At 37.4% G+C, this 72,089-nt stretch overlaps 1 protein-coding gene and 1 non-coding gene across 2 annotated transcripts; both read left to right on the top strand.

The window, feature by feature from the left end:
* Positions 1-6,150: 6,150 nt before the first annotated feature.
* LOC119623981 (U6 spliceosomal RNA) lies at positions 6,151-6,257 on the top strand. Its single transcript, XR_005240082.1, has one exon. It is a non-coding gene; the product is annotated as a U6 spliceosomal RNA (small nuclear RNA).
* Positions 6,258-16,407: 10,150 nt separating this feature from the next.
* On the top strand, positions 16,408-69,456 carry TNIP3 (TNFAIP3 interacting protein 3). The gene is made up of 12 exons (XM_073017827.1): positions 16,408-16,528; positions 35,199-35,285; positions 38,194-38,274; positions 41,001-41,066; positions 42,493-42,642; positions 45,423-45,551; positions 49,873-49,989; positions 52,915-53,040; positions 57,666-57,716; positions 58,518-58,616; positions 62,108-62,168; positions 68,537-69,456. Exons 1-12 carry the CDS (start codon positions 16,418-16,420, stop codon positions 68,566-68,568), a joined length of 1,110 nt encoding a protein of 369 aa, XP_072873928.1. The 5' UTR covers positions 16,408-16,417; the 3' UTR covers positions 68,569-69,456.
* Positions 69,457-72,089: the final 2,633 nt, after the last annotated feature.

The following is a 72,089-nucleotide window of genomic DNA, read 5'->3' as shown; positions in this document are numbered from 1 at the left end:
TTTCTCTAGTCCTTTTGTTTGTTTGGTTTTAGGATTTCACTAAACTTCCTCTTAATTGTTTACAACTTTGTATCTCTAGCCATAGAAGAGGATCTATACCCGTTTCAAAGATCTCTTTTAAAGGTTTACATGTTAAAGGCTGTCTCTTTCTCATTACCCTCTCTAATTCTTCATTTTTATTTAAAAATTTTAAATACCTCAGAGCTATATGTATATTTTATGACAGCTCAGGCCATCATTACTTTGAAAGAACAGCTTGTTCTCATAACATATTCCATAATTTTGTTAACACTGTCTTTGAACTTATACTTTCCAGACATATAAACCAACTTTTAAAAATTTTACCTTGAGGCAACCCATCTTCTTGATCATCTTCACTAGATCTTTCAAGTCATGTTTATTAAGGAACTTGAGGGTAAATTCACCATAAGTTTGTTTAGAGGCAAAATAATGCTATAATTTTTGTTGTTTTTAACAGAAACCTTGAAATATAAGTTCCATGAAAACAAGGATTTGCTTTCTGTTTTGTTCATTGACGTAATATGCTAATCACCAAGAAATGCATCTGGCTCATAATAGGTGCTCAAGTGTTATTTGCCAAATGAATGATAAAATCTAGTCATTGAGAAGTTTTGCACTGTAGGCTCTGTGAGAATGATTTCATAAGCAAACAATCTAAATGCCTTGTAAACCTCTTTACAACAGAAAGTTTAGTCTATATATATCAAATCCATATGTTTTGGGTTATTTTCTTCTCTAAATGCAATTCTTTACAATGAAGGTCATGCTCTACTTTTCAGCCTATTCCTATAAATTTGTGCATTTTCTCTGTAGCTTATTCCTTTTGCTTTAGCATTTTGGTTTGAAAAGTCCTAAAAATGTCATTGCTTACTTTCTCTTACAAGTAATTTCTAAAAAAAAAAACAAGAATGAAACTTCTCCTAGTCAAGGTCCTCAAGAAAGAACAAATATTTATACTCACCCAGAAACATGTCTATTATCTGCATCCTCTAGTTCTTTTCTAGGATGTATTTTTAAAAACATGATGAACATTTTCATAGTTACTCAATGTTTAAAATTGCCTTTGCCTGTAATATTAGTGAATCTTTCACATGTGTATTTATTCAGTCAAGCAAGATTTGTCATTACAGAAACTTTTCTTTCCATAGCGCAAAACACTTGAATAATAGTGAACTTACACCATGACTTTCCACTGCTCACTGATAAGGACTTTGACTTTCTTATATGGTTCTCCTTATTAACAAGAATAATACCAACAATCTTCATTTCTCTTTCATGGTGGCTAATGTATTTTGAGGAGGATTTCTAAATTTGCCCCCAAATTTCTTCAGAATTCTTGGGTAATTCCCAGTTTTTTGTTTTATGTTTAGTTTTCCAGCTAGGTTTGGAATAGATTTACGTGTTAAAGATGATCTCTTTCTCATTACTCTCTTTGATTCTTCATTTTTATTTAAAAAATTTAAATACTTCAAATGTGTATTTTAGCTTGAACTTAGGTTAGGTGTTTTTTGTTTTTGTTTTTGTTTTTTTTTTGAGACAGAGTCTCACTTTGTCACCCAGGCTGGAGTGCAGTGGCCCAATCTCAGCTCACTGAAATCTCTGCTCCTGACTCTGCCACCAGGCTCAAGGGATTCCCCTGCCTCAGCCTCCCAAGTAGCTGGGATTACAGGTGCCCACCACCATGCCCAGCTAAATTTTTGTATTTTTGGCAGAGAAGGTGTTTCACTATGTTGGCCAGGCTGGTCTCGAACTCTTGACGTCACATGATCCACTCACCTCGGCTTCCCAACACGCTGGGATTATAGGCATGAGCCGCTGTGCCCAGCAGGACTTAGGTGTTCTTAAAGAGAGAATTCATGTAAGAACATCCAAAGTCTTTAACAGTAAAGCTAAATAACAAGTTTCTTAACTCTTAGCAGCCATCTGCTTGTTATTTATGAGTACAACTTTTATATTGCATGATAAATAACCCATTGCTTTCTATTTGATTTTTTCCCATTTTTGGTGTATTTAACACATTGTATTTTTTTAAGTTCATTAAGACTTTGAGTCAAGTCTATTCGTGTTTGTTCTTGAATGCTTTAAACTGAATTCTTATTCTACCCATGGTTCTTTGAGTAAAAGAAGGAGAATTTTATTTCTTATGTTTTTTAGTGACTGATGAAACACTAATCAGAAAAAATAAAATATAAAACTCTACGTATCTCTAATCTCAATTTTAAAAATTCATATATAAATGGAAAGAAAATAGGAGCAAATCTGTCATAATTTTGTGTTAAATTTTCTACACTGAAATTGTATTATAGCAATTATTATAAAAATCTTTATACAAAAGATTAAAGTACTTGTTTTTCCTATTTATTTGTTCAGCATTTGTTGAGCCTTTGCTAAATATTTATAGTTATCTTTGATATTAATGTATATTACTAAGCAATTGTTAATTTTTTCATCTTCAAAGCTGTAAATACTTTATATCTCAGGTAATTTATAATTCCATTTTTAAAAATGTGACAATTTCTTTGGTTTTCCAAATCTCACTGGAATTTCACATTTAATTGTTATGATTTCTATTACATAGTCAACCACACACAATTACTTCCTATACCAATTCCAGAATTTTAGCTCTTTAGAACCAAATATTATATTCATCCATTTATTTTCTTACTTTAAAAAAAACCCTATACTTTGTTAGAGGAAAAAACTTATTAAAAAGAGCTACCTCTACCATTATCACTAGTTGATCTGTATTCATTCTTTACCTTTAGCAATTTACAAACAGGTTTAAAATGGATTTTTATCACAGTATTAGTTTTAGACACAAAAGCTATAAAAAGAAAGTATTGTGGATCTTGTCAATTTATTTCTGAGTACAGAAAATGGATCATTTACTCCTTAGTAAATGCAGTGATTAAGGGCTCACCTTGAGCAAATTGCTTAGTCTCTGTGGGTCTCAGTTCCCTCAACTCTAAGAATAGGGAGACAGTTTCCACCTGAAGAGGGCCTTCTGCAGTCCGAAAAAAATCAAGCATATGGTGTTTAATGCAGGGCCTGGCTCCATGAATCCTGCCATCACTGTGACTAGTCTGGGCAGGAGGTCTGTTTGTTTGTACGTATTTCTACAAGCATCAGCAACGTGAGGGTAAATGTCATTTCTTTAGCAGAATGCCACTGTTTCCTATTTATCCTATCATCACTCACAAAACCAGTTCACTTCACTCCCAGCTGGTCCCTGTTCTTACTGCTGAATGCTATCAGCCCTAGTCAGTTTGTTTCTGAAATGTCAGCTATAGTGAGACTTGCTGTTGCTGTCAAGTAATCTAACTTACCCAGTTTTAGGAATTTGTCTTCGAGCCTTTGTATAGCTGCATTACTACAAATACTAGATTTGCTTTTATGTCAGTCGTATAAAGAGGATTATGAAGAACAACAAAAAATTTTATTCCAAATAACTTTTAATTTCCTGGTCTCTCACATTGTCATGACCCTTGTTAATTCCCATCTGAATTAGATTGTTTGACATGGTATAATAAACAAAGAGAACCGAATGATTTTGACATTTCACCTGTGAAAAAATGGTCCACTCTCTATACTCAGAAATAAATAAACAAGGTCTGAAATACTTGGGTTTTATAACTTTTCTAGCCAAAGGTAATGCTGTGATATAATTCCATTTTAATCCATGTGATGCTGTCTGATGTCAAGGCTCATACCACTGTTGTTTAAAGAATAATTTTAAAAATTCCCTTATATGCACATTTCTTCCTTCTATAATCTCATCTAAAATTATGAGCATACAGACAGTTGATTTTCAAGGTGTATGGGGGTTACACAAAGAGGTTTTTAAAAAATATCTATTGACTTAATTGAGAACCCTTTTTTTTTTTTTTTTTTTTTTTGCTTTTCGCCCAGGCTGCAGTGAAGTGGCACGATCTTGGCTCACTGTAACCTCTGCTTCTGGGGTCAAGCAATTCTCCTGCCTCAGCCTCCTGAGTAGCTGGGATTACAGCCACCCACCACCATGCCAGACTAATTTTGTAATTTTAGTAGAGATAGAGTTTTGCCATTTTGACCAGGCTGGTCTCAAACTTCTGATCTCAAGTGATCCACCTACCTTGGCCTCCCAGAGTTCTAGTATTGCAGGTGTGAGCCACTGCACCCTGCTGAGAAGAAGTGTGTGTGTGTGTGCACTTTTTTTTTCTGTTGTTCATGGATGTTAGCACTGACTCACATTTCCAAAGGCAGGCTTCTATAATCTGAGGATTCTAACTGAGCCTATTTGTTTATTATGAGAAGTCCACAGGGAGGTGAAATGCCAGCCATTAAAGAGAGCAAAGATGAAGACACTGAAGGTTTAGGGGTTTTGTTTGTTTCATGTTTTTTACTATTTGAATTTTGAATATTATAGTGGGAGTATTTCATTTCATTTTCTAGAATCCTTGGGCTAAAACATGCCATCACAGTAATATGATGCACACAAATGCTCTTCCTCCACATCCTTTTAGAAAAACAAAACAAAAACTAAATCATCTTAGTTGCTTTGGTTAGCACTAATTTTGTAAACCCCAAGAAAGATTTATTGGTCTGTATCTTAGTTCCTGCTACATAATGAAATGCTAATTTCATTTTTATAAAATAATTTCTACATTGAGCAAAAGATAATTTTAAGTATCAAATCAGATCTTATTTTGTAGGTTTAATATTTTAATTGCTTTTTTGCACTTATAAAATAATTTTAAACTTATCAAAAATTTTTACAAAGTGCACAAAAATATTTTTTTCCTCAGCCATTTGGAAAGAAGTTACCACTGGAAGTTTAAAGTCTGTTTTAAACTTTAAAAAGGTACCCACTGGATGATTTAGTCTGCATGTCCTATCAACAAGGACATACCACAAGATAACTATCAAAATCAGAAAATGAACATCGATAGAGTACTACATCTAATCCTCAAACCCCATTCAGGTTTTGCCAATTATTCTATTACTATCCTTTGCATAAAAAAGGCTTCAATCCAGGATCTTACATTACATTTAGTTTTCATAAATTTTAGTCTCTTACAATCTAGGTCAGTTTCTCAGTCTTGGCTTAACTTTCATGACCTGACACTCTAGAAGATTATAGGCTTGATCTTCTCTAGAATGTCTCTCAATATTCTTTTGGCTAATGTTTCTTTGTAATTAGATTCAGATTTTATAATTTCGGCAAGAATATCACAGATGTGGAACTTTTTAAATGCATCTTAACATATGATCATAGTTTGGCTTTTTCTCACTACAGGTGATTTTAACCTTGATCATTTGATTAAAGTGGTACCTGCCAAGATTCCTCAATGTAACGTTATTCTTTTATATTTCCCCTAGTATTCACTACATACTTAGTGGTGGGAGTATGAAATTATGTAACGATCCCATTTCTTATCAAATTTTCAGCCACCAGTTTTAGCATCTATTGATACTTCTTACTGAGATTATTACTATGATGGTTTTCAAATAATGATTTTCTAATGGGATAACGTTCTCTACACTTATCAGTAGGCATTCTCATGTAAAGAATAGCCTTTTCTTATCCCCATTTATGTTTATTTTAACATTTGCATCAGTATAGGTTAATAATTCCTACTTTATTTGATGAGTTATAATATATTCTTATAATTACATATTTTGATGTTGAAAGTATGCCATATTTGATCAATTCTTTGAATTCTTCCTAATTTCTGGCACAAAAAGAAATTCCAGGCTCATCAATTTCACATCCATATGAAGATCACAAAAGAAGAGAATGAATATGAATTTTTGCAATTTTTTATAAAAATCAGCTTACATATGACAACGTCCTGTCTCTTCTCATCTCTGATAGCATGTCCCAATCCTTTTGTATAGCTGATAAAGCAGAAGTCACTTTTGGTCAGAGCCCTTGCATTAGTTTTGTTAGAGATGATAGGAAATATTCTGAATCAAATCATGATCGGTTGTTATTATGTATAGGGTCCTTCTATGTCTATAAAATGAGAACTGTTTCTGAAAAGCTTCTACAGAGCATATAGGAGGAAAGTTATTGGATATAAGTCTGTTATATAAATGTCAAACAATAATTGCAACTTAAAAACCAACTTTATTAAGGAAGAAATAGTTGTGCTCACTTCAGCAGCACATATACTAAAATTGGAAGAATACAGAGGTGATCAGCACAGCCTACATGCAAGGATGCAATGCAAATTTGTGAAGCATTACATAGTTTTTAAAAGGAAAATAAAAGAAATAATTTTTATTAAAAGTTTTAACATAAATGAGACAAAGGAAATGAGCTATAATTATTACTCACACGTACACCACACATTCTCTACACTCATACCCCCTCTCCTGAACTCAAAATTCAAAATGAAAACCTTGGGGAAAAGTGCAAGCAACCTCAGAAACTCTTTTCGACCTGAACTGAGTGCAGAGTGCCCTCTAGAGGCATCATTAAATCAATGCAATCTTTCCAACGGCAGATGAACTGAAGCTCCACAGAAGCTTTTCAGAAGCAGTTCTCGTCAAATAGGTAGAATTACCCTACACATAATAACTGATCATGATTTGTTTCAGCATATTTTGTACCATCTCAAACAAAACAAATGCAAAGGATCTGACAAAAGGTGGCTTGGGCTTTATCAGCTACACGAAAGGATTGGGAACGTGCCATCGGAGATGAGAAGGTACATTAACGCTGTCCTATGACATTTTGTAAGCTGTTATGACATCTCCAAATATTTCACGCAGAAAGAATGTCTTCAATAATTTATTCCACTATTTCTTAACATTCCTTAACACCCACAGACAGTTCAGGCGTCGATTGAGATTGGCAAACTGCTGCAGCGGTCAGACTTGACTTGGCTCGGCGTCTTCTTTGTGTATGCACAGGCGCTCAAAAGACTCTGGTGAGGTAGAATCAAAACTTGTAATCATGTCTTGAAAGGAAATTCCAATACAGATGTGAAAAGAATGCACATTTAAACTGTTGTTTCAAATAAATTTCATTTAATGATTAAATAGAAAGGTAATGCATTTCTATTATAAAATTTTTAGACAGCTCTTAAGTATATGGTATTTAAATGACTTAATATGCCAGATATAGTCATAAAAATGATGTCTTTTTCACCACCTTTGTCATAATTTCTGAAGAATTTGAATAAAATTATTTTTAGCAATAGCTGTGTCTTAAAGAAAAAAGTCCTTTCAAATATTTATCCCAATGAAACTCAGCCTTAACGATATTGGTTTGAGTTAAGAGAATAATTTTAAGATAGTAGTGTTTTGTTATATGATAACAATCTTTACTTAAATACATAGTTAATAAATAACAGTGAGATACTAAGGAAAATTATTAGACATGACTCAAAATTTAGTCTTCTCATATTCCTAGAGAATGTCACAAGTTGGAATGGTACCTGTCTAAAATTCAGGTAGAGATTTGAGAGAAACATTTTGATGAGTTAAAGGACAACTATAGTTGACATGGGATGTGGTTACATGAGGTGAATGTATAAGGTATAACTTATGTACTCTACTTCATTTTGCAACATAGACACAACTGTAAAATGCATCATTTAAATGTTCTTGTTGAAATGCCTACTTCCAAGAACATTAACAATAAAATACATAATTTTTCTGTGCATGTATAGCCAGTTTAACTTTGTTCTCCTCCGGGGGTTTATCAATAGATCTATCTGAGTGTATTTCTACTGTAGAACAGTGGTGCAGAAGCACTAACAGGTGATACAAATGTTAGATCAAGTGCCAACTTTTTCTTCACCTAAATATAGGGGCTCAGCCTTGTTCATAAAGTTAATTCGGAGCTATGTTTCCTATTCTCTAAATCTTTGTGCACTCCTTATAGTCTCTGCTTCTTCAAGAAAATAGAGTTTCAAATAAATAAAAATAACCTTACTAATAGCATGCCATACTAAAATAATAACAATAACAGCAACAACAACGACAACAAAAACAAGGAAGCTTTTCTCTGTTGACCCATAATGCTATTAAGCTGTGTTCTTCCTGTGTCCCTATCAGAGGGTAAATTTCATGTAATTTTCAGCTTTGGAATAAACGGTAGTGAGAATAACAGTGTTTGACCCTCTTCTTAGTTTTGTCCTTTCTCTCTACTAGGGTCCTTGCTCTCTGGAGAGAAGATCACATCTTAGCATAACTTGGTCTTCCAGACTTACCTTAACCATGAAATCTAATGTGACATCATTTTTCTTTGAGCTTTTATGAAGAAACTCTCTGCGAGTTTGTTCGGGGAGTATTGAGCTCAACACTTACCTTTGGTTAAGGTTCTACCCTTATTCATGTTTCTTTCGAGTATTGGCCTGACTATAGCTTTAATTCCAGGGAACTTGGGAAGGACTTCCGAACTCCAGTATACCTCCAGATCCCTGCTCACTGACATTGACATTCTATGGCTTGTAACAGACAGGCGTGTCCCCTGTTATGCTACTCAACTGTTAAGACTTTGTGAGCCCCTTTTCCCAGAAGTGGATTTACTGAGGCTGAGAAGGAAAGACATAATATGGATAACTTAGAGTGCATCTGAAGAAAACAGGGGACCAGCTTGCACAGTACTCTTTAATGGGAGCTTCTCTTCTAATTCAGATCTAGTTATTCTTGTCAATTTACTCTCTTGTCAAATACTTAATAATCACTGTGAGGCTCTGAAAAATACAATGATTAGCAGGCTAAACCTTTCTCTGCCTTCATTAGGTTTATAATCCAAAGGATACTGAATGTGAGTAAACACACCAGGCAAAAAGGCCGAGATATGTATGTTTCAGAATATCTTCTGTTAAAACACTGTTTTAAAAGCTCTACATTCTGTTTTAATCTGTCACTCTTTTTTGTGAATGAGATTGTTTCATCCATGCAGAGCAGTCCCAAGAAGGCCAAACCTATGACAGCAGGATGCCTGTAGGAGGATGTGGTTTCTACAGAACTCTGTTCACTCCTAACCTCTCACTGGGGCTAGCACCAGCACCTGAAGCCATGCTCTATCTCTACTCCAAACTGGCTCCTCTGCCTGCACGGTGCTCCTAGGCACAGCCACAAGAGGTTTGGATCAGGTTTGTGGCTTAAGTATAGTGACCTGTCACATCACAAAAGCAGGGAGGAAATAAACAGGGAGCCAGCCAAGAATGCAGATTGAGGGCAATAATAGTGCCCAGGTTTATAAGAAACATCCCCCACCCCATTCTCTGGGCTTTTATTTCAGACATGCAAATACAATTCTTCGATATCTATTTAAATTTTTAAACCACATAGCCTTGGGTAAAACTTTAGAAATGTTCCTTCTTGTCCAAAGACAGTGTTACTTTCAAAATTCTCTGAGCAAACCCTCTCTCTCTACTACACTCTTAAGCCACAACTGTTAATATTTCCAATTACTAAAATAATTAAGACACCTGAACTCAGTCATCTAAAACACATATACACCGAGTAATTTATGAGTCACTTGTTTCTTCCCAAAATCACCAGGAGCATACTTAGAGTACTAATCATAATAACAAAAAGTAAAACCTAAAAATCACTGCTTGATTAGCATCTTTTAGAGAACACTTCTCATTCTGGGTCACATGGATTCCTGATGTTTGAACATCTGGAAGCATTTCCATTATAGAAGAATCTATGGTCAATTCTTCCGTTTCTCGTATTTGAAGATGAGCTTTGTTCTCCAGGGTCTTTCCTGAAAATAATGGTTTATGACATAAGATCAAAGCAGAAAATGTGACCTTGGCAATGGACTGGGAAGAAATATGGCATTTGAGGTGGGCGAGTGTGTGGAGGAAGAAAGAACACTAACATCCTAAATTCTTATTCTGGCTTTGCTGTCTATCACTTAGCCCGACTGAGCCTCATTTATTTGTTATGTTAATGCAGGAGGTCAATTAAATGATTTTCAAGTTATTTCTAAGATTGTGGTTATATGTTTTTTCTATTGAATGTAATTATTTTCCTCTTGAATTTATACTTCTTGCCAATACTAACGAGGCAACCATACCATGTAACCACAAAAACCAAGTCTCGTGGTTTGGGTTGCATGCTCACCAGGCATCACTAGTGTCGACTCGAAATTTAATGGTCTTAAAGTGCTGATATCCAGGGGTGTTATGGTATAATTTACAAAAAGTTAAATATATGACACTCATACAAACCTAAAATGAACCGCTGTCCAAGGTTTTATTCAATGCATTAATTAATAAGGTATCCTGAAACAGAAGACAGCTCATTTCAGAAGCATTTGAGGAGTTGGGTATTTATAGGCAATTTAGTAGAGAAGTGTTAGAATAAGATGGTTAGATACAAAACTGCCAAACAAGGCAGTAAACCATAACTTTTTAGATTATCTTCTCCACCAGATAAGATTCTACAAGTTAATGGTATTTATGCTCTCATCAACTAGTACAATTTAAATAAACAAAATTTAGATGAACTCATTAAACAATGTCATTCAACAACATATTGGACCCTTTAGATAATTTATTGGGGACTTCCGTACTGGAGACCTTTGAACAAGTAACAAAAATATGGGGGCTCCAAATATAGCTGAAAATCATTGATCTCTTCCTGTGTCCTCTCTGGCTGCTCACAGAGACTACAGGGCAGATGGCTATTTCCCAATGTTAGTCTGGGAAAAACAGTTCACAATAATACAGAACTCAAGGGAAAGTTTTTTTTTTTTTTTTTTTTTAAGTTTCATTGTCAAATTGGTGAAACCTACTATCCTATTGATAAAATCTAATTCATATTAATATCATTTATTTCATTTTTATGTTGATTTATTCTTGTAAGTGAAGGGCAGGAAGGAAGGAGATTTCTGTCCATGTCAGCTTAAAATAAGCTGTGAAGAAGCCAATACCCAACCGGTATTTACTGAATTTCATTTATTTCTGTCACCCTCACTTCAAACTCTTAGCCTAATAATATTGCCTCCATCATTCTCTGTTCATTTATAATTTAGTAAAGAGGCTCCCTTAAATCAAGATTTTAGTAATAGTTTTTGGTTCAAAGAGTCATTGCTGAATTTTTATAACTCCTGCATGGTTTAAAAAAAAAAAAGGAAGGAAAGAAAACATAATAAAAGTGTACTCTTAGACCCAAAAATGTAGTCACTAGTGAAAATAACTAAAGTTGGGTCAGGGCTTTTAAGCTTTTTAGAGGTCCAGAACTTGCTAGAGACCCTATCTTTAGGAAGAGACAATAGACACATAACACACATATTATTTTGTATTTAATTTGGTTGAATCCCATCCATGGACTTTGGTCAAAAATATAAAATAGACCTGATCCCTGTATCTTATCTCCCAAGCCTCTCCGAACATCTGACTTGACAAATCAGCTACATTTCAGTTGGAAGGACCTATAGTTGTTTTCTTTAGAACTAGAGCAAAAGTGCCTGGCAAAATGGAAAACCTAAAACAAATTCTTTGGAAATAACACAGCCCTCCATGGTCCTGCTGTATTAACAATTGCTGAGCTCACTAAGATCCCAGATGTAGAGTAAAAAAGTCACAAGCTTCAGCTTGAACTCTTACCCTGCTCTTCATGAGTCAAGTGAGCTGGGAGAAGGTGTCTAGCCTCACTGCTTATCCTCATTGGTGCTCAAGCTTCCTATCTGAAAAATATGTGTGAGTAAGAGGTAGGGCCCAGAGCAGAGATCACTGGAGCCGTAACTCTCAATCAGTCGAGCAGATTCTTGGAACAGATCCCAAGGTGGGGACAACTATGTACCCATGGAACTAATGCAAGGATTATATAGGATCTGTTCTATTGGTGTTTAAAAGTTTGGTAGGGTGTTTTTTTGTTGTTGTTGTTTTACCCTAATGCAAACCTCAGGTCATAGTGTTGTATTATGAGCATAATACTGTTGGATGCGATTATTAAGTGATCTCAAGAAAAAAGGAGGATTTTTCAACTTTAATTCTGCCTCTCAATTGTCAGAATGTTGAGCTTTATAGGAAAAAATGAACTCTGGTAAGTACTTTCTTCTGTGAAACAAATCTAGGTCAAATTGAAATTTATGAAACATAATGAATTTCACTAATGTAAAATATTTTCATGTACAAATTCCTACATTCATTAAAGAATAACCTAAAAGGTTTCCTAAGAATGTTATAAAGCCCAAGTAGGTGACATAATTCTCATTTATTTGAAGTGTGACTAAACTTCTTGAGTATATTTTGAACCCAGTCAATATTTTTTGTACTTTTCTTTTCTTTATGGTGGTATACTAAATTTATGGCTCCTGCTTTCCAAACTTGTTTGTTAGAATGTTTGGTAACTATTCCAGACCCTCAGAATAATAATAGTATCAATCACTGAGCATCTATGGCATGCCTGGCACTGTGCTAAGCATTGTACATATGGCATCATTAATCCTACTGACAGCCTCACAGTATTACATTGTTTTCCTCTGTTTACAAAACAGGCCGAAAAGGTTCACAGATGCTAAAGGACTTATGCTAGATCCCACTGTTGTGTTCAACTCTAAAAGTGTGTTGATTTTCTACTGCATCGCAATGCTTCTTTCAGAGGGTTCATATGCAAGTTCTGAGGCATATTCATTATAGTGACAGTGACAATGTCAATCATATTGGCAATGAGAAATCATATTGGCAATGAGAAAAGACAGTAAGTGCAAGTCCTACAATCCCCGGAGCTCCACCCCTCCTGTGTCCTTTCCGTTCCCAGCTGGATTCCTGAGTGCTCGAAACCTATCCTTCCCACAGTGGTCAACACTGACACCCACTCTCTCCATAGGTGTGACCAAAGCCCCCCACGTGTGGTCACTTCCATATGGTTCTCTTTTTTTTTGCTGCCACTTCTCCTCTTTCTGTAGTAGTCAAAGTCAGTGAAGCTATAGTCACCACGCTGAGTCTCACTGCACCAAGCCCAGAAAACCGCTATCCTCATGAGGGCCCCTCCCTCTTTGGTTGTGGTCCTGAGGGATGTGTGCTGAACTGGGCTCACATGAGAGGACGCAGGGTCCCAGTTCTGAGGCTGACCCTTCACCACTCTGTCCAAATGAAGTGGGAACAGTAACTGCTGGCTTCTAACACGCTTGCCACTGAAGTTGAAACAATTTGAACAGTGATGATTGCATGTGATTATTTCTGTGAAAAGTCAGTATCTTGCAATAATGGATACTCAATTGGTGTTTAATATCAAAGAACACATATAATACAAGTAAAAAAGAACAAGGCAGCCTTGGGGGCGATACCAGCTGAGCTTGAGTGTCCATTCTGAAGCTGCTGCTAGTGTTTCGTTGCTAACTGCTTTGTGTTTCGACTTTATCAGTCCCATGAGTTTGAGTTTATTTACATACATTTTAGATAAGCTCTTAATTTATTGGTTAGATTTGAGTTAATAATTAGGTATTTTGAGTTAAATCTCATCCTGTTGTTATACTTATTCAATAACAAATCCTTATTGACGTCCTACTGTGTGCTAAGAGACGGAGCAGTGAATAAACACAGACAAAGGCCTTCTTTCCTGGGACATAGATGGAGCAAGGGAGAAGAAAAGTAAATATGAAATCAAAATAATAAAAAAATTCAAAGAAGAAAATAAAACAGAATTAAGGGACAATAGTGATGGGGCTGAGAAAGCTAGTTCAGATAGGTTAGTCAGCAGAGGCTTTCGTGACAAAGTGACATTTGAGCTCGCACTGAATGAAGTGGGAGAGCAAGTTTTGCAGAGGAAGAGCAAATGCCAAGGCCCGGAGTGGGAACTGGTTGGCATGTTCCATAAAGTTTGACGATGCAAACGTATCTGGAGGAAAGACAGCAGGAAGGAAGAGAGAGTAGAAGGTAAGATTAGAAAGCAAGAAAATGAGATCATTTGAGGACTTGTAGATCATGATGAGTTTTATCTTCAAATGATCTTGCCTGAGATTGAAGTGGCTCAGTAACTTTTCTGTCACAGAGGGATGTGGTACCAGAAAGTCTTGTGGTACTCGGCAGGCAAGTCTGGTTCAGAATAGGTCCAAAAGCTGCCTCGGGAGCTTAACATTTAGACTAGTCTAACATTTAGACTAGCTTAACATTTAGACTAACTTAACATTTAGACATTTAAACTAATTCTGTTGCTACGTGGGAATCTAATTAACCTGAAGGATTTAGGGCAGTTACCAAACAAATTTTGTGACTTTCCTCCTCACAGGTTTGTGGAAAACCCTGAAGATAGGTCCAAACTCATTGTTATGCATAAGCAACCTTTTGCACCATGAAGGATTTACCGTAGACCCAGTAGCCCATATTTTACAATGGGATCATACACGGCACATGATGTACAGACATTTCACAGCCTGAAAGAAATAATATAAATATGAAAGTCAAGGTGCATATGTAGGGATTTTTGATTTTAAATAAGAGAAACCAAGCAAAGCTAGCTTTAAACATATTGCGAGAGAATTCATTATAACGACATGAAGTGTTTCCCAGAATCCAAAGGTTGGAAGGTAGTCAGACCTTAGAAGGGGCTGATTCTAAACTAGAAAATTGTCAGGACTCTCTCCATCTTTCAGCTCCACATTTCTCTACCCATATGCTTCATTCTCAGTTCACTCCAGACACGAAGGAGAATCCCATTGGCCAAACTGGGATCAGTTGTTTACTCTTGGTCCAATCAGTTATAACCAAAAGGCAAGTTCAAGTCATACCAATGGAAACATGGCTGTCAGAGCCCACTCCTGTGAGCCACTCTCAGCGAAGGTGGTGGATTGAGCAGACAACCCTAGCAACCTCTGCCATACAGGCATTTGAATAGGCCGTTCATCTAGTTATTTATTTTATTTGGAGACAACTTTGAGAAGTACTCCTGCAAGAACTCCTCCCTCGATCCAAGGGGTTATTTTCAGGGGGTGAGATATGATGAGGCAGGCAAAAAAATATATATATTATATATAATATATATATTATATATAATATATATTTTATATGTAATATATATTTTATATATATGTAATTTTATATGTAATATATTTATATATAATATATATGTTATAAATAATATACATATAAAGAAAAAATCACACAATTAATGCATTTTTCCTTGTGAGTTGTATTTTTAATGAGAAAATTTCTCCATTATACCAACATCGTATAAAGCAGTAGTCCCCAACCTTTTTGGCACCAGGCACTGGTTTCATGGAAGACAGTTTTTTGATGGACTGGGGCAGGGGTAGGATGGTTTCAAGCACTTTACATTGATTGTGCACTGTATTGGTATTATTATTATATTGTAAAATATAATGAAATAATTATATAACTCACCATAATGTACAATCAGTGGGAGCCCTGAGCTTGTTTTTCTGCAACTAGATGGTCCCATCTGGGGGTGATAGGAAACAGTGACAGATTATCAGGCATTAGATTCTCATAAAGAGCAGGCAGCCTAGATACCTCACATGTGCAGTTCACAATAAGCTTCACACAACCTAGACCCCTCACATGCGCAGTTCGCAATAGGGTTTGTGCTCCTATGAGAATCTAATGCCGCTGTTGGTTTGACAGGAGGTGGAGCTCAGGGGGTAATGTGAGCCATGGGGAGGGACTGTAAATACAGATGAAGTTTTGCTCACTTGCTTGCCTCTCACCTCCTGCTATGTGGCCCAGTTCCTAACAGACCCCGTACTGGCAGTGGGGGTTGGGGACCCCTGGTATAAAGGAAAAATAAAAATTTGATTTGAGTAGGAAGCTCTGGTTTAAATCTTGGTGTTATCAGCTAATGGTCATGTGACTGTGAGCAACTCCCTCTGAGAAGCAGCTGGACTAGATTCTCCTAAGGGGGCTTCCAGATACTCTTCAGCTGTAATATATTATTTCCATTTGGTGGCAAGTAGCTGCTTAGGGATTTGTTTTCAGGTTAATTGAAGACATACAGCAAAAATGGTTGAGACAGGCTGTAGAATTCTATAGGTCTGAGTTTGATCTTGGCCCTGCCGATGCTTCAGTTTGATTTCCCTTAAGTTAGTTAACTTCCTAAACTCAAGTTTACTTACCTATCTAATGCAGGGGACAGTGGCTACTTTAATAGGTTGCTGTGCACATTGGATAAGAAAATGCATGAAAGAACCTAACTCACTGTGAGTGTTCGATTCAATTCTTGCCATTTTTCTCAGACTGAAAGTTCCTAAACTTGTCCATATCTTCCTTTGTAAGAGAAAATTAAACTCTAATGCTCTTTCAAAGTGCTCTCATGGCATGCACTAATGAAAACATAATGAGATTAGAGTTTGGGAGATCGTAGAGAAGTATCATACATAACTAACACCTCCATGTCATCCATAAGCTCACTCTACCCCTGAATAATTTTTAATTACCTTTGTATAACGTAACTTTCTCATGTCTTTCTGGGCAGATGTGAAAGCATGGAGCTGGACAAAAAAATCCAGGATCTGATTGAGAGAAATGCTTCTCCTCATCCAAAAGGGTTCACCCCACAGGCCATGCCAACTCACAGAAATCTGTGTTCTCCGAAGGTAAGAAAACACCTTTTTTCTCCTTATCTCGATTACCCTTCAGCAGTTTATTCACCAAGAAGAATTTGCGGGGACAGTCCCCAAGTCATTTACAGTCAGTCATGTACTTCCTTGTCAGCTGAGAGGATAAAGTAAAGCAGTATAAAACTTCTCTCATACAGCCACTTCCTGTTACTAAAGAAATTCTTCAGCAGAAGAATTTGCTGGCACTTTCCGGTTTAAAGTGTCCAGGCAGCTGTGACTACAAGAAGGTGAGGAGATCATGCTACTAGAAAGAATGTTTAAGGCAGGGATAACTCTTTTCTGGGAGGAATTAACCCATTTTAAGTAAACCTGTTTAAATTGGGTTACCAAAATCAGCACAACTCATGTCAATGATTTTTTGTAGTCGTTTTTGTTTCATTTTGTATTTTTGTAAGAAAAAGCAAGATTTCACTGATTAAAGGAGTTGTTTGACTTTGAACTTCCACTTGTTTCAGGGTATTTGTCTATGGTGCTTTATATAAGCAAATAAAATTCAAGGGTAGGCTCAAGCTAGGAATTTTACAGATGACTTTCTTGACATAAATCCTATGACAACATGAACTCTTAAACTCTAGTCCTCCCAATTAAAAACTATCTTCATGATTCTTACTAAAAAAAAAAAAAAAAAAAAAAATCTAATGTGAGTAGTTTGAGAGCATGGCTGGCATTTTAAAAAGTAATTTATACTTCTTTTTAACAATAACATTAGTTCTTCTTTCTAAAGAAGTTCTTACTCAGTGTAGAAAATGTATATGGATAAACACAGAAAACTATAAAAATCATGTAGAGACAGATTTGCTGTGGAGATAATGGAGCATGGGCTCCCTTAAACAAATATTTACTTTTATAACTAATTTGCATCTATAAATTTGTTTCTTTTTTCCTTTAAAGGAAATCCTAGAATTGTATAGGCCTCAGGCTTCACTAAACATAGAACTGCCTCTGAAACCACCAGTAGACTTACCACCTATAGAGACCATCTCTTAGCATTTGGGATATCCCTGTCTTTTACAGACACACACACACACACACCCCTGTCTTGTTAACTTACCCTTTTCACTTAATATGCTGTGGATACTCCTGTACCTCTTTTTTTCATTCATGTCATGAACAATGTTGTGTGCTTTCTGCATTTAGTCACTTTTTCCTGTTTAAAAACTTACTTCTTCCTTAACAGGTTGTCTTTATGTTTGGAGTTACCGATGAATGTGTACTAATGGTTAAGAGGTCAAATAAGGCCTCTTTCTTCTGTTTTCTTCTGCTCTTCTCATCCAAACTCTAAGCCCTCACATATACACCTCTAAATCTCAACTAGAAATTTATTCCTTCATGAAAATGTGTGCTTTTTCCAGCCACCTTCTTGTCTAACTCCAGAAAGAAATTTCATGGTGATAATATCAATTCCCTCTGGTACCCTCATCCTCATATCCTCTCATTATCATCCTCTAAGACCCATTTGCTCATGACTGACCTCCTTGCAATTCTATTCATTCATCTTCTTGTCATTCTTTACATGATAAAAACCTCTTCTACAACCTTATTACCATCCTCTTAGCTACAGGTTATGTCTCCTTTTGGGACTTCACTGAAACTTGTGTCTCTCTCTATAAGACATTGATTCTCCTATGACCTCATTGAGGAAATTTGCTTGTTGTCCTGCAGTTTATACTTCCAGGCAAAGGGCAGCAGATTCTTAGCTAATGTTTTCTATTTTCTTTGTGAAGTATGAGGTAAAGACATCTACAGAGACTGAGAGGGTGAGAGGTGAGACCCAAGGCTTAAGAGAATTGGGGAAGATATGAAATGACTGTTGGAAGGCAGGGAGACAGAAGAGATAAGTAAAACTAAAATGAGTTGCAGAGTAGTAGTGAGGACCGAGTTGAGTTTGAAAACCACCACTGTATGATAAGACCAATCACTTAACAGTGTGGGGGTTCCTGTATCTCCAATCTCTCCATCACCTCTCACCAGCTCAAAATATGTACCGTTTTCCTTCACTTCAAACATATATGAGACCTCATCTTCTTTTATGGGTAATGTTTGAACTCACTCTTACACAACATAGCCAAGCTCATTGATCACAGCATACAAAACTTTCCCTCTCCTATCACACCATTAATAACCTCTATCTGGATCAATCCAATGGTCATTTTGCATTTTACTTTTCACTTGTCTTCTTATTTGCATTTGACACTACTTAGTCTTTCAATTTCCTTAAAATGTCTTACTCCATTGACATCTATAATATTAATCCCTAGACACCCTCACCACCCCTCCCCGCTTTTTTTCTCTGGTCTCTTCTTCTGACTCACCTTCACTGACTTCCCTTACGTCACCTACTTGTGCTACATTAGTGTTACTCAAGGATCTGTCCTGGGCTCATTAAACTACCAAACATATGACAATGACTCCAGACACGTGTACTTACTAAACATGGAGTGCTTTTCTACATGTACTTTCTTTCCACTCAGTCTTTCCTGAAGTGAATTCAATATATTTCCTGCTATATCTGCTTGTCATCCCTCCCCCACCCCAGCCACCACACACACATTTTCTATGCTGGTGAGTGGATCACTAGGCACCCAGTCATCCATACTTGGGGGAATCCTGAATTCCTTCAGGGCCACCATGCTGCACGACTCAGGTGGCACCATTCACAGAATAGTGCCATCTTTCCTTCACTCTGGACCTTCCCTAAGGGAAGGTCTAATCTGCTTTCATTATATCTTTGGACTTTTTTCCTTTTCTTCATTTTATTAACATAGATCTTACTGATGTACTTAAAACCTAAAAGTGCTTAAAACTTAAAAGTAGATCTCTTTACATACATCACTGAATCCAAATGCCTTTGCATCATATATACATTCCTCCAAGATACAGCTTCTGCCACATTTAGAACAAAACATTAGAAGAAGGATGTAATACTTGCTGGGGTAAATACGTATTGGGGTAAATACTTTATTTTGTTTGCTACCTACAACAACACTTAAATATGACTGTCTTTATCCACATTTTCCAGATGAGGAAACTAAGGTTCATAGAAATTTTAAAACATTGCCTAAATTCACAAAGTTGTATCAGGATAGAAAGCCAAGTTTGTACATATTTTTCCTGTAGTGTTTTAGTGTCTTCTATATATTCTGCTGCTTCCCAAAGTGCACCCTGTGTTCTAGCTACCAATAAGCCTTTAACAAACCATGAAGTTTCCTCTGCTATCATTTCACATGCTGTTTACTCTTTCTGGAAATCCTTGCTTCCTTGCCCATTTGATGAACTGCCTTTTTTTAATCCCAATTCAAACCTTTCTTGTTTTGAAACCTTTTCACCCTCTCTAGTCCCACATGGCATTACTCAGCCCCCTCCCTGCTTTGTCCTACTTCTTTATCTTCTTTATATGTCATTTATAGACTTCATCATTTTGCTTTTGTGATCACTTATGTATCTAAGTATTTTCTCTCATATGAATTATGAGAGACTCATGGATTCCTTGATGATGGGGTATAAGTGTTCCATGAAGGTATAAAGTATCACAACATAGAATTTTCTAAAAAGCACCAGTAGTAAACAACTTGTTTGGTTTCATGAGACATGGTAACACTGAATATACAATTGATTTATCCCTATAATTCCTTTACAAATAGTTCTCAGAGTCTGCAGGGGAGTATAAAATGTACACTCAAGCTCAATCTCTCAGTTCTTGTATGGAAGCTGCCATTTGGTCTTACCCATCCTGGTGTCATGAAGTTATTGACTGCTGAAAGTTTTCGGGTGCTCAAACTCCTTGCTTCTCAAAGTTTGCTGTACCACTCTCTGGAGCACTGTTGGGTACCACTCACTATGCCAAGTGTGCTCAATGTGGAATATGTCTTCGAGAACTCCAAATGCAACCAAACACTATTGCTCTTGTGACCAAGGTGAAGAGACTTCTTCTTTTCCAACATTAGCTTGCACTTCCAGTGTTTGCCGGAGGGTCACAGTCCTTTCAGTTTGTCCTTGTTCGAGTTTTAGCTGCTGGCTATTGAGCACCTACTCTTGGCCAGCATTTTGCAAAGTATTTCTATTCATTAGCCTATTTCATCTTTACCCCTCTATGGATGGGGAAACTGGAGTTCAATGCGGCTAAACAATTTTCTCATGATTGTACAGCTAAGGGGATTTAGATTCTGGACCTAATCTCAAATCTGTCTAATGAAAACAATTGCCCTGTACTTTCTACTTTTAATTTTCCCTCCCTCACTTCAGAGTTATTTGAAGACTAGACCAGAGCTCCAGCTGGTGTCAGGAACGATACTGTCATCAGGCTAACTCCTCCTCTTTGAGCTTAAAGCACCAAACTTGGATCAAGCCACTGTGACTTGATTCTCTCTCCTGGGTAAATTCTCCCAGAACAGCCCCCAGGAGTCTTCATTCTTTATCCCAATAGACCACTGGCATATCCTCCTCAATTGTCCTCTGCAGGTATTTCAAATATTTGATTCTTTGAGTAAACATGGCTTAGTTTCCAGGTGGAATCTCTGCTGAACTATTATTTACACAATAGCACTCTGCAGAAAGAAATCCTATATTCAAAACAAAACAAAGACCTTCACATTTTTGCTGAGATATTGATAGAAAGGGAAATATATAAGAAAATCTCTATTTGGTTAAGACAAGGGTGAGCCAATGACAGGGACTGAAGAAGACTTCTCTCGTTTTCACACTGAATGAAGTTAGCCTAAGAACAATAAGGTATAAGATTCCCTTTCAAGGAGAAGGAAATTGGTTTCTTTATGACTTTATGGGATGTGAAGGGTGCGACTGAATAAAAGAGATATTATTTAGTGAAAGAGTCTGAGATATATGTCAAGTTCCCTTTTTGTTCAGCTACTATTGGCAAGAATATGTAAAGAAGAAGAATTACTATAAGAGAAATGAACAGACTGACTCACTGCTTTGAGGAAACAGAAAACCACTATTGATGAACATGAGGAACTCCATGAGCATGAAAGTATGCTTTTATATTCTGGGACAGTTGAAGTAGAAAGTTAGTAATCAAAGGTCATTTAAAGTCTTGTAGGCAAAGGAAAAATAATTACCTAAGTGAGAATGACATTAAGGTTCCAATATGAATGTTAAATGAAAGCTATATGTAACCAAGTTATTGTCCAAGTATTATGAGAAAATTATGAAAATAATATATGAACCTGCAGTCATATATCTTCAAATACAAAAGAAAGGGACAGGATACTCGAACTGTATGTCTTGGATAAACAAATACGTTCCAATAATGCTTGAAAACAAGGATGAAACCTGGGAGTGAAAGGGAAAAATGCCCAAATTTTAAGCAGATCCTGCCAGGATTGAATTTACCTAAAAGCCCCATCCTGTCTTTGGATTCCATTGCTTCTGATTTTAACTTAGAGGCAGAACTAGAAATGGGCTTTTAATTACTTTTGATACAAGTTCAGGGAGGAACTCCCAGTGGCTGGGGACAAATTCTAGACCTGGACACTCTTCCCAAGGTAAAAAGCCTTGAGAAATTGCTTTGGTTGGTTCCGAGATTAATATATACTCATGACACTTCAAAAGATTGTGAGGGAAAAACTTCTTGCGAACTACCGTAAATTGACACACGTTTTCTGTAACCACACTGTTGGGGAAAAAAAAAAAAATCTGGCTTTCCTTTTCTTATTTCCCTTTTTTTGAAAGCTGTGTTTTTTTTTTTTTTTTAATCAAAATCTTATTTTCTTATCTGTACAATGGGTTGTGATAATTATACAAAGTGAGTGAAAATGCACTCTGTAAATATAAAGTGCTAAATCAACACAACACTATCATCATCATCATCATCATCACAATGCTAGTAGGATGAGCTTGAGCTTCAAACTTTTCTTTAATGGTTTTCTCATACAATAACTGACTTCCTCTTCGAATCTCATTATCTAATTTCAAAGGTTGTAGCTGTGGAATGTTTTGATCTATTTTTTCTGCTAGAAAAAAAAAATGTTGCATTGTTGTGTGAGGATCTGTTAAACTTTCATTGGGAAACCTTTGGATACCTGGCTGAAAAGCTCTGCCTGCAAGTTCTCAGGCAGTGAGGAACCTGTCAGCTCAGCTGCTGCACCTTATGGCATTCGAAACTCATTACTGGCAACATAGGTGAAGTTATTTAAATGAACCATGTATCTTTCTATTATCTGTAAAGCTTGGCTCTTAGTGTTTAGTCTTCTGATTCTGAAAGTTTTATAAACCCTCCAAATTAAACAAATTAGTGGATAAATAGGCCAGGTTGTATTTCCCAAAATATCACCATAGAGTTAATTTGATCCCATGGTTAATTTATGACATATTTCTCCTTCCATTCATTACAAGGATTTTTAAAGGATTCCACTCTACATGAATATCAGGTATACATCCAGATAAGGAGATCTTGCTGCATATGCCCAGCTTGAACTCTATATTCTAATAAAGTACACCACCAGACATCCCAGGAAAACAGAGACGTAGGTCTGTGAACTAAAATTGGATCCTAAGACCAAATATTTAAAACTCATAAATATTAAGGAGAGAAAATATTTCCCTAACTTTTGAAAGCCACACACCCGCTTGGCAGAAATTTCTATACAGGACAGAAGAAGTGGTGCAACGGGGATATAAACTGAGGCTCCATTCTTGTTGATAAATAAGACACGCATTTGAGTAGGATGCTTTCTATTTACTCAGAAGTCATCTGTTTTATCACTGGGAGAATTTGTCCCATGTTCCACAAAAGAAAGAGTTACAGAAAACTGGGAGATGCAGATTATCTTTTGGAAGATGTAAGCAGTAGTTAGAAGAGGATTCTCTCTGCCTCAGTGAACACAACAGTCCGGGCAGTTCCAGTTTGGGTTAATGGGGTGGGCAGGGGAGCAGATGACAACACTGGGGGGCTTGGTAGTGGAATTAATCAAGACTTGAAGTGAAAAGTGGCATCTGTGTGGAAATTATAAATGTTAATTAGAAGAATATAAGTCTTCCTAGAACCCTACAAAGAGAAGAAAAAGCACTTGAGGTCTAGGGTTTCTACTGAATGGACATTTAAAGCCAAAGGTATTATTCTTACTTTTGGAATTATCACTCCGCCTTTTGTCTTCTTCGAGACTTGCATGACTTCAGTAAGTAAATCTGAATAAGTTTTGGATAGGTATTCCTTTTAATGTAAGAAGAAGAACAGCATAAGCCTGTGGGTTAGGAAATGTGTAAACTCATCATGACAATGTTAAGGAAGCAAAATATTGGGCTTGAGAGATACCATAAATAACGTGTTCATAAGAGTTGTTTAGCAAATGTGTTCATGATGTTCTTGATCTGTTTAGCTTTGTGACAGGATGTGGATGTCTCCTAGGGACATCTCAACCCAAGCTGGGTTTTGGAATCTAATGCATCAATAAGTCTTCTTTCTCAAGTAAGCCTTCTTATTTCTAGTTTGATTGAAAATATTTTTGAATGGGTTTGGGAACAGTACTAGCAAAATGGACACTGTAAGCTCTTGCTGAAGAATGTTCATGTCATTCTCATGTCCACCTTCTAGATGAAATGTAACAAAAACGCTTTTTACTTTATTTTGTACTTGTGGTGAGAGTGAGGCATAACTCACAAAGTATGTAAATATGTTTTCTTTCTTATGGGACTCTAGAATAAATAGCAAAAAAATAAGATCAATTATTCCTTTATTTTCCAGTGAAGGAGATAGCTATTCTGATTTCTTTTTAAAATAAATGTTTGTCATTAAAACTGAGTTAGCAAATGTTTGCAATTTTTTAGGCTAGCATATTGGGAGATTTTTTTTTTTTTTTTTTGAGTCAGGCCTATTTTCAGACAAAACATTTCCGGTATGTGTTCTTTGTATCACCCATGTTTTGAGTACTCACCATTAGCCTTTCCATATACCTGTATCATCTTTATATGCACATGTTCTTTCTCAATTTTTTAAATTTTGCTTATTATTATTATTTTAGAGACAGGGTCTCGCTCTGTCACCCAGGCTGGAGTGCAGTGGTGCAATCATGGCCTGCTACAGCCTCAACCTTTTGGGCTCATGCAATTCCTCCCTCTCAGCCTCCCAAAGTGTTGGGATTATAGGTGTCAGTCACCATGCCTAGTCTCTTAATTTTTATAATTATAACTTTTGGTATTTAAAAATAGTGTCTAAATCTATAGATACAGTGTTGAAATATATTGCCTCAGGAAAAAGGTAGTTCTCTTTCACCTGAAGTATCCAAGCTAATCTGGACAACCCCTTGGCAGGAATGATGCAGAAAAGATTCCATCATCAATGGAGTGGTCCCCTCTAATGTTCAGATTTTACATTCAGAAAACAGAAAATACAACTGAGATGTGCCTTTTGCTCATCTTCATATTCTAGTACTAAGCACAATACTTGGTCCACAGACAATAATCAATAAGTATTTAATATAAGAATGCATACATTGGCTGGGTGCAATGGCTCACGCCTGTAATCCCAGCACTTTGGGAAGCAGAGGTGGGTGGATCACTTGTGGTCAGGAGTTTGAGACCAGCTTGGCCACAGTGGTGAAACTCTATCTCTACTAAAAATACAAAGAAAAATTAGCTGGGCGTGGTGGCACACATCTGTAATCCCAGCTGCTCGGGAAGCTGAGGCAGGAGAATTGCTTGAACTCGGGAGGCAGAGGTTTCAGTGAGCCGAGATCTCACCATTGTGCTCCAGCCTGGGCAACAGAGCCAGACTCCATCTCAAAGAAAAAAGTGCATACACGAATGAAGGTGAACTCAACACATGAGCAAAGTACAAGAGAAAAACAGAGTGATCTGCATTGCTATAAAATGATCAGCAGCTAATTTCCTTCTGGAGAAAAGAATTTTTTAAAAAAAACTCAAACACAGAATTACAGTTTTAAAAGGCTGAATTTCTCTTTTCTAACCACTACAGTTTTTGAAGGCTGAGTTTCTCTTTTCTGATTAATACAGTTTTTAAAGACTGAATTTCTCTTTTCTAACCACTAATTCCTATTTTGGAAATGGAAATTAATCTCTAGGCAAGCAATAGTGGGAATTTGTTAAGATTTTGTTTGGATACAACATCAAAGGTCAAGCTACCTCATATCTATCCTTCAAAAAATGCTTAATTCCCATAAAACTTCCCTGAATCATATTCCTAATGGCTTGGGCCCCTGCATTGCTTTTCCATCATTGGTAAATGATGTCTCCTGCTATAATTTTTAGGTGTGTTATTTATGTCTACCAATATAGATCAAAGGTTCTTTCGGGGAAGTAAACCAGGAAGACTAAATGAACTCTGATATGGGTTCAGCCACCCACTTGTTACATCATAATTGTGAGCAAGTCATTTGCCATCTCTAAATTCAACTTTGTCCTCATTAACATTAAAGATACCTCTTCTTACAGGGCTGTTATGAAGTTCAGATTGAAGCAAATAAAGTATTTTAAACCACATAACTCCTTAGTACAAAATAGTAATTTTATTTGTTTTCTAAACTAAATTTAGTTCCATTCTAGGAACTGTAGCTTGTCCTTTGGAAAATAATTTATCTAGTTGACTGCAGAAAATTTCAGTCACTTCAGTCTTTTCTCGGGCAATTTATATTTTCTGTGCAGTGGTATGCAAGAATTCTCCCCTATCCCTTCACGTAATGGTACCTAGGGGTTTGTGGAACAGATTTTGTGAAATAATCTGGGTGAAATAGGGTTGCCAGATGTAGCATATAGAAATATAGGATATCCACCTAAATTTAAATTTCAGATAAATGGCAGAATATTGTATGGGACAAACATACAAAAAACTGTTGTCTATCTGAAATTCAAATTTGACTGGATATTATGTATTTTTCTGGCAACTTTGGGGTGGAGGCATCAGGGCTACAGTGATCCCCCATCTGACACTGCCATTGGCACTGATTTAGTCTATCCCTTGTGGGTTTTTTCACTGGCCTATATCCTCACTGGCAATCACTAACACTTCCAGGTCACTCAGGATATCTCTTATCCTTAGGGTCATGTGGTAAACACTACATCCTCCTCAATTTGACTCTGAGGCCCCCTCAAACCCTCAGTTAGCCACTCTTTCATCCTTCTCAGGATGCATAGGAAATTTCTGGCTCTGCTTCCACACCACTCTAGGGTTGAGTTGTCTCAGGACCTCTCTACTTAGACAAGTCGTAAGGCCATGTCATAGCTGTGTACCATGGTAGTGTGGAGAAATTCTCTTCAAGGTTTGTACCTTCCCTGGACTTAACCCAGTGAGTAAGGCTGGAGCTGACTCTGCTCTTTGATGTTCAATGTAAGCAATTTGGAAGATGATAGATGAATACCTAGAAGTAGGGGAATAGGGGCCCGGTGTGGTGGCTCATGCCTGTAATCCCAGCACTTTGGGATGCTCAGACAGGCGGATCATTTGAGGTCAGGAGTTGAAGACCAGCCTGACCAACATGGTGAAACCCTATCTCTACTAAAAGTACAAAAAATTTAGCTGGACATGGTGGTTCATGACTGTAGTCCCAACTACTTGGGAGGCTGAGGCAGGAGAATCGCTTGAACCCAGGAGGCAGAGGTTGCAGTAAGCCAAGATCACATCACTGCACTCCAGCCTGGGTGACAGTGTGAGATTCCATCTCAAAAAAAAAAAAAAAAAAAAAAAAAAAAAAAAAAAAAAAAAAAGAAGAAGAAGAAGAAATAGGGTAGTAGGGCTCCATGCCTCATGAGAACTGAGAAACATCCAGGCAGTACTCTTTTTGCCTGATTCATTTTCATTTTCCTGGGGCATGAAACCTTTACTCTTCTGGGACAGATGGTGAAAGTGGTAAGGACAGGTTACACTGACTCTTCATCTACTCATTTTTTTAATCAGTTATTCTTAGTATAAGTTTTTATGCCTTAATTCAGACTTTCCCCCTAACATTGTATCATGAACATTTCAAACATGTAGCAAAGTTGAAAGAATTGTATGGTATACACATATACCCACCATCAAAATTCTGCCATGAACATGAACATTTTACTCTACTTGTTCGCCATTTATTCATCCATCTATCCATCCCTCTTTTTTTTTTTTTTTTTTTTTTTTTTTGAGGCGGAGTCTCGCTCTGTCGCCCAGGCTGGAGTGCAGTGGCCGGATCTCAGCTCACTGCAAGCTCCGCCTCCCGGGTTCACGCCATTCTCCTGCCTCAAGACTCCCGAGTAGCTGGGACTACAGGCGCCCGCCACCTCGCCCGGCTAGATTTTTGTATTTTTTAGTAGAGACGGGGTTTCACCGGGTTAGCCAGGATGGTCTTGATCTCCTGACCTCGTGATCCGCCCGTCTCGGCCTCCCAAAGTGCTGGGATTACAGGCTTGAGCCACCGCGCCCGGCCTATCCATCCCTCTTTTAATCCATCAACTCATGTTACTTTTTGAGGCATTTCAAAATAAATTGCACAAAATAAATTAGCCTAAATCTTTAAAAATTGTTTTGAAAACATTAGCTTTTGAAATTCAAAGGTTTGATTTTCCAGATGGTATCTAGAATTTGGAGAGTCTATTTTGAAATGCAAAGGCCAAACAGGGGCTGTTTTCCTCTTTTTATTCTATGACAAACTTAAGCTGACAAAAGATATCCCTTACTGGCAAGGCATGGTGGCTCATGCCTATAATATCAGCACTTTGGGAGGCCGAGATGGGCAGATCACCTGAGGTCAAGAGTTTGAGACCAGCCTAGCCAATGTGACAAAACCCCAACTCTACTAAAAGTACAAAAATTAGCAGGATGTGGTGGCAGGCACCTGTAATCCCAGCTACTTGAGAGGCTAAGGCAGAAGAATTTCTTGAACTCGGGAGGCAGAGGTTGCAGTGAGCTGAGATCATACCACTGCATTCCAGCCTGAGTGACAGCGCAAGATTCCTTCTTTAAAAAAAAAAAAAATCTCTTATCGAGCAAAGAAAGAATTAGCTACATAAAACAAAAGAATAGTGTGTGTTTTGGAGGATCATCAGTTAATACTTCAATATATTAACTTATAAGATCTTAGAAAGCACCATGCAAATGTAGAAAATATCATTAAAGACAACAGTTCTGCCTTTTAAATTTTTTCCCATAGCACATATAATTATTTATATTTTTTATTTATTAAATAGTAATCAAAATCAAGTAAAAAATTTTAAGAGGCATTTGTAAGAACGCTAAAGAATATTGATCATGTAACCAAAATAGGATAAAGTAAAATATTTTCCTATAAAATGAATAAAAAGAAAATACACGGAAACAGGCCAGCTCTTTAAACATGTGTTAACAGTCCTACCTGATCATTTCTGGTTTGGAGGCAAAGCCTGTAACTTTGTGTATCCCTGTGGTCATTGTGTGTTCTGGACTGTGTTCTCAAAAGCAGGGGTGTGCTATGATTTTGTACTATAGATTCATACATAAATGGACCCATTCAATAAAAATGTATTGTACTACTATTCTGTACCCTGAAGGTACTGTGGTAGTTCCCAAGGCTAAAATGATAAATACTGACCTCATCTTCAAGAAGCTTATAGCATCTCAGAGGAGAAAGGTACATACAATTAACAACTACTTTACAATAAGTGCAAGAGTTAATGCTTCACAAAGCACCATGAGATCTCAGGAAGGAAGTCGCTAACTCCACTCTGGAGGACCAGGGGAGCCTTCACAGAGGAGCTGATGGTCAAGGTGGGTCAGATTGTTTACTGCTTTGTGGGGCAGTCAGAAATCTTTAAACACGGATTTCACAAAGTCTGCAGTTTTATAGAGGCTACAGACTTGTCAACAAAAGCTGATTTGCCTTCTAATGTATCTGATGTGCCCTAAAAACTAAAAGTGTATAATCAAAACAGACTGCAAACAACCTCACTATATTGCATAGGAGCATTGTTTCAGAGTTCCAACCAGGAGGGACATGAGCATATATCCCCCAAGAGGCTATGGAATCTGTGACACCCCATCCCCTGACTCTGCTTGTTCAAAACCAGGTTTAGGGGAACAAAGAGAGGTGATTTACTAGTTGGAAGCCAAAAAGTTGAAGTTTCTGATCTTTAGATCTCGTATCTCTTGAGAAGATACCTGATTTGAGAACATCATAAATTTGTTTCAGGGTAAAGAAGGCAATTTGTGTGTGTCTGAGTCCCATGTGAACATGTGCAGGCACTAACATGGCACTACCTTAGCCTCGAGAAATACAGAATAAACACAACACACAAAAGTTGCTAGCATGGAGTTTACAATCTAGTGTCGGGAGGCAATCAACAAAAAGAAGAAAAAAATATAGTGCTATGGAAAAATAAAGCAGGAAAGGTGAATGGAAAGTGCTGGTGGAGAGCAATTTTACATTGGGAGGCCAAGTAAAGACTCAATAAACAGAGGTCACTTACACCATTACCTGTCAAAGGTGGGGGGATGTACCATGTGGACATCTAGGGAAAAGATAGTTCTAGGCAAGAGAGAGCAGGTTCAAGGGGCAACAGTGTGGCCAGGACATGGTACAGAAAGAACTAACAGAAGGATACCAAGAATGAGGTCAGAGGGCCCGGGGCTAGATTGTGTAGGACCTTGCTAGCCACTGTAAAGAGTTCTGCTTTCACTCTGAGTGACATGGGAAGCCACTGAAAGGTTCTGAGCATGAAATGACATTTTAAAAGCCTCGCATTGGCCACTGTATTAATAATGGGGGGGGGCGAGTAGGAGCAAAAATAGAAGCAGGAAAGCCCTTAGGTTATTGCAATAATCCAGCTAAGAGATGATGGTGAGTTGGTGTCAATGCAAAAATGCCCATCATCTTGCCCAGGGTCACATAACTAGCAAGTGGTGGAACTAGGTTTGACAAACAGCCAGAGATCAGTCACTGCTGGATATGCTCTTAAAAATGTTCCTATGAATAAAATCAGGAAGCAAATATCAAAGTCCTCATTTTGAAAAAGTTATTAAAAGGCATTTTTTTTTTTGAGAAGTTGAGGTGGGAGGATCATTTGAGGCCAGTAGTTCAAGACCAGTGTGGGCAATATAGTGAGGCTCCATCTCTACAAAAATTTAAAAGGTAAAAATAGCCAGGGGTGGTGGTATACAACTGTAGCTACTTAAGAGGCTGAGGCAGCTGGATTGCTTGAGCCCAGGAGTTGGAGCTTACAGTGAGCTATGATTTCACCACTGCACTCCAGCCTGTACTACAGAATGTAATTCTGTCTCAAAAACAAAACAAAACAAAAAAATAGAAAACAAAAAAAAAAGGCCGGGTATGTTGGCTTATGCCTGTAATCCCAGCACTTGGGGAAGGCCAAGGCGGGTGGATCACAAGGTCAGGAGTTCGAGACCAGCCTGGCCAACATGGTGAAACCCTGTCTCTACAAAAAAATTAGCTGGGTGTGGTGGCACATGCCTGTATTCCCTGCTACTCGGGAGGCTGAGGCAGGAGAATTGCTTGAACCTGGGAAGCAGAGGTTGCAGTGAGGCGAGATTGTGCCACTGCACTCCAGCCTGGGCGACAGAGCAAGACTCTGTCTCAAAAACAAAAAAAAACAAAAAAAAACAGGTAAGTTTATTTCACCTTGCCACTTGCTCATTAAACTGAGAAGTCTCTAGGCTTTTGTGGTAATGTGTTCCTCCCCTGTCTGGATGTATTTTCAAAAAGCCTACAAAATGTTCAGATAGGTTGGATACAGTATGTAAGAGAAAGAGGAGTCAAGGATGACTCCAAGATTTTCAATCTGGAGAATAAAAGGTGTTATTAATTGTAAGAGGGAAGGCAAGTTTTTCAGGGAAAATCATAAACTAAGTTATCCTGATCAAACAGGTCAGGTAAAGAAGGAGGCAACTATTATGCATACAAGTGGAGATGACAATTAAGCAATTAATATAGGAGTCTCGAGTCCAGGGGTATGGTCCATTCCTAGTGCCCCTGGTGAACTGATTGCTAAATATTTTGATTGTCACAGGCTGTTAAAATAAACATTTTGAATATTAGTTTTGCTAATATTATTACATTGCAATATTAACTACATTGCAGTTTCCAATCTCTCCCATTTAATACATGATGAACTAAAACCAATTAAAAAACCACTTTGATCATGTAATTCCTTTGCCCAAAGGTCTTTTGTAACTCCCTATGGCCTATAAGGTCAACATGTCTTAATCTGAAATTAAAATATTTTATGTTTTCGTCTAAATCAACTTTAGAAATGCCACATGGATCCTATTCTAGTTAAACTGGATTTGTCAGAATCCTTCATACCTAAGTTTGCCCAGTTGTGTTCTGTTTCTTACTTTGCTCCCTTTACAGCATTTAGAGCTCAGCTTTCACTCTCTATCAAAATCCTATCTACCCTTCAAGGCCCAGCAGAAACTCTGACTCTTTCCATAGCTATTAAATGTGAGAATGAACACTCTCTCCTCTGAATTCTTACAGGCCTTATTGTCTCATTTATTTATATTATCTCATTTATATATATTAATAAATATTATCTCTTATTTATTTCCCAGCTTTCATTTACTGTTTAGTTTTTCAAGTATATATATTGACACACACACACACACACAGCCACACACATGTGTGTATGTATATGTACATTTCATCATAAGCAGGGAATTTTGCTTTTGTTTTCCTTTGGAACCCACATAATGTCAAGTACAGAGTGAGTGATGTATAAATTGTGGGTTTCCCTTTCCTTTTGTCATATTATTTGTTTCATAAATAATTTGATTGATGGCCCTATCTTTAGAGTCAAATTCTTATTACTATCTAAGCTCACATAGCAACCCTGGGAGAATACTATTACTATCCCATTGTATAAAATGGAAATTGAGCCTTAGAGACCTTAAGCATCTTACATGACCAAATTCACAAGAAGGGAGTGGTAGAGCCAAGCTGTGAATCCAGATCACATTCTAGAGCTAGATCTTCTAGTCATTACTGATCCTCTCTTTCCCACCTACATAGCACATACACTTAAAAATTCATGCAAATAGATTCAGGAAACAAACAAGGTTTTTCAGCTCCCATTCTAAAAGCATACAAAGGAAAAAGCCACGTTTCTTTTACCTGCCAAAGAATGCTTCTGGTAACTTGTAGAAATACGGTGCTCTCCTCTTGGACTAATTTTAAGATAATTTTGTCCACTAGAATGATGGTTACAGACCAGTGACTGGTAGTCCTTGTTCCTTTACCACATTTCCCTTTCTTAATTTTAATTTTAATTTTATTTCATCTGTATAATATTTTAGTGACTTCAGAAATGAAGACTCTTCACAATAGCCTTGGAAACATGGAATGACACCTCTGTCTCTCTGAAAATGATTTCAGCTAGCGAGACTTCTCATGAAACAAAGCTTGACTCAAAGCCAGACTCTTAAAATATGTGGCACAATGTGAAAGGGATGGAGGTGAAGTGAAGAGAGCATATGTAACAGAAAAGACCCAATTAATTCTTAGGGATGGCCTATTGAAAGTCTTGTTTTTCTGAAACCAAACTGTGGTTCTTTAGAAGAGTTATTACTTATTCATAAATAATCATATGGCTCTCTTGAGCTAATGGAAAACCTGTTTGTTGTTTATCTGCATAGTAGAAGAGGAAAAGGAATTGTAATGAAAGACGTAAAGGTATAGAATTTCCATTTAATAGAAGCCATCGCACCTAACAATGTATGTGCATCAGGCTACTTTACAGGGGAGACTCAAGAGGCACAATGCCAAGGATGGTATTTCCTGGCAAGAAAATGTTCTTCCGACCCACTTTTCTGGGTCAATGTTACCACATCCCTAGTTTATTACTACCAAATACAAATTAAAGCTGAAGGGAACTTTAAACTGTATAAAACTGTGGAATGTGTATGTGCGTGGTATGTTTCAGAAGAAAAATATTTTTACAATAGAGTTTTCTTTTTCTTTTCTGATGAGCAGATTTTAGCGTTGATAAAGTGTCAGTTCAGGAAATCGCGGCCTCTATACCCTAAAGTCAGATCTTATGTGAGTTGTAACTTTTACTTTCAGAACCCTGAATGAACAATTTGACTCCTACCTGTATTTTTGGATTTTGCCTTAAAGCAGCGTCACTCCCTTTCACTCAAGCATAGACCAAAACATAACAAGAAACCAGAAGAAAGTACACACACACACACACACACACACACACACACACACACACACAAACTAGCAAAAAGTTCATCGATTTGGTATATCATTATATAGATATTCATCCATTTATTCATGTAGCAAAATGTGTTGAACGCCTGCTGTGTGCCAGACAGCTCAGTGCCTGGCTGCTGTGGACACAGAGATGAATACAGGAACATGGAAATATGTAATCATAATGCATGATGAAGGGCTCTTCTTAGCTGATTAGAGGAGGTCAAGAGAAGATCAGAAGGAAATAGAAGCACTGACTGTAGGTTTCTCCAGCCACAAGGTTGGATGGAGAGCCCAGAGAGGAGACATCTGAGGTGGCAAGAACAGCATGCACAGAGCTCAGGGGCGTAGAACCAGCTCACTCATTTCAGGAAAGGGAGGTCAGTCAGGATGGTTGGAGCACAGGGGAGAGTTGGAGAGTGGGGGAAGATATTCAGGAGAAATGGGAGGGCCAAATATGGGACACTCAATCACTCCCTTTTGAATTTTAGGAGTTTAAGGCTTTATCCTATATATATGTGAATATCTCGTAGGCAGGTCTAATGAAGTTAAATGATTGACTATAAATTCTTTTCTCCTTTTAGTTACACATTCTTTCCCTTTTTGTATTCCTTGCCTCTTTTTTTTGTTACAAGTCCAAAATGAGGTCTTCTGTTCCATCGCAGTTCATTTATGTAGCTCTAAGTATCTGCCATTTCCACGCTTTTATCTGTACCACCCAGTAGTGCTCCATTACCTCAAGGCCCCTAAAATGATAGCAGTCAACTAATTAAAACTAAAAAGATTCTCCATGAGAAGATTTCACTTCAAATGAGTCATGGAGAAAATCTAGACTTGATTTATAGAAAAGACAGTCTTAAACTTGAGAGGCAAGTTTAACCTTTCTGCCAATACAGAAGATTAGATTTGCAAACAATGCCCATTTTCTTTCCGATGAATTATTTTCCCTTTTATTTCTATAAGAATTAGTAGCACTTATAGAATTATGTATGACTCATTAAGTTCTACCAAGCTACACTCACATTTAGAAGGCATTGCCAGAAAATCTTGCCTTTAGGGAAACCGAGCTGTCAAAAAGTCAACAGTTACCTAATTGCTCTGGGAAATACAATGAATTTATAGCAGTTAGGCTACTGAGGAAATACTTGGATTGCCCAGGCTTTCTGTGGTGGAGAACTTCCTCTTCCAGTGGGAGAAACTGCCAGTAAAGGAAGAATGACGATTTACATACCATAGCAAGGCTAATCTGCCCCAGGTCTTAGTCACAGCCTGCCTATTTGACATCCTGGGAAATCCCTATTTGGAAGAGAAGAAAAGTTAAAATCACAGTTGCAGTGCTTATAACTTTATTCTGTGTAATTCCTATCCACAGTCACTTCTGTTCATTTTTCATGAAAACCTATTGCTGCTATTTTCTATTGAGTTAATGGTGATGTGTGTTTTTTAAATTTTGTATATTTGCTCTCACCCTAAAATATATCATAAGAGACATTTTTCCCCTCTTTTTCTTTCTGCTTTCCAAGACTCCAGGAAAAACAGCTTCCATGGCACATTTTGTACAGGGCACATCTAGAATGACTGCTGCAGAACGTTCTACAGAGCATAACGAGGTAAGAACATATTTCTAGGAGATGAGTTGATCACATCTAGCATTGATGGCATTTCTAGTGGTTAATTTTGCACTTAATAAGAATAGAAATGGCTAGTTTGCTTTCTTTAGCTAAGATTTGCTCTGTAGTTTTAACGAATATTATGTAACATAGAAAAAAAATCTAAGTAACCAGTACATTGCTTTTAACCCACTGGGCTTAAATTCCTTTCAGCCTTCCAATTCTGTGGGTTCCTTATTTTGTTCTTCATTTAGAGGTATTTGGTTCTATATAAAATCTAAAAAGAATACTATATTGGTGTGGGTAGAAATAAAACATATTTTAACAATAGAGTATCTGTAGTAACATTTTTATATATTTACAATTGGTACCATAGATTTTGTTCAGCAACAGAGACTACTGCTAATTGAATGAATGAATTCAAATATTTTCTAGTTTTCTTTTACAGATAACCAAGGTATAATGGGAAACTAAATGGAAACTTCTGTTCATTTAAGTTTTTAATTTAGTAGCATCAGACCTTGAATATACATTGGTAAGGATGTTATCATAGAGAAAGAAGTGCCCATATGCTTTGAACACAAATTCTACTTTACAAGGAATAATTACAGGAAATTATTTATAGGGAATAACTGTTCTGTAAGCAGCCCTTACTAGAAGCAATGACTGAAAATCTTTGTAGTTACTGCAAATCAGATGCCTTCATTAAGAACTGCAAAGCAAAGTAAATACAAAGGAAAAGGTCCCCCAAACCTTTGTATTTGATTAATTTTGCTTTATTTTATAGAAACCTGAGACATATGAACTATAGCAAAATGTTGATTAATCTCCAGAGAAAGCTCTGGTGATACATTTGTGACTTACATGCCATTCCTATTCACTATGTTTTCTATCTTTCCTCCCTCCTATCCTCCCCCACTTATAACTGAATATTACTTATGAATTTCAAAAACTGGTACTCCTGCAGTTACAAATAGAGTCTCTTGCAGATTTGGTATCTAGATTTTCAGTAATTTTTATTTATAAAAGAAAAATCAAGGGTGAAACATATTGTAATTTTCTTCCAGAGAAAATTATTTATGGGGAAACAAACAAAAAGCACACTGTCTCATTGTTCCACATCTGGGTTCCCAAAATCAGGGACATACAAATGCTTGCCAATCACAAGCATTTTTTGTGATTGGCACATTTTTGTGTGTCACAAAATCACAGACACATTTTTTGTCTACATCACAAACAGAGAGGATCCATTTTTGAGCACCTATAATTTATTCCCTAGAATGGGAATATATTGAACTTTAGTGTGAATCAAGATTACCTAGGAAATATATTAGAAATAGAGGTGCCCTGGCTGCTCTTCTAGAAATTCTGATCCACTGTTCAGGATGCTTGACGTTTAGCAAGCTTAACGGAAACTTTGATGTGCTCTTTTGGTGAGAACCACTGTTCTAAAATCCAGTCTTACTGTGGCCCTACTTTGCTGATGACCTCAAGATACACTAAGTAGGGTTGGCTCACAGCATTTTCCAGATCAAAGATGCTTAATAGTTAGTCTGTTCTAACCCAGAATGGGTCCAGTTTCTTGGAAGTCTTCCCAAAAAGAAGAAGGTCCAACTATGGGCCCCAACATACTTGTCACTTGGGTTTCAGTGTCACTCTTGGTGCTCAGCCAGACCAGTTTCTTGAGGTCAAAAGCAAATATAATCATTCAGAATTTATTTACCCATAGAAGGCTGTCTCTTTTTAAATGTGGTCTTAATTGTAACATAGGTCTAAATAGGAAGAAGCTAAGGAAACGAGAACATCTATGCTTACATAAAATACCATCAAACCCTAAAATGCCGAAACATAAATAAACAGAGAAAAGATAGAAAATACACTTTTATAAATAATTTCTGATGAAAAAAGTGCTTGAAATACCATGATGATTGCAAAAGAACAATTTCCTCTACACATTTTTGGCAAAGACCACAACATGTTCTGAAAATATTTCTTAATTGTTCATGAACAACTTTAAGCAATTTAGTGGCCCACGGTAACTAATAAGGCTGAAACTGATTACAGATGTAGGAACTACTCTCATCACCCAATTCATTGTATTACTTATATGACTCTGGGATGAGATAGTAATAAGATTATTGAATTATTACAGAGGAATCAGTCCTTTATTTAAGTAAATGTTGTTCTTAGTTGATTTAGGCAGATGACAGACAGTTTCCACAGCTTTTGTGTTATCTTTAAATGAATACTCTCACTCCTGAAAAAAAAAATAACTGAAAAGAAATGTGGTAAACTTTTCATTATGACAGTAATTTATTATTAATCTAAACTAGTCATCTAGTGACTTTATTCAAGGAGCTGGCTAAAATTACACAGTAATTACACAGTAATAGCTGTATTTGTTTGTCTTTATTCTTGATGATTCTGTTGTTCCTCTGACTTTTATTGGGTCTAGTTTTCAGAATATTACTCACATACATGTTCATGGGCACAGCTACCAAAATGACTTTTTTGAAATGTTTACTATAAAAATGCCTAAAATATATCCATGAAACTTACCTGATTTCTGAATTGTCATTTTTTTGGAAAAGGATTGAAATCCAAATTCATAAAATTTTAATCTCTGACTTACCCATTATAGTATATAGATATATTTATAATTTATTACAGAATTATTATGGTAACTAATTTATATAAAGGATTTTAAAACATAATATGAAGCTGATTCCTCCACCAGCCACTGTGAAGGACTTAGGGTGTGAGGATTATTACTGCTAGAATCAGGTATTTTTATAAATCGCAACAGGAGAGTTGGCCAAATGCATGGTGTTTGTGAGGAGCAGTACTTCTGTTTATTTTGTAAACAGTTTTGTTTCAATCTTTTTTTCTTTTCTTTTCTTTTTTTTAGTGTGCTGAATCATCAACAAGAAAGAACTTGACAAATTCTCTTGAACAAAAGATAAGGTGTTTAGAAAAACAGAGAAAAGAGGTAACATAGAAAGATTCGCTAAAGCCACAGGTGCCATGGATTAATGCTGAGGATAAAATAATGTATTATCCTTGTGCCTTTTAGTTTTGTTATCAGGTCACAGTATTTATCTTTAAGATACTGGACTGCACTATTTTGAGAGCAAATGCTTTTTTCTTATTCACCTGTATGTCTCATACTTGTCTCAGTGTCTGTGCAGTGATGAATGAAAAATGACAAAGTAATAAGTCTGGTAACAAAATCCTAATTTTCTCAAAACTTAGATGTTTCCTCCACACAGACCAAGTGACTTTATCCTTTATGCCTTTATCCTTTATGGCTTATGACCTTTACCCTTTATGCCTTGCAACTTCACACACGTTGGAACCCAAGGTTTCTTGAGTTACTTGAAAAGTCTTTAAGTATGGTTGATTTAGGTGCTATGACTTCAGGGTTTGGGCATCCAAACACATGGGAGTTAGAAAGCATTGTCATAAATAAAGTTTGTTTCTAAAATGTTCCTGGGAATTAATGGGTATTATTTTGAGTTTTATTTTTCTGAGCTTAACGAATGTTAGAACCTCTTTACTCTTCTTGATAGAGGAAGTAGTGAAAAGTATAACAATTTTAGCACTCTGTATATTGTCAATTTTGTAATTCCTTCTTTTTTTTTTTGAGACAGTGTTGCTCTGTCACCCAGGCTGGAGTGCAGTGGCACAATCTCAGCTCACTGCAGCCTCTGCCTCTGAGGTTCAAGTGATTCTTGTGCCTCAGCCTCCCCAGTAGCTGGGATTACAGGCATGCATGACCATGCCCAGCTAACATTTGTATTTTTAGTAGAGATGGGGTTTTGCCATTTTGGGCAGGCTGGTCTCGAACTCCTGTCCTCAAGCGATCTGCCCACCACAGCCTCCCAAAGTGCTGGGATTACAGGAGTTAGCCACCATGCCCAGTCTGTAATTCCTTTTCTAATTCATTCTGTGTATTAAATCTTTTTTTTTTTTTTTTTTTTTTTTTTTTTTGAGACGGAGTCTCGCTCTGTCGCCCAGGCTGGAGTGCAGTGGCGGGATCTCAGCTCACTGCAAGCTCCGCCTCCCAGGTTCACGCCATTCTCCTGCCTCAGCCTCCCGAGTAGCTGGGACCACAGGCGCCTGCCACCTCGCCCGGCTAGTTTTTTTTTTTTTGTATTTTTAGTAGAGACGGGGTTTCACCATGTTAGCCAGGATGGTCTCGATCTCCTGACCTCGTGATCCGCCCGTCTCGGCCTCCCAAAGTGCTGGGATTACAGGCTTGAGCCACCGCGCCCGGCCCTGTGTATTAAATCTTTCATGTTCTCTTCTATGGTGCCTTCTACTCTTCTTTGATACTGCGAAGAATATTGTGACCTTCTGGAAAATTACTAAACTGTGGCAGAGTAATGTAACTATAGTATACACAATGGAATCCCTAAAATGCCAACAAAGTAACTCTCGATATAATAATATTATACAATTTCATACTAAATAATGACATGTATTTTCGGCATAAGAGTTACCTAGTAACTGCCACTATGGATTCAGTAATTTGCTTTTTAATTAGGAGAAAGTCTTGCTAGTTTTTAGTCATTACCACTATCTTCTCAGTGTCTGTTCCATATCCATAAGTGTTGGAATTTCTCTTAATGCAGAAAACTACAAACTTCCCCAACAAAAAGCTAACCACATATGATAGCATTTCTTCTGCCTTCTAATTAGCAGATAGTTTTAAGATCTTTAAATTATTTTCAGCCTAAAATGCATCTAAATACTGTCTTATGACAAAACTATAATTTCTTGAAAATCTAAATTTTCAAAATGGTGATATTATCTATTTGTTGAATATTTATTGTAAATCATGTGTTAATCTTTTAAAGCACATTATTGCAAGAAAATCATGATCAGTTAATGGAGCCTAGGCTTTGTTAGCATAAATTCTGCTTTAAAAGAGCTGGAAAAAGTATTTCATTATAATCAGTGTAAGCACATAGAAAAATATGAAAAAGTTTGGGAAAAGAACCTTCATGAATGAAGAAATCTTACAGACAATCATCAATACTTACAAATTTTTATCAGATTGTGGTTGGATTAAACAAAGAAAATGAAAATTCAAATAACTAAGAAAAGTTAAAGGTTACTGATAAACTGTTCAGCTGCCTTGTCAAGATACACCTACGACTTAATAGTTTTTCCCCTCCCCTCCCCTCCCCTCCCCTCCCCTCTCCTCTCTTTTCTTTTCGTGAGATGGAGTCTCGCTCTGTTGCCCAGGCTGGAGTGCAGTGGCACGATCTCGGCTCACAGCAACCTCCACCTCCTAGGTTCAAGCGATTCTCCTGCCTCAGCCTCCTGAGTTGCTGGGACTACAGGTGCATGCCACCATGTCCGGCTAATTTTTGTATTTTTAGTAGAGACGGGATTTCACCATGTTGGGCAGGCTGGTCACCAACTCTTGACCTCAAGTGATCCCACCCACCTTGGCCTCCCAGAGCCGTGGGATTACAGGCGTGAGCCACCGCGCCCGGCCAATAGTTTTTCATATAAGAACCAGTTGTGAAAAGGTGAGAGTGTGTTCAATTTAATCATCCTAGCATAATCAGAACTTGATGAAAAAAAAATATTGTCTTCATCCATGGCTTCTAAAATCTTAATAAGCTCAGAAAGTAATTTCTTTTTTACAAAATTTCCAAATGGGCAGAAATTCTTTGTTGATGCCCCAAATTTTAATAATTTCAGCTCCTGGAAGTTAACCAGCAATGGGATCAGCAATTTAGAAGTATGAAAGAGTCATATGAAAGAAAGGTAAATACCTCTCTCTATTCGGTATTTTCTTTAAATCCATTATCCTGGTGTGGCCAATTGTGTGAAGAGTCTCATTGATTTCAGCTACAAAGAGCTTTGTGGATAGCCAACTGTTGGAAAATGATGGGGGAGGGTGCTGAGTGTAGTATTGGTCTCATGGCACTGAAGATTAATGAACGGTGTCAGTGAGTCATCTTGAACAACAGCTAAAGAAAAGTGCAAAAACGGCCCCCAGTGATGTCTCAAGAGTTCTTATGCACATTTATCATGGCTCACACAGTATCCTAGCCTTACCTTTGTCCCTAGAAGCCACAAATACAGAGTTATATGTGAGGTGAGGTATGGTTTAAAGTTCATACTGTTTATGCCAGGTTAGCCATAATTCTTTAATTAGATAGCATGAGCTGTTTTCCACAAATAGAGAAACAAATGGTGGTAACAGTGAAAGTGTGAGGAAAAATGGGGCAATCTCCTCTTCCATCTAAAGCACATTTGCTCTTAAAAAGCTCTGGTGAGAAAGGGGCTTTTGGAAGAAAACCTCCTTTAATACATAAAAGACCATTTATAATTTAAAATTGTTCTATCTTCAAAAAGAGATAAAGAGAGAAAGTACTTTCCCCTAAATAATTCAGTATTAAGAAACTTGACCATGAGTATTATAATATAGCAGCATTGTTCCTTTCCTCCTCATTTTGTTACCCAAAAGTATTGAATTTAAAAGATTCAGGATAATGTTCCCACTGCACCAGGCAATGGTCAGGCAGCCTTGCAATATCCCTGCTGGGGCAATACGGGTCTGTAAATGTTAAAGATGATGATCCCAGAGAGAATGCTGAAGCTGCTTTCTCGAAGGGCTTGCAGGTGTGTGAAGACAGTGTTAGTGATGGCTATAATCCTCATCTTGGAAGATGCACCCCTCTCTAAGATTCTCGCTCTGGACTGTGGTTACTCTGAGGACCTGTCACTCTGTCATCAGAGTCATTTGGCACCTAGTAGGAGTTCAAATGCTGCAAATTACTGATAAATTAAAGGCCATGTCTGTTTTTCTCTGGTGTAGGCATATTCTACCTAACCTGCTACCCCTCATTGCCTTTTCCAGACCAGTCTAGGCTCACCTGGAGAATTGAGAATAGGATAACAAACCTAGAGAATTCCCTGGGTGTGGTCTAAGTCTTTTATTCCCTCTGAAGTAGGGGTGGTTTGGAGAAAAGAAGGAAGAGCTGGAGGCTGTTTTAGTGCAAGGCCAAGCTCCCTTTGAAACGCGAGTATCCCTATCTGTGTTAGGGACGGTGGGAACTAGGACCTCTCCTTAGGGGACGTCCTGGGGTGGGGCGTTTCTGTCCAAAGTTCGTAGCCTGGGAATAAATCCAGGGGCTTGTGAGCTTCAGAGAAGGTATCTGCAGCTGTCTGTGAACGACCTCCTCAGGTAGCAGAGCTGAAGACGAAGCTGGACGCCGCAGAAAGATTCCTCAGCCTGCGAGAGAAGGAGCGGCATGAGAGGCAGAGAGAGGAAGACAGGCAGAGAGAGGAAGACCGGCAGCGCGACCTGACCCGGGACCGGCTGCAGCGGGAGGAGGTGGGCGGGGCCCCGGTTCTCGAGCCCAGAGGATCCAAGTAAAAGCAAAGGGGCGGGGGGATTTCCTGTAGAAAACCTACCGTTTTATTAAAATCAACTCACTACTGAGCAAGGACCGATGTGCAAGGGTGTATGGGTTACGCAAGTCCCCAAGAGCCATGAACAAGGGTGACTTCTCTAGAACAAGAAGGAAGGAGATTCTCTGCCGGGTTTCTCCTGGTTGCATAAATAGGCAGACAGTCATCCCCCAGGCCCTTCCAGGAAGAAGAAAACCGATCCATAGATTTGCTGACTCTCTAGGGCATTTCAGCCTAAGAGAAAATTATTTTTTTCTTTTGCTTTTATTCGTATTTATTATTTTTATTAGTAGTGTTCATAATAATAATATGGCAATACCTTGTATTTGTGCAGTAGCTTTTCAAGCTTACAGAGAGATTTACGTAAGAGGTTTTACTTCTGTAACCATAAATTTATGACATTTTTAAAAGGCTTCATCCTCATTATCTCATTTAACATTCTCGGCCCACCTGTGAGCAAAATATTATTTTTGCTATATTAAAGATGAAAAAGCTGAGATGTAAACAAATTGAATTGCCCACGTTGATAAAAAGGGACTGGAACCCAACCTCCAGATTCTAAAGCTCCATCAGTCCCTTGCTGAGAACTGGATGGTGTTGAGATGACAGCTTTTCCTAAAAAACACTCTTTTTCTTCCTGGTTTTACTTTCCATTATTGGACTTCATGAATATTGTAGCAAAAGGGAGAAAACCTTAAACTCTAATGGTCCCTTGTTATTTTAGGTATAGTAAGAAAAAACAAAGTGTAAAGACTCTGAGGGGAAGTCTTATCACTGATAATCGTGAGGCATTGGCAATATTTTAAAACGTAGAAATCTTTTTTTTTTTTTTTTTTTTTTTTTTTTTTTTTTTTTTGAGACGGAGTCTCGCTCTGTCGCCCAGGCTGGAGTGCAGTGGCGCGATCTTGGCTCACTGCAAGCTCCGCCTCCCGGGTTCACGCCATTCTCCCGCCTCAGCCTCCGAGTAGCTGGGACTACAGGCGCCCGCCACCACGCCCGGCTAGTTTTTTGTATTTTTAGTAGAGACGGGGTTTCACCATGTTAGCCAGGATGGTCTCGATCTCCTGACCTCGTGATCCACCCGCCTCGGCCTCCCAAAGTGCTGGGATTACAGGCTTGAGCCACCGCGCCCGGCCAAAACGTAGAAATCTTAAGGCAATGTCTAAAATTAGCACAGACAATGCCAGTCCAGGTTTTCCTACCTGGCTGAGGATGTCTTTGTCACAGTGAGTCAGGAAAGCAGAGTTTAGCAACACTCCCTTTCTGCCATGTAGCAGTCATTTCCTTTTCCAATTACATCCTAGCCAGGAATCTGAGTAATTTTTCCCTCAATGCAGTTGGGACCATTTTCTCATTGGGAATAATTTTCTCTTAAATTATGCTAACTTAGAAAATAATTGGCTTATTTTCTAAGTGTATATGTTCATTCTATTTAAATAAAAGCAAGTAGAAATATTTTCCCTTTTAAAGAAAATGAATTACCTAAAGCGGATTTCTTAAATTTTGTAATCATATTGGGAAATATTAGTTGCTCAAATAACACACTTTAACACATATATTAGCTATTTTTGCATGTTGAGTTACCTATTTTCTGCAATATTTATTTTCCTGGGTTAAAATCTCAATCTCACTAAGAATCCAATTTACTTCACAAAATGTTTGCTATCTGTTATACAAAATTAAGAGGTGGGAGATATTGTCTGAATCCAGAGCCTGTTGATGTTTAAGCAGCTAACCTTCAGTTGTTTAAAACACTGCACTTCTGGATGATAATCTAAAACATGGAGAAGTGGTGGCAGTTGGACTAGTTGATTTCTCCCTTTTAAAAATAATAATCACAACAATAGAGTGCTCTAAATAAGATCTGTAATGAAGGGTCTTATTGGCCTAAAGATTATTCTCTTTTCCCTCTTTCTAATACAGAATGATGCAGGAATGAGCTCTGAGACATTTCGGATTGTTTTCTTACAATGACAGTAAGAAATAGCTGAAAGTCTTTTCTTTCCGCCATTTCAGCTATGTTTCTTAATTGCTTATCCATCACCTAGTAACAGTACATAGGGACTTGCTTATCCTGCAGACCCATTTATTTGACAATTGAAAGTAAGAATTGGGAATCCAGGACTTTGGGAAGCTGAGACGGGTGGATCACGAGGTCGGGAGTTTGAGACCAGCCTGGCCAACATAGTGAAACCCCGTCTCTACTAAAAAATATAAAATACTAGCCGGGCGTGGTGGCAGGCACATGTAATCCCAGCTACTAGGGAAGCTGAGGCAGGAGAATCACTTGAACCTGGGAGGCGGAGGTTGCAGTGAGCCGAGATCTCACCATTGCACTCCAGCCCAGGCGATAGTGTGAGAATTCATCTTAAAAAAACAAAAACAAAAACAAAACAAACAAACAAAAAAAAAACCCAGAATTGGGAAATTTGATTTTTTTTTTCCCTGGGGTCGCAAAATTTCTAAGATACTTCAGTAAATTCTGATAAAAGAAAGATTCCTTCAATCCTAATTCTAGCATTCATCCAAAGAATATCGCTCAAGTGGAATGTTAAGTTAAAGTCTTGCAGGTCCTGTTTTTATTGTATTTCAGAAGGGTGACCCCTCAATCTGCCTGCCACGGCCGATATATCAGAATTCCTACAATATCATCTCATTCGACTTGTACTGATTTTTCTTTTCTTTTCTTGGTCTTTACTTCAGAAGGAAAAGGAACGCCTAAATGAAGAATTACGTGAATTGAAGGAAGAGAATAAGCTTTTAAAGGAAAAAAATGCTCTTGTGAACGAGGAGAAGGAACATTACGAATGTGAAATAAAACGCCTTAATAAGGTATCAGGCAGGTCAAGCATGGGATATTAAAATGAGAAGTCCCTGCATAAAACATTCTTACCGAGAGTCACACAAAATCTAGGCTGCAGTGTGGGTCCCAGCCTTGAGGCACAAGAAATTAGCTGTGATTTTATAAATCACTCCTAGCTGCAGCTTTCAGCCATACTTGGCTAAGGAGGTTTTAGGGAATTTTTGTCCCTACAAAGATTCATCATGAAAAAGAGAAGTGAGGAGGAATTATAGAGACAGTAAGAATGTTTCTTAGTTTGAAGAACCACATAAAGCAAGTGGGTGTTTGCGAACAATAACGTATCTCTTGGTCAACCACAAAAGCTTCCTCAGGAAACAAACTGCTATTTAAAATGATCACTATGGAGTTGGGTGTGAAACACACTCTAAGGAAGCATGCTAAATGCCGAATCCAAGGCTGAGATGGTAGCTCTCTCAAGTGCAAGTCTAAAACCTACTTTAAAGTCAGGGAGAGGAAAGGTGTGCGCATGTGCATGCAGTGGTGTGTGTGTGTTGTTTTATGGACTAGTTGGTTCATATTTTGGAGGAATGGGTAGCTAAATAGTTCAGGAAAAATAATCCTATACTGTTGACTTTTCCAAGAGCCAACCCATATGTGGAACATAGGAATGCTATAGCACATGGTTGAGTTGAGATATGCATCTCTCAACTAGATATTTCCTGATAAAAGAACACAAAAACACAAATTGTCTTCTGAAACAAGAGTAGGTGATTGGACTTGAAACAGATGCTCAACCCCTGTATTTTGGACCACATGCCCATGGTTCTAGTTAACTAGTGTTCAGGGATGTCATTTAAAGATCCTCAAATTATTAAGTATGTGCCTGCATAGCTGGTAGGATGCTTTGCAAATGTGATCCTGCAGTAGATCTGTTCGTGGGACAAGTTATTCTTCAGGAGAAAATTGGAAAGTGAGGATAAACTTCATAATACACTTTATCCTCTGAGAGAGAAAAACCATGCTCAAACATACAAATGCAGGGCAAAATCTATCTTTTCCCTTTTGTTCTCTTCCAGAAAATGTTGCACAAATGCATTAGAGGAACTATAAACAATTGAGATTATATTTAAAATCCTCCCATTTTTGATACCATATTACAAGTTTTCTTACATTGTCTCATTTATAGATTGTCCCTAAATATAGATACAAAGATATAAACCTTGTAGATATTAAAACAGCCAAGAATGCTGTATTTGTGCTCATGTCCATGTGCACTCCTCATGTTTGTGTGTCCATATTTGTAGCTCACAGAAAATTGTTTAAAGTTAGAAAAATATAATTTTTCATCATTCCAGTGATAATACAATTTAATAATTCTGCATGAAATTTTACATTTTAAAATTTTATGATTTTATAATTATAAAATCTCAATTAGAAAAAATAATTTGAGTAGAATCAGATCTTTATACAAATGTCACCTCTCAAAGATGACTTTTATGGCTATCCTAATTAAAATTACATACTATACTACGGGTGTTTCCTGGTTTAAATTTTCCTTGGAAATTATTACTATCTAATATACATATATATTTTTTATATATATATATAGTCTAACTTTTATGACTTTATTTGTTTTCTAGCTACTAATCTTGGTTGTAAACTCCATGAGGGTAGGATTTTCGTGCCAACTCCTCTATTAGGCACCGGAGGCACAGTGTCTAGGCCTGTAGTACTTTTAGGGGCCCATAAGTATGTTTATGTTTAATTTCTCTTAAAATTAGAAGAAAAAATAAACTTTTGGGGTGAAAACACATTTTCATATATTATGTAACCATCTTTATAACAATGCATTTGTAAAATATCATTTTAACGTGTATTTTAGGGAGGGAGGGACTCAGGCAATGTCATAATGTGGTTCTGAAATTTTTCTGTTTTTTTTCACTGCTGTATCTTGAATACCTAGAACAGGACCTTGCTCAGAGTAAGATCTTAAATATTTATTGGATGAGTGAATGGATGAATTTAATTAGCTAGTATATAATATGTTTGGTAGACAATACTGGACCTAGAATTCATGCTTTAACAGGCATAATACATTACTTATGGGTAGTGAGGAAAAAATAAAAGCATGCTTAAAGCCAGAAAAGATTTCATCCCACATCTATACCTTAAGCTGTCCCTTGAAAGTATAGATATAAAGTGATGAGTTATGACAGTAGATTTTTGTCTTATTTAAGATGGGTATTGGTACCTAATGTAAGATATTATTGTTCTTCTATTTTACAATGAATATTTTTCTTTTCCTTCTTACCAATGTGATAAACAGAAGTTACTCAAAATGTTGTTTTTGGTAGCTGATTGTGCACACCATCCATCACAGCATGGAATCCAGAGCTTACCCTCTATGTACAAGCTGAATACCTGCTGACCCATATTCACTCAGCAAAACTGTGTAATATGTCAGCTTAGTAATTAACATACTGTTTTCAGAAGTTCACACAATTGTGTGTATTCAATTCAATTTATTTGCTTTGAAGAAAATACCTGGGAGTTTGTTTTTATCAGGCTCCTAAAGGGAAGCCAGATGTTTAACCAAAGTGAAAACAATTACCTAAGGCTACTCAGCTTGTGCCACCCATGGGCAAACTTGATTTGTCTAACATCTCGGTAGATCTGTTTAGAATATCTGTACTAATCGTAAATATTCTAGAATAAGTTATAGGTGTTTGTTCAAGGAAGTTGGGAAAACCCAAAATGGAATAAATATCTATTAGACTCATCTTTCATTTATGACTCATTTACAAAATTTCTAGGATCCCAAATAGCATGAAAAATAGATCAGAAAATGCAAATAACAAGATCTACAAAAGTAGTCTATTCCCAGGTGTAGGATAAGGAACTAGCATATTCAATTGCCATAATCCATTTGGCCCACCCCACCCTAGATTCTCTCTACTACTATTTACCCGTTGAAAAAAAAATGAACTATTCTGACACTTCCTAGAGCTTAGCACAAATCCTCACAAAACATAAATTATTAAGCTACTTTTATTGTTTCTGTAAATTCTCCCCAAAGGATGAAGAAAGCTCTTTATTTCTCTTACAACTTCCTGAAAAAAATGATATTCATATCAGGCTAGACAGTATCTATATATTCTAAGACATTCTACTAGGAAATTCCCAGTCTGTCCACATACTCAAAACCATACATTTGCTTGTCTTTTCCTACCTTTATGACCATATTATATAGTAATGCAGTGGAGTTAGTTACCACTAATATCACCAAATAGACACTGTTGAAGTTACTAAAGAAATACAGAAGCCAATTATTCTTAGATCTCTGAAAAGAAACCTTTTCTATTTGTACAGAGGACTCATTTGATAATGAGCAAGTAGTCATTTTGTGGTCTCTGAGGCCACACCAGGGTGAGAAGTGTTCTGCCACGATATTTGGAAGTCATTTTTGTTGAACTTATCATGAACCAAAGGTCTTCAAAATAGAGGCAATGTCTTTCATATGACGTTACCAAAAATAATGTAATGATGTGATCATGATAAGCTAATGACTAAGGACTAAGGACGATCATCTTTCTGGTGAATATAGGCATTTCTTTCCTCTCCTCATGCCACGCTAAAAGGATCAACTTATACTGGATGTCAAGAAAGCAGGGCCTCTCCACTCGGTAGTGAGTTAATGAATGTTTTAGCAGAAAACAAATAGGACTGTGGCTAGGCCAGGGCAGAAGAGTAGCACAACAGAGCTAACAGATTCTGAATCTGCATGGGCTCTCATTTCTGTGGATGTCCCTCTCTCCTGCTGAGGGCATGCCATAGTTATATAGCAGAATATTACTCAAAACATTACCTGGGACCAGCCACACCAGCTTCTGAGAAAGGCAAATTCTGAAACTATACCCTCCAGCCTACTGATTCATAATCTCTGGGAGTCAGTACCAAGGGATGGGCATGTCTGCTACCTCTGATGTTCCCTAATGTCTGAGCATCATTGATAGGGTATACATTTGACTGAAGCAGAGAATCTGGAGAAAGTCTATAGATACAGATTTTGTTTTCATAGTTGGCTAGGTGGAGGAGGAGGGTCCAACATCAAAACCTAAATAATAATGAGGATCAATTAACATAAGCATCATCATATAGAAAAGACAAAGATTCTGGAAAAAAAATACATATATGAGAAAATCAGAAAGAAGAAAGTTACTCGGTTATGTCAGCAGCGTTGAACATGAAATGCTTATTTGTGGGTACATTTGAGATGATTGTAACAATTATAAAAGAATTCATTCCATGTGGTAAATCTTAGATCAACAGTGTACTTATCTTATTACATAGGTTCTTCAGGATGCCTTGAATTTCAAGTGTTCATTTTCTGAGGACTGTTTGAGGAAGTCTCGAGTGGAATTTTGCCATGAGGAGATGAGAACAGAAATGGAAGTTCTGAAGCAGCAGGTGAGAAGCTGGAAGAGGCATGATCCTGTGGAGAACATACTGCCCATTGTTCATGCTTCTTTGGGTATTTTTAGATGTCTTGCTGCTAGAAATATGTCAAAGGTTTTTGCATTTATTTTAAGTAGAATTATCTAATTTTCAAGCTTGATAGGAAGAATATAGATCAGCTAGTTCAGTCCCACCATTTAGAATATAGGGAACTGAGTTTCAAATGGATTAAATGGCTTACCCGATCACACAGTTAAAAGAGGGACATGCCAATTAACCTTGGGTGAGGTTCTATTAGCACTGGGGCTAGAGAGTTTCATGTAGACATAGTTTTTGTTTTTGATTTTGTTTTTGAGACGGAGTCTCCCATTGTCGCCCAGGCTGGAGTGCAGTGGCGTGATCTCGGCTCACCGCAACTTCTGCCTCCCCGTTTCAAGCGATTCTCCTGCCTCAGCCTCCCGAGTAGCTGAGACTACAGGCACACGCCACCATGCCTGGCTAATTTTTTCTATTTTTAGTAGAGATGGAGTTTCACCATGTTGTCCAGGCTGGTCTCAAACTCCTGACCTCGTGATCCACCTGCATCGGCCTCCCAAAGTGTTGGGATTACAGGCGTGAGCCACCGCACCCAGCCACATGGCTTATTTTAAGAACACTATTAATCCCAACTCTGGATCTTTTCAGTAAACAGTAGCAGCTGAGTGATCATTCTGTAGTTGCTAGCCTCTAGGCCTTTGCACAATAGAGCAGTTTTAAAGAGAGTACTTTGCATTTATTATAATCACTGAAACCAGGTCTGCTCAGCTAGTCCCGCACCACTTAGCAATTCACTGATGCACAATAGCATTCTCCTCTCCACTCACCTAACCTCACTCACTATTGCCAAGTGGACAGCAAGAGTAAGGATGCACTCTCTACAACTTCTGCACGTATCTATTGGCAGCATAGTGCAGAGGAGATACTGCACTGGTTAAACTGCTTGTGTCTAAACTTACTCAATCTGCTGGAATTCACTTAACTGAGGGGCCGACCATGCATATCATGTCTCTTTTTATGTGAGAGGTTAAATAAACTAATGTAGAGAAAAATCTGGAATGGTTCATGGCAATAGTGGTAAATATAGGATACGTCAAGGAACCTCAATCCCTGAAGCACACATTGTCAGTAACTTATTAGCAATGGGAGACAGGGTGCCATAGAACAAAGGGCTGGAAAGCATCATTTTTCTGATGTCCCTGGGTATGATTTACTGACTGCTCTTGCCCTGAGTGAGTACTAATTACAAAGATTTTTGTTGCAATACATGGAAAAATCGAGCAATTGTGTTATTATTGCTGTTATTTGTTTTATTGTTACTGCTTCATATGAAGTAACCTATCTGTGAATAGATCTAAAAATTTTATAGCATTTGATGGTAAAGTTGAATTTTCTCTTCTGTCAATTTTACTTGAATAATCTGCTTCATTACATTCAGGGCAAAATACATAGCTGAAAAATAAACTCATGAAGAGAATAAGGGTAATATGCACAGTCTCAAAGCTCTGTCAAATTCTCAACCCCTAGAGTACTGTTGGTGCTAGCCAGGATTTCTTCAAAAACCAAAAGTACTGCTTATGTTCAAACACTTGACATCTTCGGAACTTGCATATAAGGTACACGACATGCAAGAGTCACTTTTACACATAAAGTTTATAATAATGGTTTGGTTCATATTTCTTACAGTGACAAATATTCTTTTTTCATAATCCCTGTGGGAAGACTAAAATCCATCTCCATAGTTTTGCAGTGTCTCTACTGCTGACTTTCTCTGTAAATATTTTAACTGTGCATGTTTGTAATCAGGCATCCACAATTGTTACATCACCAAGTGCCACGTGAAACACTAAAGGGTTTAAATGCACAAAGAAACTGAGTGGGAATCTTGGCCCCTACCTGACTAAAGTGATGACGTTGCCAGTGTTTAATTCTAATTAGATGGGCTCCTCCCATTTAAAATGCCTCTGGTGATTGTTTACAGAGCATTAGTTTAACTGTCTCTGGAAATGAATGTCAGTTCTCAACCAAAAAAATTATCAAAATGTCAGTGTGGCTGGATGTAGTTTCCCTTCTGTACTTCTGGTGAATAAACACTTAAAAATTTAATATGTGTATCTGCATGTAGAGGTATACAAAATGTTTAATTTCTTCCCTTGAGTATTTTGTTCTATTGCTGTCGACTTAGAACAATAAAATTGATAAACCTTTAGTTAAAATGTGTTGCACTGTTAGTGATGAAAGTGTAATGTGCAGTAGTTTTAATAGACAAAAATCTAGCTACTAGCTTCCAATATAAGTAGTAATTTAAATCAGAGTCTTAGAGGAATGTTTTTGCTTCATTCCCTAAGTTTCATTTGTTTTCATAGCTTTATATGCCAGTCTCCTAGCCCTCAGTCAACAATAAGTCAGTTGAAAACAATAACAATACTTAAACCTGTGTTTGTTTTTAGTTTGGTCACTTTTCTGGAATATTTGGAGTGCCTCTCAAGAGGTGTTCCACTCAAATATTACTATTATTTATGATACACACCCAAAGTAACTTATAAAGGGAAAATTTGTGAATACCTTTTAACAATCATGCTTTGCTTTTCCACATACATAAGGGTTTTGTTTCTCTGTTGCATTCAACTTATACATTATGTCTGGAAACTTGGGCATGTCAGTATTTAGTGACACTTAACAGCTATTTTCAGTAAACTGTCTTTTAGAAGTTCAAGCAGTATTCATACATCAAAGTCCTTGTGTTAGGGATGGATGACTTGCTCTGAAACAGTGACACTGAACACTAGTTGGGAGGGTTTTTTACAATAATGGAGTAGGCAGCAGTCATTTAAAATAAAGTCATTTACATGGCTTAAGAGAAAAGGAAGCTAACAGTAACAGCAAGTTAATATTTCTTAGGTGCAAATATACGAAGAAGACTTCAAAAAGGAACGATCAGATCGAGAGAGACTTAATCAAGAGAAAGAGGAGCTACAGCAAATTAATGAAACTTCCCAATCCCAGTTGAACAGGCTGAATTCCCAGGTACAAGTCAAAACAAAATAATCTTTGCCAGCATGTATGCATTTTTTTTTTTCATTTAAAAAATTCAAGACTTTTTGAGTTCTGTTAATTGCCATCGAATTTTTTTGAAAGGTCAGCACCTGGGATGAAGTCATTCTTAAACAATCTTGTAAAGAGATGAAAATGACTGGAAATTTCTTTTAACTTAAGTATATTAAGGAATTGCCCAAGAAATTGGATTCCAAAGTTTTTTTTTATAAAATAGAGTCCTTTTGATCTTTTTCTCATAATATTTATCCTGGTAGAATGAGAGTTGAACTACCTAGTACTCAAATAAAGTGAAGTGGTTTTCAAAATTCTTGTCATTTTCTTTGAAGGGCTATGTTGGAATGCTCCTGTCTGCCAAAAACATACATATTTCTAAATGCCATTTATATGTGAGACTGAGGATTTTGTTCAGTGGTTCCCAGATGTAATGTAACTGGAGTACTTTCAAGGAAGCCAGATAATGGTCACCAGTTTATTAAAATAGAATATATTAAATGTAAGCATACTAAAATTAAGTGTAATTGAATATATTAAAGTAGATTCAGGAAGTTGCCATGATGGGTAAATAGTGATGTTAATGAAGGAAACTGTAGCTAACATAATTTTGCCTTAAAAAATAAAACAAACTGCACCATTTTTGTTTGTAAAATATTGCAATACTTTTAAATAAATAGAAAATTGTTATGGCAATGCTGTGGCAGCTCTTAGTTTCAAGATTCTTAGTCATAAAAAATTTTTAAACAATTATCATTTTCTTCCAAATACAAAGTGGATTGTGAATTAAATTTAATTTTATCTCTGATTTTTTAAAGATTAACTTGAAATTCCTAATTTTACGTGGAAAAAATTGTTTTGCAGAACCATTTTCTCTGTAAGAAATTAGAAAAAATAAAATAGTAGTAAAAAAATCAAATAATTTTATGAAAATAATTCAGGCAACCTAATAATTCATGTAACAATAGATAAGACAATGTTCTCATTACTCTTGGTAAAAAAAAAAAAAAAAAAAAGAGATAATATATATACTTTTTTGGTTTTTGAGATGGTGTTTTGCTCTTGTTGCCCAGGCTGGAGTGCAATGGCGTGATCTCAGCTCACCGCAACTTCCACCTCCCAGGTTCGGGCGATTCTCCTGCCTCAGCCTCCCAAGTAGCTGGGATTACAGGCATGCACCACCACGCCCAGTTAATTTTTTGTATTTTTATTCTTTTAATTTGTTTCTTACATGCCTAGCTAGCCTAATTTCTTTCAAGTTGTCTCTGTACAAACTGTTTTACTTGCTGCCAGTAAAACAGTTTTAGAACAAAAAATAATTTGTTTTTTAAAGCAATTGTAAAATTTGCTGCCAGTACAACAGCAAGTGAAACAATTTTAATTTTAAAACAATTTTTAGTAAATTATTTATTTTTGTATGATAAATTATATATCAATATACAATTATATAATTTTGTTTATTCTACTATATTAAGATTGGTGATAGACTGGCAATGTCCTTGCCATTACAGAACTTTTAGTCTGGTCAGGAACATACATCTATCTACTTAACGTTATATACTATAATCCACAAGTCCTCTCCTGTGTCACCTGTAAACTTGATTGGTATCAACAAAATAAATGTATTTTCTAAATGCAGTATGGCATAATTGTGCCTAGAACCTAAAGGAAAATCTTAATCATATCTAAAGTGATAGCTTAGAGCTATGAAATTTTTTCTTTAAAGTAATGAAAGCCCAATCCTTTTTTAAAAAGTCTCATTTACTCAGTAGGAGAATGATAGAATTCACAGAGACGAAGTAGATGGTTTGATGATGTATGTTAAATGTATTAACAGCAGATTAAATGCTAAGATATTTAAAAAAAAGAACTGACGGCCGGGCGCGGTGGCTCACGCCTGTAATCCCAGCACTTTGGGAGGCCGAGGCGGGCGGATCACGAGGTCAGGATATCGAGACCACCCTGGCGAACATGGCGAAACTCCATCTCTACTAACAATACAAAAAAATTAGCCAGGCGTGGTGGCGGGCGCCTGTAGTCCCAGCTTCTAGGGAGGCTGAGGCAGGAGAATGGCGTGAACCCTGAAGGCAGAGCTTTCAGTGAGCGGAGATCGCGCCACTGCACTCCAGCCTGGGCGACAGAGCGAGACTCCGTCTCAAAAAAAAAAAAAAAAAAAAAAGGAACTGACATTACCTGACATTACCTTAGTTGAATAACATATTATTTGTTGTCCAAGTGGACTTTTAGAGGAATGTTCAGGTCAAACCATTCTGGCATTCTGAGTTGCTTTCTTCCCAGAATGTATTCATTCTGTCACTAAGATGCGTTAAGCCGGTGTCAATGGTAAAATAAGTAATGTGGTAAAGTGAAAGATGCTTAGGGTACTTAGAAATAAGAGAAATTTAGGGCAAAAAAGACTTGGTGTTCCTGCCTGCTCTGATATTCCATTGGTGGTAACCTTGAACAAGTTATTTAACTTTTCTATGCTTCCTTTTCTTCATCTGTACAATGACAAAGTTGAACTCGATCATCTCTAAAATGTTTCTTATTACTCTAAAATCTCTCTCTAAAAAATAAGTTACCTAACCTCTTTTAGTATACCTGCCTGTAAAATATAGATAATGAAACTGACCTTATGACTTCACTAAGTTGTTCTCAATGGTAAGTGAAAAAAGCAAAAAACAGGCCAGGCGCAGTGGCTCACGCTTGTAATCCCAGCACTTTGGGAGGCCAAGGCAGGCAGGTCACTGGAGATCAGGAGTTTGAGACCAGCCTGGCCAACATGGTGAAACTTCATCTCTACTGAAAACACAAAAATTAGCTGGGCATGGTGGTACACGTCTGTAATCCCAGCTACTCACGAGGCTGAGGCAGTATAATCACTTGAACCCAGGAGGCAGAGGTTGCAGTGAGCTGAGATTGGGCCACTGCATTCCAACCTGGGCAGCAGAGTGGGATTCTGTCTCAAAAAGAAAAGAAAAAACCAAAATACCCTGTAGAAAACATTTAGCTCAAGCCAAATCATGGCTCAGAGGTATTTTATAAATTATTTTAGTCTATTAGAAGAGGGGGCATGTTTAATAGTTTCATTTAGTTGTATAATTAGCATGCTACTTTCAGTTCCTTGTAATCTAATTTTGATGCTTTCTTTTTGCAAGTCATTCTGCTATATGCTGTGAGAAAACGAAAACTGGTTCTTGCTAGTAAATAACTCACAATATAGTAAAAGAGACATGTACAGTCTATCCTCATCATCACCAATTCTGCATATGTGAATTTCCCTACTCATTAAAATGCATTTGTCATCCCCAGATCAATACTTGTGGTGCTTTGTGATACATCCTTACATATGAGCAGAGCAGCAAAATTGTTTCCTGACATATACACATTCATAGTGTTCTTTTTGTGGTCCATTTAGTGCCATGTTTGCTGCGTTTTTGTGCTTTTTGTTGGTGATTTCATGGTTTAGAATGGCCCACACATATATGCGGACATGCTCTCTAGGATTCCTAAACACGAAGGATGTGATGTGCCTTACAGAGAAAATGTGTGTTAGAGAAGCTTCATTAAGGCATGTTATAGAACTCTTGACCATGAGTTCAGTGTTAATCAACGAAACATATTAAATAAGTTGTCTTTAATCAGAAACACACATGAAACAAAGTTATGTATTGATTCATTGACACAAATGTTGTGAGAAGAGGCTAGCAGAAACTTAACCCAACAATTCTCCTAGGAGCAGTGGTTCAATATTCACTAATTCAGTGTCCCTGAAGACTTTATGGAATATGACTACCACAAGCAGCAAGAATTGCCTGTAAATAGTACACATAGGTCTAAAAAGTCACACAGTGAATGTACAACACTACATAAGAGGACAGAATAATTCTGATTAGTGGGACTGGAAAGGTATCATTCAGAAGGGGGTATTTGACCATCCCTTATGGGCATGTGGGACACGGAGTATAGGAATGACAATGAAACAGTCAAGGAAAAGCCAGCTTTCTCTAAGTGTGTCTTAAGTTAAGGGAACCCAGGGTAGGTGATTCATCTAGATGAGGCTGGGCCTTAAGTAGTGAGAAGCTGTGGAATATAGCAGTGTGACTTTGAACAAGTTACTCAGAATCTTATGTCTTAGTGTTCTCATCTATAAAATTGAGATAATACTAAGTATCACATAGAGAGATTGGGATAATTCAGTGAGTTATTGCATGTAAAGAATTTAGATCAGTTTCTTACATGGATTAAGTGCATATATAGCTTCTAAAATTTATTATGGAAGCCTTTGAATGTCAATTTGACAATTCCAGTGTCATTCAGTAAGCAATGAGAATTGTTTCTATATCTGTATCTAAATAGATCTACCTAAAACAGAATTGTAATGGCCTCAAAAAACTGGAATAGCAATTTAAAACTATCACATTTTTCAAACTTCAATTGGAAATGTAAAGATAGAATCAATGCATATCTGGAAAAACCAACCGGTGACTGTTTTTGTTGGTATTACTGCTGTCAATGCCTCACACTTGAGTAGGTCAAGAGTGGCTTAGGAACTAATGATTTGAACTTGTCTTGATTAACAAATGCCTTTGTTTTGTCTTTAGATAAAAGCTTGTCAGATGGAGAAAGAAAAACTAGAAAAGCAATTAAAGCAGGTATGTTCTTCTAATTTTCACTCATACATTTATTTCCATGGACAACATTTCTCATTGTCCCAATTAAAGACATATTCAAGCTCTGCTACAACAACCCATGCTTTTCATTACTGACTGCACCATCAATGGATAGACAGTGCTTAGGCACCACCAAGGCCTTTCAACCCTAACACTCATGGAAAGCATATGCTTTATAGAGCATGTTACCAGTAGCACAAACCTTAGTGCTCCTTAGACCCACAAGTGCCTGGGAAATAGATTTCACTGGTATTTCATACAGTTGCTCACACAACTAACAGTGGAAAACTAAATCACATACTGCCTCTTTTGAAAAAATAACATGCCTTCTTGAGCACTGAAGTATTCTATCCCATGGGTTCTCTAGTTGCCTTAAAGACTGAATATTATTTGTCTTAATTCCTAATTTCCTTTCTGGACTTTAGTTTTCCCTGGCTACAATTTAAGAAAACCTATTTCATGACTCAATGGATAGATTTTCTTCATTGAGGGCCCTCAATAAAGATAACTCAAAAACATAAAGTTAACTCTATATACTTTTCAAGTGTGTCTCATTTCCTCAAAATGGAGAAATGATTATAGTTTCACCTTAGGTAAGACTTGACCAGTGAGCCTTATCTGTATCGGTCCTGAGTCTATTGACATGTTTACAGTTTTGAGTTATAATTATGCCAGATTAGGTGGAACCTTAAGATTGAAACCAAACCTTTTGTATAAAGCAATGTCAGTGCGACTCTTCAGTCTCTCCCACTGGTAGTGAACCCACAGCTTTGTTCTCCTCAGATGTATTTCCCAACCTGTAACTGCGGCTTGGTTTTCCACCTGCAAGATCCGTGGCTACCAACAGGCGCTGGAGCTGTGCAGAAGCGACGGGAGCACCCAGTAAGTAAGAATGCATTTGAAAAAGTACTTAGTATACTGTTTTGGTAGAAATTATGTGCATCTCTGGAATTTCAGCACATTATATTATCTACAGTAAGAGCTGCTGTTTTCTCTCAGCCTCAAACTTGCAAAGTTGGAGTGGTCAGTGTACAGTAGAATTATCTTTGGGACACTGAATCCACAGGACACATAGATATGAATACATTAACTGAAAGGTATTAAATTGGGAATAATTCCTTGAACAACATATAACATTTTCAATTGGAATACCTCATTCTACCCAAAGGGTATTTTATGTGTAAAATGTATTTATGTATAAAAGAAAGTGGATATGGCAAAACAAAAAAAAGAGATGCTTTTTTTCAGTTGTAAATTTATATTGAACTACTACGGATATTGCTACATACGTGCAAAATAGTTTTTGACATTTTCCAATTAAAGGATTTTCTTAAAGGATCCAAGAAAAAGTGACCCACTTAAGTTGTTCTCCACGGCTGTGTCTTCCCAGACAAAATGAAATGCAGAGTTGAGCAATTATTTGTGAGGGGAATTGATTTGGACAGTCAACCTGAATAAGTCAGGCCCAAAGCACCCGTTTTTTCCTTCTCAATAGCAGTATTCCACCCACCCTCCTCTACCTTCTATTTTGCCTACATAGATAGAACCTTTATCCAGGAAAAAAAAAAAAAATGTGTTTTTTCTGCATTTTGTATTTACCCAGGCAAATCCTTCCAAACTTTAGGTTTGATTGTGTTTCTCATGATGAAAAAAAATCTAAGATTTTAAACAGGGATTTTCCTACCAGAATGCTTACAGAAAGCATGATTCTCTTGACTTCTTGAAAGTTCTCATACTTTTGTTTGAGTGTGACTCAAAGCCCTTTTCCCAAGGGAGGAGATAATGACTCTTTGGGTGGCAGAAGGATGTGAGGATTTAATGAGCATCTCTTATTTGACCCCGGTATGACACAGCACACTGCTAAGAATTGGTTCTTTTCATGTTATTGCTGGTTGCTAGTTCTGTCTGCTCTCCTTCCCCAATCTCCTTTTTTTTGTTTTCTTTTTTTCGTTTTTCTTTCTTTTTTCTTTTTTTTTGAGACAGAGTCTCGCTCTGTCGCCCAGGCTGGAGTGCAATGGTGCTATCTCAGCTCACTGCAAGCTCCGCCTCCTGGGTTCACGCCATTCTCCTGCCTCAGCCTCCCGAGTAGCTGTGACTACAGGTGCCTGCCACCATGCCCGGCTAATTTTTTTTTGTATTTTTAGTAGAGATGGAGTTTCAACGTGTTAGCTAGGATGGTCTCGATCTCCTGACCTCATGATCCTCCCGCCTCAGCCTCCCAAAATGCTGGGATTACAGGCATGAGCCACTGCGCCCAGCTTCCTTTTTTTTAACTTTATCTGTTTGCTTACTTTTCAGTTTTTACCAATAACGTTAAAATTTTTTTTTTTCAAGATTGTAGAAGTCAACTCAGATTGTGAGAAACACAAAGAGAAATTTACTGTAGGAGTGAATTAACCTATAGAAGTTGGCTTCTACAGGTTGGGGGATTATTCTTATGAAATATTCTTATGAAATATTAACTATGAAACCAATCAGTCATTCACTTTTACCTAAGAGTACAAATTATTGTTTCTGTCAAATCTTTATTTGTGGAAAGAAGGAAGGAATTCACCTACTACAGCTAATCAAACATTCCCTGTCAATTAAAAAAGGCAAGGCAGTCCAGGTCACATAAAATTGTCACCAAATAAAGGCCTATATTTGAAAAAGGACTCCAAGCCATGTAGAATAGCCTACACTCTTTTTCTTTTTTCTTTTCTTTTCTTTTTTTTTTTTTTGAGAAGGGGTCTTACTCTGTCGCCCAGACTGTAGTGCAATGGTGCGCTCTTGACTCACTGCAACCTCCACCTCCTGGGTTCAAGCGATTCTCCTGCCTCAGCCTCCCGAGTAGCTGGGACTACAGGCACACAACACCATACCTGGCTAATTTTTGTAATTTTAGTGGAGATGGGGTTTCTCCATATTAACCAGGCTGGTCTCAAATTCCTGACCTCGTGATCTGCCTGCCTTGGTCTCCCAAAGTGCTGAGATTACAGGCGTGAGCCACTACGCCTGGCCAGAATGGCCTATATTTTCAAGCAGTAGTCTGATGAAAAAAATCTCAGCATAACAGTAGAATTTACAACCAAATCCTCAAAGTTAATTTAAAAATAAGATTTCATGTTTCTTGCCTATATTGAAGGCTGAATTAAGTCACATGCTACAGTGTTGGTAACATGACAGGATATTTACCTTCTTTTGGCAACCCTCCTGGAATATAAAACTGAGGCTCACGTCACTTATCCTATGTGTTATTTGAGACATCTAAAAATAAACGAGAAGATAAAAAACAGAGGTGATCTCATTTCCTCTTCTAGCTTTTTCATAAGCCAGAGGAGCCAAGGGCCTAGGTGTCTAGAGTGGGGGTACAGTGGGGTCAAACTGCACTAAAAGCAGCATTTCTCAGTGTCTTGTTGAGTAATTGAACTTTGTAGGTGACTTTCAGCGGTCTGACAGCCTTGTAAATGCTCTCTGTTGACTCATGTTAGAAAAATTTTCCTCAAGTTATTTTTAGGAGATAATTGAATTACAAAACAAAAAAGTCTATATTCTCTGTGCCTTGTGGAGAAGTAGGAGGCAAGGGTGAGCATTCAGAGCAGAAAGACAGACCTGCTTTGTGGGCAGGTAAAGCTGAGATTGCTCCATTCCTAGGGGTTAAATACAGAGGTCCAGGCCTTGGAGATATCTTGATAATTTGGGCCTATGGATTTACTATTTATTCAATGCAATCTGTTTGGCATTCAATATCTAGCTGTTCTTAACTGGTGTAAACCTAGGAGAAAATCCCAAGAGAAAAATCTTGTCTCTGTAGACTAAACTATATGAGCAATTTAGAAGACAGGTTCTGCTGGATTGGTTCTTCGGAATAGAAAAAAGGGAAAGATTTGCCCTCCTTCACCATCCTGAACTTCTATCAATGCCAAGTCCCCACTTAATAGCTTAGATTTCTTTCCTTAAACCATTAGAAAACTTGTATTAAGCTTTTTTTTCCCCCTGGCCTTCTCATTGCCTCTAGTGTGAGGGTCTCAAAAAGAGTATTTGTTGATGCTAAGTTGCTTTGTTTTATTGATGGGTTGTAGTAAGTTTTACAAGTGTTTATACTTCTGCAGATATTCAAAACACATCTGTTTCAGAGAATAAAAGAAAGAAAACATATCACAACCTCAAAGTAGTAGAAATTCTGGCCAAACACAGAGTGAATTTAAGAGGGGGTAGGGAGAGATGATAGCAGTGATGGGGGATAAGCAGGATGAGTGAGGTTGGCAATAGGTTTGGATAGAAATTACTTTTGTGTTCAATAAAAGCCACATAGCCTAATTATATTTTTGACATGCCACTATGTTTGGTTTGAAGTCCATATTGCTATAATAATGTTTTATTGTTCCACACAGCCAGACTATCAGTGGTATGCTCTTGACCAGCTTCCGCCAGATGTACAACACAAGGCAAATGGTAAGACCACAGCTGTATTGAGCATTCTTTCATGTTTACATCTTAATGGGATCTTTTTGGGATGTTTACTCAACATACATTCATTTATACTTGGGGAGGACTTCCTATAAAGTTGTGTTACATACATAACTTTAATTTGATGCACCTGGGGTTAAATTGAACTCCTTAAGACACAGAAAATGTGCAAATACAGAAATGCATGAACTTCAATGCTGGCTTCTGTTCCTTTTTCAGTCTCAGAGTCAGAATTCCATCTGGGGTTAGAAATGAAAACTGTAAGCAGAGCTGTATTATAACAACAACAAAGTTCTGCAATTGTACTACAAAGTACAGATGCACACCCACTATTCCAAGTTGAGTTTGCTAGACAGATGTTTTAAATGTCACTGGCAGACAGACAGAGGAAACCAAAGGCTCAGAACTGTGTTCCCTTATGACTAAATGTCAGACTCCAAGGCAGGGTTCTTAGTTTAGGCCAGGGTTGCCCACAACGCCCACCTCAAAGTATGCTGGGAAAAACTAAAAGTCACTTATGAAGTACTCACAACCAAGATTACTTTTTTAAATCTTATTTTTTATTGGTTTAACATTTTCTTTTTTGTTTCTAGAATCTGCTATACTTTCTACTGCTTCTTTCTATGGTCTTGTGAGGCCACCCAGAAGCAGGCTGTATATACTGAGCTATAATCAAAATCCCACTTCTATTCTCATCACGTATACATAATCAAAAGTTAGAAATGTCTGCTGCATGTTTAAAGTCTCATATGACACACACCTGGGACTCTAACTTGTTAATTTCCAAAGATTTGAATCTATCTAAAAATGCTGAAGATGAGCTATATAATCTAATTTCAGGCCATTCTTGAAATTTGATCTCGTTTGAAGTCAGAGCTGAGATCACAGAAATTTAGTTTTTAATACAAGGAGTCTGTTATGGAGTGTAAATAGGAAGCCAGGGATACCACATGTAGTTTTGCAGGTTGTGAACTTTACAAGTCTAAGGGGCACATAATGGTAGTCTATGTGAATGGAGCCTGCTGACGTACAATATGCAATCTGGACAGCTGTACACAGCAGCAATGGGTGTGGCAAAGACCATAGATTATAACAGCATCATATAAAAGAAATATGAAATGTGAGAACTCCATAATAAAATGTCCAGGTATTTATCAAAACTCTATAGGACTCTCTTTTTTCTTTGCTTTCTACTACAAATATAGCCAGAGGTTTTAATGAAGTTCTTGAGTTCCAACAATAATGGAGTTCTTTTATTAGAAAGGCATACCATTAACCAGAATGAGTGTTGCATAATATATGCAATTTTAAAATCTATTATTGTATAATTGCAGAATTGCTACCCAATTATAATTTTCCATTTTATATTGCTCTGGAATGACTATTAAATATATTTTCTTTCTGAATTGGAGTTTAATCACTAGAAAATACAATTACCTAGTACAGAACTTAGTAATACCATAAGGTCATTTATATATCATTATTGAATTCTCCCTGGACCAATATTACACAAGCTAGTGATTACATAAAATAGAAATGAATTGTGATGACATTCAGAAACTAAATAGAATACGCAGTAATGAAACGTTGTAGTCAGTGTATGAGACTACATACTGATTTTTGTCTAGCTAGGAAAAATGTAGTGAGCTTTGTGATGTATAAACATACCATGTAACAGCGTCTACAGATGTAAAACTACAACAAAAAAATCTCTATGATGTACCAACCTAAGCTTTGTTTCTGTTTTTTTTTTTTTTTTCTGAGACAGTCTCACTCTGTCACCCAGGCTGGAGTAGTGCAGTGGTATGATCATAACTTACTGTACGTTTGAACCCCTGGGCTCAAGAAATCATCCCACCTCAGTCTCATGAATAGCTAGGGCTACAGGCATGAACCACCATACCCAGCTAATTTTTATTTTTATTTTTTGTTCAGAGGGAGTCTTGCTCCATCTCCAGCCTATTGCCCAGGCTGATCTCGAACTCCTGGCCTCAATTGATCCTCCTGCCTCGGGCTCCCAAACTGCTGAAATTTCAGGTGTAAGCCACCACACCCGGCCTGTTTTTAAAGAGTTGTTTATTTCAGTCTTCACAACAATGCTATAAAATAGGTTTTGTTTTGCACTATTTAACACATGGGGAAACCGAGGCTTAGAGAATTTACGTAACACCTAAATCACACAGTTCATAAAATTTCACACAGGGATTAGATTATTTGATATATAGGATTCTAAAACCTATGGTTTGAATTATATAGTACAGTGCCCCTCTTACTGTACCCCTCTCACTTTATTACAATTTTCTAAAATTATAGGTACAAAAATGAGAATGGGTCTCTAACACAGATAATAATATGACTAGCGTTTAATCCTCAATAATCTCATCTTCGTATGAACTCACAGCATGCTACTCATTTGACATTTAGAATATCACAAGTAAAAGACACAGTACTATGTAAGATTAAGTGTGTAATAAATATGTTATGAACTAACTTGTGCATGGACAGCTCTGGTGGAACCTGACCAGGGGTATGTTATCATTTGAAACTCATCCTTCTCCATACCAACACAACTCTGCAACTAACTATGGCTGGCCAGCAGCAGGCAAGAGGGCTGATCGTAGTTAGGGCACCACCAAAAAATTCCTTACTTCAAAATCTACCTGTTTGGGATTCCTATGCCTCCTTTACTAGCTTCCACATTTGATGTATTTCATAGCTCAAACCATGTCACAAGAATTGGCAAGAACTCTGAAATCACTCTTGTCACAAATGACGGATGTGTCATAATTTAATTTCAGTAGTGGTTTTTGCTGGTTTGGGGTTCATTTAATTAAAAAGGTCCTTTTAATCTGTTGGTGTAACTGAATTGTTCAGAATTTTCATAAAATAAGTTTGTGGTATTGATTATTAAGAAATCACTGGTTTAAGGCCAGGCGTGGTGGCTCATGCCTATAATCCCAACGCTTTGGGAGACCAACGCGGGTGGATTGCTTGAGCCTAGGAGTTCAAGCCCAGCCTGGGCAACACGGTGAAACGCCGTCTCTACAAAAAAATACAAAAATTAGCCAGGTGTAGTGTCATGTGCCTGTAGTCCCAGCTATTTGGGAGACTAAAGTAGGAGGATCACATGAGCCCAGGAGGCCAAGGTTGCAGTGAGGTGAGATCACACCACTGTGCTCAAGCCTGGGTGACAGAGAATGACTCTATCTCAAAAAAATAAAATAAAAATGGCCGGGCGCGGTGGCTCAAGCCTGTAATCCCAGCACTTTGGGAGGCCGAGACGGGCGGATCACAAGGTCAGGAGATCGAGACCATCCTGGCTAACACGGTGAAACCCCGTCTCTACTAAAAAAATACAAAAAACTAGCCGGGCGTGGTGGCGGCGCCTGTAGTCCCAGCTACTCGGGAGGCTGAGGCAGGAGAATGGCGTAAACCCGGGAGGCGGAGCTTGCAGTGAGCTGAGATCCGGCCACTGCACTCCAGCCTGGGCGACAGAGCCAGACTCCGTCTCAAAAAAAAAAAAAAAATAAAAAAATAAAAAATAAAAAAAAAAAATAAATAAATAAAAAAAATAAAATAAAATAAAATAAAATAAAATAAAATAAAATAAAAATAAAAATAAAAATAAACTTCATGCATTTTAAAAGGTATGGCAGGTAATGAGTGATTTAATTTCAATGATACCACTAAATCTTCCTCTAACATTTCTGGGGCCTGGAGCAAGAATAAGTGGAAAGCTACATTTTATATGTGTAAATCTCATGAATCAAGCATAGAAACTGTTAAAGTATAATCTATCCTCCTACCTTGATAAACATACATGTAAAACCAAAGTACAATTTACAATGCGCAGATTCAAAACCAGTCTGTGACAGGACAAGGTGGCACAGGGAGACCTAAGCCCTGACCTCCTGCCTGGGACCCTCCACCTTCTCTCCCCACCCTCCCATCATAAGGACTCTTGAGCGCACACTTGAAGACAGCCCAGTTGGGACATCCCAACCTTGTCTATATACCCCTCACCACTCTACAAACAGCACTCTTTCGACAACCTTCAGGCTGGGAAGGGGACCACATGAGTCTGGGAAGCAGGTCCAGAATCACTTGGGCAGGGACTTCAGGGGTGTACATTTGGGTGCCAGGAACTTGTTCTGGAGGAAGGGTCGCTCACACTGTGAGGAAGGGTGTGGCTGGAGGAGGGCCAGAGCAGAGTCCTCTATAATGTGGGGACCCCAGTGAAGGGCTTCCTGACTAGGGACTGAGGGTGGTAGGTGGTGAGTACCATGGCGCACAGTCTGCCAGTTAACTAATTTCCAGCTTTGCTCTCAGTTACTGTCTGTGGTTATTTTAGAATGCTTTGGAAACACATTGAAAAATCAACCCTTCTTTCAAAAACTGAATATTTTAAATGAAAGGTTTCGAATGTTTTCAAGTGATTTGAGACTTGGCTTTCTCTCGGTATAGCATTAAATAATGGTGTTTTTAATACATTGAAGTCCACAGATATTAATGGGTTACAGTTTTTGTTTAGAAATGTGATTTTACAAAGAACATTTTCATCTTGTTTCATCTGTTATCAGAATGAGATGCAAAATGACTTCCATGTTTATAGAACAATTATGTCATAACAGAGTTAGTATAACCTTAAAAAACATGTTGTTTTTTCTTCCTTTCTGAAATGTCAAAAAGCTATGGTTTCTGATTGCGCTGCATGCCAGTCACTTCTGTATATTCCAAATTTTTCATAGGTTACAGAGTTATGCTTTGTCTAATGAGCCAGAGCTGGATTATTAATGTATCTAGAAAGGCATAAAATGTAGGGATATGAAACTGTGTTGTGAAATTATTTCTTTACAATATAGAAGATCAAAGCCTAAATATTATAATTAGCTTTTACTAATGTCTATTAATAACCAACTAAACAAATACTGACTGGATTTGTCTCCTAGGATGGCCATAACAAAATACCACAAACTGGGTGGCTTAAAATAGAAAAACTTTTTTTTTTCCCCAGCTCTGGAGGTTAGATATCCAAAAATCAAGATGTTGGCAGGGTCAAGCTCCCTCCAAATCCTCTAGGGGAGGAGACTTCCTTGCCTCTTTCAGCTTCTAGTACTCCAGGTATTCCTTAGCTAGTGGCAGCATCACTGCAATCTCTGCCTCGGTCTTCACATGGCCATCTTCCTTCTGTGTCCAGATATTCCTCTTCTTACATGTACACCAGTCATAGTGGATTGAGGCCTTCCTCCCACCCTCACTGTACATTTAGGGAAATTCTGCCTTCCCTTCAGGAAACTAAAGATCTATCTTTGTTTTTTGTTCAGATTTCCATTCTGTCATGGATTATCTCATGGGCCACAGCCTCTTTCCAACTAAAATATGAGGCTATTGATCTTTAATTCTATACCTGTTTCCAAAGAGCACTGTCCAAATTAAAGAGGAGTTAATTTTAAAATATTTAAGATACCAAGGGAGAGGTATCATTAGTGGATTAAATATTAACTTTAGATTGGTTAGATCAATGAATTTATGCTTCTGGGTTCAAATTTATGTTCTCAACATATTAGATACCTTTTTAACATAATGACCACAGTCCTCAGCAACATAATTTTTCAGCCCAGAAAAGTAACTTATTATCTTCCTATTTGCTTTATTTTTTCTTACCAAAATGTTAGTTTAGCATGTCTTTGGTATACCAAATGAGGGTAACAAGTACAAAACATTCAGCATGTTTTTAAGTTATCATGGATAAGGATAACACTTTGTTTCTTGGCATTTCTATGATTTTTTTTTCCCTGTTGCCATGAGTAAACTTATTTGACTTTGTCTTTCATGTAGTATTAATTATCAAATAGTATTCAATCAAAATATTCCAGATTTTTCGTATTGGTCTTCATGATACACCAACAAATCTTTCTATATGATATTTTCTATAGCTTTGGCAGTAAGGTACCCAGTACCATATCTTAAAACATAATATTTTGCAAGTTTTCTTTCTCTGGGGTAAGTACTGAAACTAACCTAAGTCATATATATGACTTACTTTCACATGCCCAAGCCAAAATGCCAGAAAGAGTGAGAATTAGTGTAGAACATTGCTCTTCAGGCATAATTAGAACGAGGCCACAACTGATTTCACAAAATGGTAAGCATATGTCAATGCTTAAAATAATAACCCTCCATTTCCCGCTTCTTGATTTCTCAGTGTAAACTTGTGGGGAGCTCATGAATATAACATAACTCTTTTTTTTTTTTTTTTTTGCCATCCTGGAACTTTATGTCAGCCTTAAGCCAGAAGAAGGAAATGAAATGTTAATTTTTAATCTAAAACATTTTCCTACTGTTTTCCATAGGTTTCTCCTCAGAAAAGAAAGTCAATCAGTAGAAGTACACACTAACAGAGAGGGACAACAGGCAACGGGGGACCGTGGCTGAGGACCCTCTTCTTTGTTTATACAGAGGCTTGTTTATGCCACAAAGGCACATCATCTACCCTGTTATTTGTGCCTGGTCATGTTTCCCTTTGGCCTGAATACAGGAAAAGGCTTCTGACAGCTGAGATCCTGATCAAATAGGAGTCGTCCATTATTATACAACCAAATACAACTTCCGGTTTCCTTGAAATGAGACTTGGCAGATAGATGATGCACGACTCCCTGAAAATCTCTTCAGCATATTGCTGTTTGATGCACAAAAAGGATTCTATGATTTAAGCAGCTCAATGTTTGGTGCAGGGATATTGTATGTTGATTTAAAGTGCATATATAGGTGTGTGTGTGTGTTTCCTGGGGTAAAAATTTCTGCAGTTGTAAATTTTTAACATTGCTCCCAGTCTTTTTCCACAGGGCCTTAGTTCTTTAGCCATTTGACCAGATATCGTTGACCTCAGTGAACCTAAACATAGAATGGAATAGGTGTATAAATCTCGTTAAATTAAATAAGTGGTTCAATCTGAATAAAATCGTAAATTGGAAGCTATTCCTTAAACAGATCATTTCTTTAAGATGATGAGAAATTGTGAGCCTGCTTCACAAGAATTGATTATGAAAGATGAAGTCTTGGGCTGGGTGCAGTGGCTCATGCCTATAATCCCAGCACTTTGGGAGGCCAAGGTGGGCGGATTGCTTGAGGCCAGGAGTTCTAGACCAGCCTGGCCAACACGGTGAAACCCCATCTCTACTATAAACACAAAAATTAGCCAGGCTCGTGGCACATACCTATAAATCCAGCTACTTGGGTGGCTTGAGGCGGAAGGATCACTTGAGCCAAGGGAGGCGGAGGTTGCGGTAAGCAGAGATCGCCACTGCACTCCAGCCTGGGAAACAGAGTGAGCAAGACTCAGTCCCCTCTACCCACCCACTCTACACCACCAAAACAAAAAAACAAAAAAACAAAAAAAACAAAAAATTGAATGTATTGAAATTTTATTGCAATTAAATCTTATAACATGATAGATGTCTAAAGACTAAGCAGATTTAGAAGTATTAGGTTTATCCATTTAATAAGAATTCTGCTAGGACTAACTTGAGATCTTCTTTGTGATCCTCTATATACATATATACATATATATGTGTGTGTGTATATATATATTCTCACAAATAGGATCTCAAATTATACATTTATTATAATTATATATTTATATATGTATATACATATATACACATATAACAAGAAATGTGAGATCCTTGGATATCTGTGCTTTTAGAAGTAAACCTAAAGCAACAGCAAAGCTGAAAATGCAGTTGAAGAAAAGAATCCAAACATACTGCCGAAATTATCCATTTCAGCTTCCAAAAATTATGCTACTTTATTCTAGCTCAAATTATTATTATTCCAGTATCTGGATACACTTGAAGCTCTGTGTAATGGGAAGATGAAAGAGCCTTAGGAAAATAAATATTTTCAGGTTCAGCCCTTTGCAGCCCTGGAACACAATTCTTGAGAAAGAATTATCCTTGTCTTACATTAATTTTCTGAAGCTTGTTTCTGCTATTTATCAAAGAGACAAATTGTTCTTGGATATTACCTCAGTATAAGTATAAGCGTAAGTCAGCTGCTGACTTGTTAACTGTTGTTTTCCTGATTGACTTATACTGAAGTAATACCCAGGAATTGAAACATTTTGGCATATTTCTAAATTTCCATTTCTTCAGATTAGTGAAAAAGTCATTGTAATGTCAATTTCTTGTGGGTGGATTAAATTTGCCAACTGAGGTATGCCCACCGGAATAAAAACTGAACGAACACCCAAGAAAGTATTCCTTGAGAGGCCAGGACCAGGCCTATTCAGCAGCAGGAAAATGTGATTTAACTCTCCAGTCCAAAGTCATCCTCTTACTAATTAACAAGTTGCCAAATGTTGGCAAGATTGTGGAAATGCTAATGTAATGGGAGAAAATCCAATTTAAGTGAGACCTAATTTAATTTGAACTCCAGTGGGGGACTACAAATGTGGAAAGAGGACCCCTTGCTCAGGGCAACTGCCATTCCCAAAAGACGGATTTCACAACCCTGTCCTGAGAGTGAGCCAGCCTCTCCTGTGTCCCTCTACCCACACCATTTGTTTGGGGACTTTTCTGCCTCAACTCATTATAAGAGTTATACCCTGAGCTGTGACTCTTACTTCATTATTATTAATACACAACTTGTGGAAACTGTGTGAAGAATAGTTATGTCCCTTTGAAAGGAGGGGAAGTCACATGATCTGTTCTTAGGAAATGTAAATCTAAGCGTACATTAGGTTGTTGGTAATCATGAAGATTTTGATCTTTAATTGAAGGTCTAACATGAAGAGAAAGATGTCTTTACTTTGTCTTGGTTGTGATATGGTGAGGTGAAAACCTTCCTTCAGGGTCTGGTTTGGACTGGGAGTTAGGCCAGCCTCTACTTCTCTTTGCTGTTTTGTTTTGGTCTCCACTTTTCTTACCAACAAAAAGAACATTTTGGACCATATTGCTAGTATTATTGACCATGAACTAACTTGTAGATGATCTCCCTTAGTTTTTTTACTGAGCTTTCTCAACCAGCAGGAGAGGTATAAACACCGCCTTGTTACAGATGATTAATCAAGAAAACAGAGAGATTCAGTAATTTCCCTACGTTCTTATGGCAAGTAAATGGTAGAGCCAAGATTCAAAACCGTCTTGAACCTGGGAGTACCCAGTTTCTGGCGTGCTACAATTCTGCTTTGTAGATTACCTTGGCAAGCTCAACTTATTTTTATGATTCTTTTGGGTTATCGTCAAGTAGCATTACAGGAGCACACTTCTTAGGAGAAAATATTTTTATTAAAAATACTATAAATTGAACAGGATTTGTAAGTTGCCTCCTGAATTAAGAGAAGTATTATCTCATTTAGGCTACTATGCAGGAAAATAAAAATGTATACTAATGTGAAAGTGCACTAAAATAATGCAAACATGGGCATAAATGGTGCCTTCCCGTGTCAACACTTTTAATGTGGCTAAGTTGCTAATAGAATCAAATCTAATAGAATCAAATCTAAAAGACATATGACCTCCCAAATTTTAAATCAGCTTAACAATTACTATTTAAATACTTACTTATTTCTAAAAAGGTCTAGGCAGCCCACATCTCATACTGCCTCTGTCTCTATGCGCTATGCTTGGTTGAATCCACATTGAGAGCGGAGGACAGAGTTGTTTACCAAACATTATTCCCCTAACTTGAAGGTCCCTTTGCTCTTTTTTTATTTCTGCTATTTTTCTTCCCATCTCCCTGGGGAATCCTAACAAGATTACATACTAGAGAGAGAAAATCCATTGCATTGCTATTGCGGCCACACTATGATCCTTCTATCTCTGGCTCCAATTTGCTCAAGTCCCAATGACGCAGCTCAAAAGAAGAAAATATTTGCCGTAATGTCTACTTTTCAATCATTTTAGA

Source organism: Chlorocebus sabaeus, chromosome 7 (assembly GCF_047675955.1).
Source record: "Chlorocebus sabaeus isolate Y175 chromosome 7, mChlSab1.0.hap1, whole genome shotgun sequence".
Lineage (NCBI taxonomy): Eukaryota > Metazoa > Chordata > Mammalia > Primates > Cercopithecidae > Chlorocebus > Chlorocebus sabaeus.
This window is presented reverse-complemented; position numbering and strand designations above follow the sequence as displayed.

Coding starts and splice junctions, on each gene's coding strand:
- TNIP3 (XM_073017827.1), top strand. CDS start 16,418: ATGGAGCTGGACAAAAAAATCCAGGATCTGATTGAGAGAAATGCTTCT. Junction 58,617..62,107: donor AGAAGCGACGGGAGCACCCA/GTAAGTAAGAAT, acceptor TGTTCCACACAG/CCAGACTATCAGTGGTATGC. Junction 62,169..68,536: donor TGTACAACACAAGGCAAATG/GTAAGACCACAG, acceptor TGTTTTCCATAG/GTTTCTCCTCAGAAAAGAAA.